This window comes from Lycium ferocissimum, chromosome 2 (genome assembly GCF_029784015.1).
Source record: "Lycium ferocissimum isolate CSIRO_LF1 chromosome 2, AGI_CSIRO_Lferr_CH_V1, whole genome shotgun sequence".
In the NCBI taxonomy this organism is placed as follows: Eukaryota; Viridiplantae; Streptophyta; class Magnoliopsida; order Solanales; family Solanaceae; genus Lycium; species Lycium ferocissimum.
The window spans coordinates 28,548,403-28,620,491 of record NC_081343.1 but is presented as its reverse complement, the minus strand read 5'-3'; the positions used below and the strand labels follow the sequence as shown (position 1 = coordinate 28,620,491).

General features: G+C 40.2%; 1 long non-coding RNA gene across 2 annotated transcripts; it reads right to left on the bottom strand.

The window, feature by feature from the left end:
* Positions 1 to 43,577: 43,577 nt before the first annotated feature.
* LOC132034522 (uncharacterized) lies at positions 43,578 to 49,861 on the bottom strand. Of its 2 annotated transcripts, XR_009409138.1 has the most exons (3): positions 49,612 to 49,861; positions 45,113 to 45,170; positions 43,578 to 45,005 (listed from the first exon to the last, which is right to left on the bottom strand). It is a non-coding gene; the product is annotated as an uncharacterized LOC132034522 (long non-coding RNA). The 2 variants fall into 2 exon arrangements; XR_009409135.1 differs by having other exon boundaries at positions 43,578 to 45,170.
* Positions 49,862 to 72,089: the final 22,228 nt, after the last annotated feature.

The window sequence follows — 72,089 nt, the reverse complement described above, 5'->3', positions numbered from 1 at the left end:
TAGGTCCTAGAGGATATGGTTCGAGCTTGTATGATTGACTTTGGTGGCCATTGGGATCAATTCTTACCATTGGCTGAGTTTGCTTATAATAACAGTTATCACTCGAGCATTAATATGGACCTGTTTGAGGCTCTTTATGGGATGAGGTGTAGATTTCCTATTGGATGGTTTGACTCTTTTGAGGTACGACCATGGGGTATAGATCTCTTGAGAGAGTCCTTAGATAAAGTTAAGAAAATTCAGGAAAAACTCCTAGCTGCTCAGAGTAGGTAGAAGGAGTATAAGGATCAAAAGGTCCGAGATGTTAAGTTCATGGTTGGGGAACAAGTGTTGTTGAAGGTCTCACCCATGAAGGGTGTGATGAGGTTTGGGAAGAAAGGTAAGCTTAGTCCCAGATTTATTGGTCCGTTTGGGATTCTCAATCCCGTGGGGGATGTAGCATACGAGTTGGCTTTCCCCACAGGTTTGTCAGGTGTCCACCCAGTGTTCCATGTCTCTAGGTTGAAGAGATATCATGGTGATGGTTCGTTTATCATTCGTTGGAATTCTATCTTGTTGGATGAGAATCTATCCTATGAGGAGTAGCCTATTGCTATCTTAGATAGAGAGGTTCGTAAGTTAAGGTCGAAGAAAATAGCGTCTGTGAAGTTTTAGTGAAAGAACCGTCCCGTTGAGGAAGCTACTTGGGAGATCGAATCGGATATGCGAAAGAATTATCCCCAGCTTTTCACTGAGTTAGGTACCTTCCCCTTGTTCCTTTTTTTTTTTCTGTTCGGGGATGAACCGTTGTATAATTGGTATCTGATGTAGCGACCTGCTAAGTCGTTATGGGAGGGTGATTTAGAAAACTAGACCTCCGTTGGCAATTCCGAGGCTTCCGGTGAGTCCGTAAAGTAATTTTATATGTTTGTGCATGTTCTGTTTGAGTCTGTAGGGCCTTGGATTAGTGTTGGGATTTTTGGGTAAAAACTGGTGCAAAAACCTGAGCTAATGGTCAAAATGGACTCCGTCGTAGCGGTCAGGGGTCGCCGCCGTGGGAGGCGGGACTTTAATGAGGTCTGCCATAGCGGAAGCCTTCCAGCTATAGCGAGACTGCTGCAGTGAGAGACCAACCGCTGCAGCGGTCGTTGGGAGGCAGAATCCGTGATTTATGTTCTTTATTCCAAACCCATTCCCCACATAACGCCAAAACAGTTTCCAAGGACTGCTGTGGCGAAAAACTAAGGCTAGGGCTAACGTGTACTTGAAAGGTAAGTCTCAACCCTTGACTTTGTTAATTCCATCATCATGTTAGAATCCATGACTAGTTAAAGATCTATCAATGGTGAATGCAAGGGCTAAAACCCTAGAACCTAAGGAAACCTGTGGTTAATGAATGGGTTGCTAATTTATTTGTTGATTAGTCATCTAGGAGTATATATTATTGCTTTCTAGGATGAGAACCGGTCTATTAATGGTGGAATTTGTTGAATGTGACCTAGGGTTTCATAAAAATGAGGACTTTGGTATAAAAACTGTTTGTAATAGGGTCAGAACAATTAGAAAACCCATGAACAGATAGTATATGATTATTAGGGTTGATATGGTGATGAAATAACGCTTAATGATAGTTGACCCACTTGAAAGGGCGTAAAAGTAGTTGGGTTACCTTCCCCAAAGTATAGTATTGTTTGAGTAGATGATTTGAATACTCGTCTAGCTCTATATTTCTAGACTTCGAACTTTCGGAAGCTTTGCTAAAGGGGAAAGCTATTGCGAAGTGAATGTATTGTTCCATTTCTGATTTGAGGTAAGTTACGGTCTACTTGAGTTAGACTTTGATTAGTTGATTGTATGTGCTATGATATTGATAGAAGAAGCATGATTAGGGCTTCAGACATAAAGTGTGGTTGATAATTCCTACAGTTTGATACAGATTGATTAATTACACGATGAATTGATATGAAATGATAAAGCAGGAGTTCATATATACTCTTCTTGTTGACTTAGAGAATTTCCTTACTCATGTTATTGATAGTTGAGTCTTGATATGACTTGTGACATGGTGACTTGTGTTCCCTGATATTAATTTATTGATTGTTCCCATTCCTTGTTTGTTTATGGAACGGAAATATATTGTGATGAGAAAGATATTATAACTATGAAAAGGCACATTTGACAGGGGGTGAGGATGCAGCCTAAGTTAAAGGCTCGTGATCTGAGGTAAGATTCCGGAGCGAGGGTACATGGACACCATGGGTTCCGTACAGGTCTTGGCTAGTGGGTCAAACATTTCCATTTAGCATGTGTGTACAGATATGTGACAGAGTTGAGATAATTTGTGATTTGCGATTGTGTTTGGTGATTATGTGGGTTGAATTACTCTTGTTGATTCCTATTCGTATGCATTTACCTTTTTCTGGTGTTGGCTGATATTTCGGTATTGGATGATTTCTATTGATAGTTCTTGAGATTATGTGATGTTATGCCTATCTGTCTATTTTATTGATCTGGTAATTGTATGCATGATACTAATCTTAGTCAGCCTATGATATCTACTAGTACATAATGCTTGTACTGATACTACCTTGTTGCATTCTTTTGACTGTAGAAATTGATCCAGAGACTTCTACGAGACTCATATTTAGCTGAGGCCAGATTACGACAGATTCGAGGTTGAGCTATTCTCCATGCCAGGCCACCTGAATATCTTTCCTATTCTAGATGTCTATTTCATTTCATACATTTATGTTATTGTTAGACATTGCTTCTTTCTTAGACAGTTATGTTAGAGTCCTTGTACGATGACTTTCGAATTTTGGGGTTGTATAGTTTAGACTTCCGCAGATGTTATTTATTTGTGGCATGACTAGATATTTGGAGATTTTATTATGTGTTATATCCTTGAATGCTTTAATTTGTCTAGGTAATTTGAGAATGGGTTGGAAGGTTAGTTAAGTAGATGGTTTTCCCACTATGGGATTTTGGGTGGGTGCCACTCATAGCTATTTGGGTCATGACAGTAGATTCATAAATAAATAAGAGTGGAGTTGTAAGAAAATAGAACCCGATTTTTGCCACTTTATTTTCTTGCACCTTGAAATTGTCTTTGTCTTCCCATTGGAATATGACAATTCCATTCCCTAAGAAAAAAAAAAATCCTCGGGTTCATGTCCGATCAAATCTTTCTCTTTCCCATAGCTAGCCTCGCTATCCATTGTTTTCGTTATTATTATAACTAGCATGTCTCAAAAGTGGCTTATTTGACGAAGATAACTGCATATGAAATTAAACATACTTCATGAACAAGAGCAGTGTATGAAGTCAATATTTTTCGTCAATCTAAGGCTCACAACTTTGATAAATCGGGAATAATTACCTCTTTCTTGCCAATTCATACCCACTAAAATTTTCACGACCCAAACTGCAGGGTCACGACCAGCACTCAGTGCCTTATTCAACCAAGCATTAACATACTTTACTATCCATTTATCATTAGACTTGTCATAGGCCATTAAGGCTACATTAGTATGCATCCATAAAAGGGTAATGAAAGCTTAACTTATGAAAGACAATTCAAAAGGATATATATACATACATGATGGTCAAAAAGGTCATCATGATAGACCGACATGTCATAAGGCCTATAAGCCGACATAACCAAAATTATACACAAGACACAGTCTGCAAAGCCTCTAAGAAAACCCATATATAGGTAGGTACAGGACCCCCCGACATACCCATAAGTCAAAATAACATATTCATATCGTTGACTCGGTAATGCTCCGAGAGAAAATGGAGCTCACTAATAAAAGCTGATATCTGGAGGCAGCCTACTGTGGAGGTTCTGTTACCAGTCTATCTAAACCTGCGTGGCATGAAACACATCATCCCCAGGCAAAGGGTTGTCAGTACGGATAATGTCCCGAGAATGAAAAGTGGACATGAAACATAATAGTAAGACACCATAAAGGAGAGAGATACAAGTCAGCCTGAACCTCTGATGTGCTACTGAGGGCCATGATATGCACAATAAGAACTTATCTATACTATCACTCTATGAGACTATATCCATGTTGTAACGCTAACTACTCGACTGCCCAATTGATTAGTGGTAACTGCCCAACTGGCCGTAACTCAATAGTAAATACATATAGCATAACTGTCCGATCGACCGTAGCTCAGTGGTAAATGCGCAACTGCCCGACTGGCCACAGCCCGGTGGTAAATAAAGATACTTAACTACCCAACCAGTCGTAGCTCGGTAGTAAATACGAGTGTTGTAACCATGTCTCTATAGATACCGTATTTGCGTATATAACGACATTACTCGTTTACATATATATATATATATATATATATATATATATATATATATGCATGAAGAGCCTTTCAGGATAATTAGAATATCTTCCGGAGTAACCTATATTCGTTCACCTCCAATTATGTTATGAACATTAACATCATTATCATATGCCTCAATAGGAACTTAGGAACATATTTAGACATGGTTTGAAATACATTTCATAGGAATGAATTACATGGACATCCTTAACTACCAAGAGTAGAACCATTTATGGAATACCATGTCACACCCCACCCTAGGTAAGGCGTGATTGGCACCCGGCACCTTGCAAAAACCGAGCGAACCAACTTCCAACTCATATCCTCTATGTCTCGAATGGCAACAGTAAGATCAAGAGGCTAAATATGAACATAATATCATGCATAAGTATATGTACAATAGACCATGATGCCGACATTACTACTGTCACACTATGACTAAGCTGTACATAGGAACTGTCTGCAAAGCCTCTACGAACATGACTGAAGTATATAAGTCGGGACAGGGCCCCCGACATACCCTCTTGTCATAAAAAAAATATGCAACTCAGACTCGGCAGTGCTCCAGGAAGAATAGAGCTCACTAATCAAAATCGGTACCTGAAGGCAGCCTACGATGAAGGATCCTCATCTCGTCTATCTACACCTGCGGGCATGAACGCAGCGTCCACAAGAAAGGACGTCAGTATGAGCGATTTACTGAGTATGTAAGGCATGAATAGTAGTATGCTATCAGAATGAAGATGACATAAGATAAAGTAAGTAATTATACCTCGTACTCCTCTTAAGATCTCTGTCATGTAAACTACTCGTCTACAGGAAAACATTTCATACACATCCATACATACATACATATGCATTCACATACACTTACTATACATAGATCTGTTATATCCGTACCCGGCCCTTTCGGGAGTCGGTGTTATCTTGCCCGGCCATATAGGCGAGGTAATATATATAGCATCTTGCCCGGCCATTAAGTCACGGTAACATATATAGCATCTTGCCCGACCATTAAGGCACGTTGTTGTCTTGCCTGGCTATATGGGCGCGGTGTTATCTTACTCGGCCATATAGGCGCGATGTTATCTTGCCCGGCTATATAAGCACGATATTATCTTGCTCGGCCATGTAGGCGTGGTATTATCCCCAACTGATCAGTGGGATGCAATGCATACATACATACACACACATAAAAATACATAAATGAAATCAACATCATCATTAGCATTACCATTGTCACTATATCATTCCTTGAAGAATCAACCATCGTAAGATGAAATCGATAATGTCACGGGAGTCTCGAGAATCATGAACTTAGACAGCACTGGAAATAGAATCATTATCTTCGCTATATCTCACCTCGAAGGAATGAGTAACATGAGGTGAGACCATCAACAATAAGTAAAATCAAGGGATTCATGGAATGGCTCAATAATCTCATAATGCTCTCAAATCATAGCTTCGGAGTTGCTAGAGGAGAATCATCATCATTGTCACAATAATCATAGAACATATTTCATTTAACATCATAAGAAGCTTTAAGGGTCATGAACTTCTAGCTTTTGAAAACAAGGAGGTTATGAAAACATTTATGGGATCATAACTTAGGAATCATGCCTTTGAAAGAAAGGACGAGCCTTAACATACCTTCTTGGTCGCCTTAACTTTAACTATCCAACGGTTGTCCTCCCAGGCTCGTAAATCTATATTCAAGAAAATTTATACTATTGTTAGACTCACCCTTATACGCTTGTCTTAGTCCTTCAAATAAATCTTTCTAGAATCTACCGAAATTTCGGCAACATCTCCCCTATATTCTTTACCTCCTCCAAATACCAAAACAATTCCCCAAAAAATACCAATAACATCAACAACCATATCAATACCAATATATTCCATAAAACATCCCACACGATGTTTCTTCAATATTCAAACCAACTATAAAAACATCCATAGTACCATAATCAAAGAATTATATTGAACTCTTTATGATTTTTCTCCTATGATTCTTTCCTTTCCAAGAATTGCTAAACCTTTATATCATCTTAATCATGTAAATAATAGCAAGAACATACCTTATAGTAGAAGAACTTCACTTTATTCACCCTTTCCAAAATCAAGTTCAACACCACCTTAAGATGAAACAAGAACAATTATCTTTCATAAATTTTTCTTGAGGTTTTAATGTCTCTTGATGATATGGAAATGTTTTGGAAGATTATGGAAGGTTAGGAAGGATTATGGAGAATTATGGAGTGTTATAGAAGGTGATGGAATGTTGTGGAGAGTTATAGAATGTTATGGAGAGTTATAGAAATCTCAAGAAGTATGGGAGGTGAAAAAATGGTGAAAAATAATGGGTTAGAGGGGTATTTATAGGTGTGTTCACTTAGCAAAGATCAGAAAGGTGTCGGTCGGGTAGAAGTGGCAAGCGATTCTTCGTAGCACGCGTTTCTGCTCGGTCAACTGAACTTGTAACGTCCATAATTCTCTACTCCAATATCGTATCGATGAGCCGTTTGTTGCGTTGGAAACTAGACTCGACAAACTTTATTTTAGGCTTTTGAAACATCTTAAAACTATCAATATACTAGGAGATATACCCCTCGTAATTGAACCAAAATTCTGTCAATTTTTTTCCAACTTTTTTTTCTTCGTTTTGCTTGGTCCCGGAGTTTCCCGTAGCTTATTATATGAACGTAAACCGTCATGACCATAGGATTACTTCGTATAATATCATACATCCTTGAAGGGAACTCCAGTATCCATACTTAGAGCGTCCAACACTTATAAATTATCATGTCCGAAACTACGGGGTGTAACATACCATTACATTTACATTTCGTTACTTGTATCATGCCAAAAGAAGGAAGGATTAGCTCGACTAAAACCTTCAGACAACTAGTACAAGACAATCCTCCCGATAAATGCTTAACCTCGAACCAGAACTTAGTGGCTTGATGTTGAACACTCAATATTCTATTACTGCAGTTCCTTTATGTTGCTGCAAAGACCATGAACATGGGACTACTATAATTGATTGGAATTACTAAAGGAAAGTTTAAGGAAAAGAATGGATGCCAATATTGTAAGAAATTTGCTGATGGTACATGAACTAGGTACGTTGTTGAAAATGGAGTTTTGGTAAGGCAGATTACCTTTTTTTTGTTGTCATAATTGTTTAACCTAAAAAATGAGGGAACAGTTAAATTTATTTAGGATTTTAAAAGATACGTGATTTGTTTCGTTATGAGTAAAGAAATAAAATGATTAACAGAGATTATTGTGATAATAGACGAATAAAATGATTAAGATAAATAAGAATGAAATGATTAATCCTAGGCTTGATTAGTCCTTGGAGCAAATCCTTTGATGAGCTCTATCCGGTGGGAAAATACTCAAACTATAGTAATATTTAGGAGCAAGAGATCAACTTAAGAGTTTGAATTTAAATAGCAAAATCTTGTAAGAATTAAGTGTAGTCTGTAGTATTCGATGATTCCCTCTGGGCCAGAAATTCCTTTTTATAGTAAAGGCATAAGCTCTTTAATCGTAACCTAATAAATGCCAATAATGACAAATTAATACTATTTTAATGCTGAATAATAACGTCTGCTTCATATCCGGGCCGTCCATATACAACTATCCTCCTATTAGTGACCCGGTGTTACTTCCTTTGCAATTCTACTCGGGGCGCTTCCGGCGTTCCCTACCTGAATTAAATGGAGTTATGTACAATTGTTTTGCCTCCCTCTGCCAGTGTTCCAATATTATTTTTCCATGTATAAAGCTATATTCTTCCATGTATACAGATAGTCCCCCACTTTCCGATGCAATGAAGTGGTACGGGGAAGTGGATTTGAAACGTTTTCGGACCTGTCATCACTTACTGGCGGGAAAGTGTTCTTTCTGACTTCTTGTCACACACTGACGAGTGGCATGACGGGCACCAACCTATGGCCGGATATCACCAGGCGTAACAGTTGGCAGATTATAATTTGGAGAAGTACGAAGTAAGTTATGAGCCGTCGAACCTGCAGTCTAACTGAGGCGGTGGAATCGACTTTAGGGTTTTTATAACCCCACTCCTCCCCTTCTCCACCATTCTACAACCTTCCACCACCCCTGCATACCTCCGTATACTCCCTCCAAGACATTTTACTCACTTGGTTATTAGTCCCTCCAAATTTATATGCCAATTAGCTCGGGAAGCTTGTGGTAACATTATAGTGTTGTAGTTGTTGTTGGAACTGAATGGGGAAAGGCGAGATCATGAGTTCGGGGCGAACAAGAATCAACCCAAGCTTAGTAAGGTAAGATCTTCCTTTATATCCATTGAATTAAGTTGATTCAAAGTTATATTCTCTAAATTATGATGTATATAGTCGGATTGAGTGAAAGACGGCACAACCCTATATTGAATGTTATTGATTAAGTAATATAGATATGGGATTGAGCTTGATAATGCATGTATTGAGTTGATTGGAGTTGTTATTTCGAGTATGACACGTATTAAGGCGGGTTGAACTAAGGAGGAGATAAACTTGTATTGGATATTGTTGATTAGGTGATATGAATGTTGAATTGAATAATATGCTATGTATGTTGATCGGGATTTTGTTGTAACCTTGGAAACTTACTAGAAACAGAGGAAATGCTGCTCAAATTTTCATAACCCGGATCAACCTTCGATATGTAATTCATATACTTTGATATAACCACATGATATGTTATGACTAAGGACATATCTTTCAATATAGCCTTAGGGAAGGAGTGAGCATCAGAATAAGGATTCGTTCGGTGACGACTCAACAAGAAAGGTATAAGCTGTTCGCTTCCCTTTTTCTTTTGGCACGAATCCAACTAGAACTTGACTATGAACGTTCCATAAAAAATTTACTCAATCCTAGTGTCTTATACTTCATTTATAATGTCCTAGCTATGTTAGTGGACTCTTGTCTCGATTGTTTGGCCTCGTTAAAAGGTTTTTGATATTGATTTGATTTCCATAATGTTATTCGGAGGTTATCAACCTTATGTCACTCTGAAAGGCCCGATATCAGTTCATTGAATCCTTATGCATTAGGTACCGATGTCAGTGGTTATATATATATATACACACTATTTTTACTACACCGAGCCGCGCTATAGTCGGCCGGGTACGACACCTATTTTGCAACCACTGATCAGTTGGGTATTTCACACCGAGTCCCGAAAGGGCCGGGTACGTTACACACTGAGTCTCGAAAGGTTCGGGTACATTACACACCGAGTCTTGAAAAGGCCGAGTACATCATGATGATGATACTATTTATACACACACACACAAACTTGCACATGATTTTTAAACTCATGCATCGCATATTGTACGTTCTCAGATGGCTCAGGTTGCTTCTATCCTCTTTATATTTCGGTCTTACTTATGTTTATTGATTCCTGCCTTACATATTCAGTACTTTTATCCGTACTGACGTCCCATTGCACGGGATGCTGCATTTCGTGCTGCAGGTCTTGACGGACAAAGCGGAGGACCTCTTCAGTAGGATTGACAGCTCAGCGGCGTCACCAAGTATTACTCTTTCAGACTTGCTTATTCTGGTATATGCTATGTTCACATGTTATGCATATGTATACTTTGGATACGACGGGTCCATGTCCTATCCAGTATGTCATGTATATATATATTCTTAGAGGCTCATAGACGCAGTGGGGATATATAGATGTTATGTCTGGCCTTGTCATCCTTGTTTGGGGTTTTGATATTCTCTTGATAGCCTTGCAGGATTTATGACCCTCATGATGATGTAGCAGCTTTGTCGGCTCGCTTATATGTATATATCTGTTGGATTATTGCATATTTCTTTATTTGAGCCTTTTCTGCGTGTAGGTGTCCTTCGAGTTATAGTATATGGTAACCATGGCAACTGTTACGCCAGGTGATATCCGACCATAGGTCGGTACTCGTTATGCCCCTCGTCGGAGTGTGACACTTCTGATATGTCGCGCATCGCTTCGATTCTGCCATTTTTCATCCAAGTGTCTCATCCGAATTAGGCACGCTGGATGGTTTAGACTTTTCGAACTACATCTATCCATGTGGTAGAACCACAAAAAGATTATCCTAATCTCTTTTATTCCGTTCTTAAACCTTTTTTTTTTGTTCATCATCAACAAATTTATTGCTTTTATGCTTAACTTTATTCATCTTCAATCTTTTGCTGATCATCCAAGAACACGACTAAACCCAAACATGCATTTGCTTCTGCTGCTTCTCCTTCATCTACTTCACTGCCGTCGATCGGCGGTAATAATGCTGGCGGTGATCCTCCCCAGATTCCGTCTAAAGAATCCTCTTACTTCTTTATTCCCGACACTTTTAATTTCAATGACGGTTTTAGTCCCAAAAAGGCAAACACTCATGCTGACAGGGGCGAAATGGTCGAGAACTACCCTTCCTCTATTACTATTGCCACGATTGAGATGGTTATTTTTTATTGCAACTGGAGATGCCTCCCCAATGTAATCATCCCTGATGAAGACGATGATATTACCAAATACAGGCTGAGATTTTCAAATGTGTACACTTATTCGTTCACATTTGGTTTAGAACCGACAATAGACTCGGTGATTATTGAGATGTGTAAACATTGCACTGTTTATCTTGGTCAAATTGGTCCATCTGTTTGGAGGGCCGTTGCTTGTATCCGATTTTTAGCCAACAGAGCAAATCATCCTTTTACCTTAAATGAATTCATCAGAGTCTATGCCCCTTAAACTTTTAAGAGTGGCATCATCATTGTGTCCAAGTGTGGAAGATCATCGCTAATAACTAGTTTGGATGATGATAATGATAGAGGATGGATGGAAAGATTTTTGTTGTTCCTACAACGGAGATTATTGAAGAGGCAGGCATGCCCATTCTAGAGGTATGGAATCCAACATGTAAGCATTTCAGTCCTTTCAATTTTTATTTCCTTGTTGCATATTCTTACTTATTTCGTTTTTGCATATTCTTACTTCCTTTTTTTTATATGTATAATTTCAAAGCCAATAAAATCCAGCCACCCACTAATATGGACTTTCCTAAATGGGTGCAACCTCTTCTTGATGTCTCGAGCTGTGATTCCTGGACATTGAAAGAGATTTCTCGTGATCAGTGGAAACCCAAAAATCACAGTGAGTCTCAATTATTCTTAATATTCAATCGTTTGAACTTCCTTTCCCTTTTTTGAGTACAAATTATAAGTGTTAACATGAACTTTGTTCAGGTCTTCCCAAAGAAACTGTTTTAACGAGAGTTATTCCGATGGATCCTATCTTGGACCCTACAACTTATGCTTAGAGAATTTCCTTAGGCTACCGTGGCCGTGGGATCATCCTCTATTCAGAAGGCAAAGAAGAAGAAGAAGACCTCTGGATCTTCTAAAAAATCAAAAACAGCTGCTACTGTGCCATTTTCCTCAACTCCTCTCAAAAGAAAGAGGAAATCTAGGGAAGGAAATGCCTCTGAGGCTGGTAACGTCTCAACTCTACCACCCATCCTAGGTTCTAACACTGTCATTGTTGATGATGACAAAGAAATAAAGGATGATGTCATTGTGGCCAAGAGGGTTAGGATAGAACCTATGCCGGAGGCCCACCTTGCTGATCTACTACTTTCTCCTAGCTTTTATGCAGAGAATTTTAATCATAATTATTCTGAGGCTTATGCTTTAATTGGAGGGAACCCCTTCGCGAGGAGTCCCCAAGTCAAACCTTCTAGATATCTAGCACTAGGTTCTTTCACAAGGCCTTTGTCAACCAGAACAGCTGCCTATGCACCAAGGGACAATGCGTCGTCCCTAGCCCGTTTGGTTGATAGTTTTCCTGCTCCGAGTGCCAATCCGGACCGAGTGAGAACCATTTACAAAATGGTTCCCGAGGACAACAACCTTTTGTCAAGGCCTATTGGCGTTGCCAACTATTTTAAAGCTTTGGTCTCGGAGTCGGACAAAGATAAAATACTTAGGGTGTGTCCTGGAAATGTTTATTCAACGAAGGTTAGCATGCTTCTTCTCGGGTAAGCATTTACCAATTCATATATATCTATTTTATCATTCTCTTTTTATTTCCACTCTTGACCGCGTGCCTCTTTCTTCATTTAGTCCGGGGTCCTAGTTGGTGAAGGTCTGAAGCATTGTATTGAAGATTTCGAGAAACTGAGCGCTGATTTGGAGGACAAAATAACGATGTAAAATTCTACAAATCTAAGCTCAACAGAAGGGATGCTTAGCTAATCGGTGACTTCCTAACTTTGAAGGCCGAGCTTTAACAGACGAAGGCTTTCATGCAAAAAGCTAACCAAGATTTCAAACAAATGAAAGAAGATAAGGAAGCTTATAGTCAGCAAGATGATAAGCTTTAGGAGCATTTGGCCAGAATCTAATTCCAATTTGATTCTCAAGACAGGGCCCTACAACTCAATGTCCAAAATGAATCCTTCTTAGATGTTGAAGTCCGAAGGCTAAATCTTTGAACTTTCAGCTGTTGACAATGGAAGGACTACAATAGAGCATGAGCACGATCTTCTTCCACTTGCTGTGTGGAAGAGGCAAAGCTATCAGCAAACCCTGGAGATAAAAAGGATCGAAGCTGAGAGCGATGTCGCACAAAGGAAAACAACATTCTTCAAGCTGAGTGTGATGAAGCGCTTCTCCAGCGGGATAAAGCTCATTCTTCTGTTAAAGCTCAAAAGTCCGGGTCAATCTTCATGGTGAATTCACCAAGTAAAAATATCAAAGGCTTACCCTTGAACAAGTCAAGCAAGGAATTGGCAATCTTGACAAGAAAATTGAAGAAGCCCGGACACTCGAGCTAAAAGCATCAGATGCGATGCCCCCAGCTCGGGACTTCGAATCCGATGATAACGATGATGAAAATGAGGATGCTGGAAGCAACGATGAAGACATTAAGGCCGAAAAAGGTGAGCCTCAGAGCCGTGAGCCTCAGAGCCCAACTCTTTCTCCTCCACCAGACAATATTATTAACCCTGATGCAGCTAATCTTGAAGGGGGGAGTATATCCTCAAAAATTAAGTGTGTTTTTCCTTTTGTTTGGGCTTCAATTTAAGACAATTATATTTTGAATTGTAATGTTTTTGTTTGGCCTGAATAGCCTTTAAGACAATTTTGCCGTGTCATCATTAATTATCACCCTTCCTTGATGACTCAGCACAAACTTATAACTGTGTGGGAATTTCGAATTCATTCAAACAAACTTATAACTGTGTGGGAATTTTGAATTCACCTTTTAGTTCATATTTTTGCGTCGGATAACTTAAATTCGACTTTTATCCAGGCAATAACTCTTTCGAATACTTTCTATTAACAAAGACCTTGTAATTATGCTTATGAAATGGGATGTCTCCCATTAATTTCAGGTATTTAATTTTGCGTAAAAAATGAATTGCAATCGAGTTTTGTTTTTTTACAAAACTTCAGTCTTTTATTGACTTGATAAATTTTGATTGCAATTTTCAATCTCAATTACAACTAAAATCACGATCACGAAAGGGTGTAACGACCCTCCCGACCATTATGAAAAATCTAGGATCGCCCTACCAAATAGAACCTTTCTAAGGTAGAATGAGCTAATAGAAACTCAAATGTAGAAGTCTAAGAACTGGGAAATTAATTTTTTTGTGATTATTGTTTGGTTATGTTGAGTCCGTTAGGGGGTGACATAGGAAATTATACCTCCATTGGAATTCCGAGGCCACGGGTGAGTCCGTATGGTGTTTTTACATTTATGTACATGTTTTGTTTATGTTTGTGAGGCCTCAGATGAAGTGTTGTGTAGTAGAGTGAAAAACTATGAAATTAGCGAGCTCACTGGTTCAGTGGTACCGCTACGGTGGGGCCGCTTTAGCGGCGGGTCTCTCGCCACCACGGTCAGTCGAAAATATGGGTGTCCGCTATGGCGGGCACTGGACCGCTGCAGCGCTTGCGCAATAGCGGTACTGGGCTCGCCACAGCGGAGGGAAAATTTTAGTGAGGTCCACTACAACTACCACTTGTCTCTTTATAGGGGGCCTCTGCAGCGACGGTTTGACTGCCGCAGCGATCGACGAGGACAGAATCTCGATTTTTAAACACTTAGCTCCGAATTCTTTATTCATAAAACTCCAAAACAGTTTTCAAGGAGCACCTAGGGAAAAATTCTAAGATAGGGAAAGAATATTCTTGAGAGGTAAGTCTCAATCATTTCTTCCTTCACTACGTGTTTATCTTTGAGATTATCATCTTTCTAATGGGTCTACAACGGTGAATTGGGAATAGTAACCCTAGAACTTAATAGTTGGTGGGTTATGATTGTTGTTGTGGGATTATCATCTAAAGGCGTGGGTTATCACTTTCTAATCAAGAATTGAACCATTAGAGACATGAACTAACTTAATTGAGACTTAGGATTTCATAAAAATGGTAGCTTGACCATAGAAACTGATTGTAAGAGATAATTTGATTAAATAACCATATGAATTGACAACTTGTGACTGCTAAGGCTGATGTTAGGATGATTTACGCCTAGTAATCATTCACCCACTAGAAAGGGGTAAGGTGGAAGGGTGTTCATTGTATTGATATTGTTGACTAGAGTGTTCATTGATTCGCATTGTTCTGCTCTGCGGTTGAGGTAGGTTACGGTCTACTTAAGTTTGACTTTGATTAGTTGATTGTATGCATTGTGAAATTAATAGGAGAAAGCATATCTAGTCTTCAGGCATAATGTGTGTGGTTGAAATTCCTATGTGCTATTGATTGAGTGATATTGGCTTGGTGCCACTATTCGATATGTTGTGACCTACAGGTTGATGATAATTGTGGTGACAAGTTAATATGATCTTCTTGGTGAAAGTGAGGTACAAATTGATAAATCGATTTTTGAAAGTGATGTGATAATAAATATGTATAGATATGAAAAGGAACATTTTGCCGGGGGTGAGGATATGACCTATATGTATGAACAAGCACATTTGACCAGGGGTGAAGATGTGGCCTAGTTATGAGCTCTGGTCTGAGGTTCATTCCAGAACGAGTAGTACATGGACACCATGGGTCCCCTGCAGGTCATGACTATTGGGCAATGACACCAATTAGCATGTATGTTCACAAGTGATCAGAGACTGAGGAGTGAGAATGTTGTCGGGAGACTTATTTCCGTTGTTTGCATCCGTTGGCTTGATTTTTTATATCATTGGGTGACTTGATTGTTAATATCATTGGTTGACTTGTTGTTGGGCTATTTGATTATGTGTTGTTGACTAGTCTGTCTATTTTATTGATTTTATGAGTCATGCATTATACTAATCTTAGTCGGCCTATGATATCTACCGGTACATAGTGTTTGTACTGATACTACCTTGCTGCATTCTTTTGAGTGCAGATTGTGAACCAGAGACTGCTACCGACCTTATATTTAGCGTTGAGGCTATTTGCTGATAGATTGAGGGTGAGCTTTTATCCATGTCAGGCCACCCGAAGATCTTCTTTTTCTAATGTCTATTTCCATTCCAGACATTGATGGTTATTTAATTTAGACAGTATACATTCCTTAGACATGTTTTAGATTAGAGTTCTTGTACGGTGACTTTCGAATTTTGGGATTGTAATAGTTAGAACTTTCGCATTTACGTCATTATTTTATGGCATGACTATTTATTGATTTATCTTGTGTTTAACTGTTATGAATTGGTTAAATAAAAATGGACTTGAATGAGAAGATGGTTAGGCGTATTGGTTCGCCCAGTAGGGCTTAGTGTGGGTGCCAGTCATGGCTGGTTGGGTCGTGACAAAGGGGCTGACAAGGCTCCTCCGGGAATTAAGTATTTTTCCTTCGGAATCAACTCCTGGCAGCAGTCCTCAATGTTTTCAATGAAATTACATAAAAATTGCTTATGAATGCTATACTACTTCTAATAACACAACATTGCAACATTGCAGGAATTATCCTTCCCAGTGTTTGAGCGTGAAAAATGAGGACTCTAACGGTAATTGCTTTCTTCCGGCAGTCCCCAGTTAAGACTTGTTTGCTTTATAAAAAATCACATGCTTTACATTGCTGCCTCATTAAAAAACTTTCAAGAAAAACCCTTAATAGGACAACAACCGGCCTAAGGAAAAAAGAGTGCATCACGTGTCTTCAGAGTTTGCTGAATGAGACCACATACCTTTTGCTAATTGGCTCGAACATCTTCGGATTCATTAAAAATAATATTGCTTTAAATTACTAATGTCCTAATTGTTAGGTAATTTGGTCACATTATCCGTTTCCAATTGATACGAGCCTCTACCTGTTATACTTGCCACTCGATAGGGTCCTTCCCAATTTGGTCCGAGCTTTCCTTCATTTTAATCCTTGGTATTAAGTGTCACTTTCGTAGGACCAAATCTCCTACTTGAAAATACCGGAGCTTGGTGCGACGGTTGTAATATTTGCCCATTGATTGCTTCTGAGCCACGATCCTAATCAAAGCCATTTCTCTGTGCTCTTCTAATAAACTCAAACTGACCAACATAGCTTCATTATTTTCTCCTTCACTTGCATGAGCATACCTCAGAGATGGCTCCCCTATCTCCACCGGTATTAAGGCTTCAGTCCCGTACACCAAAAAAAATGGAGTTTCGCCTGTACTGAGTTTTGTAGTTGTCCAGTGTGCCCATAATATTTTCAGAAGCAACTCCCTCCACTTTTCTTTTCCAATTCTAATTGTTTCTTCAAACTCTGCAAAATGGCCTTATTCATCGACTCCGCTTGTCCATTCGCATTTGGGTGGTAGGGAGTTGACGTTATCTGCTTAATTTTCAATCCATTAAAGAATTTTGTCACTTTTTTCCAATGAATTGTGGTCCATTTTCACAAGCAATCTCCTTTGGAATTCTAAACCGGCAAATGATATGATCATAGGTGAAGTCAATGACTTCCTTTTCCCTTATCTTTTTATAAGCCCCTGCTTCGACCCATTTAGAAAAATAATCCATCATGATGAGCATGAACTTAACTTGGCCTGGAGCTGCGGGTAGTGGTACAACAATGTCTATTCCTTATTTCATGAAAGGCCAGGGCGAAACGACTAGATGCAAAGGTTCTGCCGGCTGATTAATCATTGGAATGTGGCACTGACATTTGTCACATTTCTGGACAAATGCTTTGGCATCCTCCTTCATCTGAGACCAATAATATCCTGCCCGTATTAGTTTTCTAACTAACAAATCTGATCCGGAGTGATTTCCACAAACTCCTTCATGTAGTTCTCTCATCACTTTATCTGTTTCACCCGATCCTAAGCACCTAGCCATGGGACCATAAAAAGACCTCTGGTATAATTGTCCCTTTACAATACAATATCGTGCTGCTTTAGTGCGTATTTCCCGGGATTCTTTTGCATCATTAGGTTACTTGCCATCGCGAATATAATCCATATATTTTTTGCGCCAATCACAAGTCAAGCTAGTTGAGTTCACCTCACCATGACTAGGATCTGCTGAATTTAACAATTGCACGACCTTTCCCGAACTGACTTCGTCCGCATCAGTTGACGACCCTAAATTTGCCAGGGCATCAGCTTTCACATTTTGTTCCCGTGAGACATGCTTCAGGGTCCATTCCTTGAAACGGCTTCAGGGTCCATTCCTTGAAAAGGCTTCAGGGTCCATTCCTTGAAACGCCGCAACAATATTTGTACTTTATCTAGGTATTTCTGCATCCTGTCATCCTTTACATCAAAAACTCCATGCACCTGATTGACCACCAAGAGGGAATCGCTTTTGGCCTCAATGTCCTCAACCCCCAGGCTCCAAGCTAATTCCAGACCTCAATTACTACCTCATACTTGGCTTCAGTGTTAGTCAATTGTATAGTTCCAATTGCTTGGCTAATCATATCCCCAGAGGGGGGTTTTAAAACTATGCCCAATCCAGACCGTTTCACATTAGTTGCTCCGTCTGTGAATAAGGTCCAGACCCGTGTAATGTCCATGATGAAACTATGTATTCTATTTTCAACTTCAGTTATCATTCCCGAGCTACAATAGGCTACAAAATCAGCCAACACCTAGGATTTTATCGCCGTTTGTGATCTATATTTTATATCATAGCCGCTAATTTCAACAGCTCATTTTGTTAACCTACCGAAAAGCTCAATTTTCTGCAATATATTTCTTAAAGGATATGTTGTTATAACGCAAATGGGATGACACTGAAAGTAAGGTCTCAATTTCCTAGTAGCAGTTATTAAAGCCAAAGCCAATTTTTCAAGAAGAGGGTACCTGGTTTCTGCACTTTCCTATGTTCTACTAACATAATAGATAGGAAATTGCGTACCTTTGTCTTCTAGAACCAGAACTACACTTACCGTAACTTCAAACATAGCCAAATACATAAGAAGTTGCTCACCCTCTAATGGTTTAGACAACAATGGAGCGCTAGAAAGATATTTCTTTAGTTCTCTTAAAGCTTGCTGGCACTCTGGCGTCCATTCAAAATCTTTTTTCTTTTTTAGCAATGAGAAAAATCGGTGACTTTTCTCATATGAACGAGTGATACGCCCAAATTATACCTTTAATAGTAGGAGTAAGCGGTCATTGTCAAATATAGAACCCAATAGGGTCAGGGTCGAATCCCACAAAAAATACAATGAAGAAATTCGAATCCCACAAAAAATACAATGAAGAAATATACTTGTTGAGTGTAACGCTTGACTCTTAATCTATATTTCGAGGGAAAGGGAATATAATGAAGTTTTATTTTGGTCTTTGACCATTACGTCTATGCTTTGTTGATATAAGATTTAACTATTTGGAAGTAGAACTAAGGTTGTGGTTCCAATGGAAAGTAATGCACTTGGGTATCACTTCAACTCATTTCTATACATAAGTGTAGTAAACCAAGGGTCACTTAACTCTTGCCAAACATTTTCCAACCAAATTAGCAAACTTCATTCTAAGCTTTTCCAAGCCTTAGAATGTTTTATATGAGAACACCCATTTAGTCTCAACTAGCTTTACTATTCCTAGCTTAAGCTATTAGATGAGGGTTATGCCTCAATTTGTTACTATTAACTCTTTTCCTAACTTCTACTTTCTTTTCCAAGCAAAGTAATGGTAATAAGGCATAAGTAATGTTGTACACCATCACAAGACATTGAAGCATGAAAAGTTAACAAAAAACACATTTGGCATATAAATGAAGTGTGAATATGAAACCCAATCACATAACTAACACATTTGGTCCCACAACCTTAGCTAAATGAGTTTAGGCACTAATATTCATTACAAATAAAGTAAAAGCATAAAGAGTATTAATAAAGCTTACAAAAGTCTTAAGTGGAGAAGATGACAAAAGTGGAGAATCTCTTAAAAAGCTTCAACCACCAATAATAAATTAGCTCCACAAAAAGACAACTCTAAAAAGTGTAGAATAATGAATCCAAAACCCTAGAATTCTATTTATAGAAGTGCCAAAATGGGAACAAATTCTGGACAAAAATACTCCTGCGCATCTGATGCTAATCGCATCTGGTATCGCATGTGCAACCTGCCAGTCGCAGGTTGCACCAATATCATCGCAGGTGCTGCAGATGCCAAGGCTGTGGTGCAGCAAGTGCGGCTTGCATGTACCACATGCGACTCGCATGTACTGCTCACATGTGCTGCACCACTATCTTCAATTCTTCAATATCTCTGCCATCAGATGTTGTAGTACCTGCAGCTCGCATGCAGTACCTACGACTCGCAGGTGGTGTTTTGGTGCATTTTGGCTTGTATTTGCTTCATTTTGCCTCATGTTACTTCCAACACTTGTTATTCTACAAATCAACACAAAAAACACGAAAAGTGACATCAAAAGTACTTGAGGATTCACAAAAGATTAAGCAATTGGCATCGAATATGCCGTAATTTCACAACACATCAACACCCCCAAACTTATACTTTTGCTTGTCCTCAAGCAATTAAAGCAACACTACAACACGTCAATTGCTAAAGTACTACAGTGATGGTAGTGATCAGTTACAACATACATTTACAAGATGATTACCCCTCCCTCCCGTTGCAAAACATGGTGCATTTCCTCAAAGGTGGAGCATTAACCAATCGCTTCACTTGGCGACATAATGTTATTCTAGCTTTTAAGGGAACGGCTTCAAATGACAAGCTAAGAAGCTATTCTTTCATTAAGCTTTGTAATCCGTATGCCCTCACAAAAAGACTAAAGAAAGTCCCAAAACACTTATATTCACAAATAACAAGTGGGACAAGAGACGAATAAGAAAAGAACAACTCGCACTCAGAAAGAATATGTACAAGCACACAAATGCGATGCCATAAGCTTGCCCTTTGAACATTTCTCCACTGATGTAAACACACTTTGATCAAAATCAACTAGGACTTGTGGGTTATTATGAAGGTTCGAGGTTAAGGTAGGGTGCATTTTGGATAAGAGTGACTTAACGTCTCCCTAAGCATTATCGAACACGCTCCCTTTACCTAATTCGTCCCTTTTTTATCATTCAAGCATCTCCCACCCATTAATAGCTCCTTTAGCCAACACCATTATTACCTCCCTAGCTTCCCCATTTATTTCCTTAAGTGACAACCGTTATTTACACACTGGAGTTCACAATTGCATATACAATCTATATGCACATACACACACCTTTCTATACATATATATACATATACACACTTATTTTTTTTTTCTCGTGTGCCCTTTAACTTACCATCACATACCAAACCATTTCTTGCCAACCACCACCCCAAACATAGGCATTTTTTTTGCCGATTTTAGCGTATTCGAATCACTTAGGGAGATAGGGTGCCAAAAGGTGCGTAAACAAGGGCAAAAGGGAAAGGGCTTGTAACAAGGTTGTCATAAAAGAAAAGAAAAAAAAAGTTAAGGCTCAAAAGGGGTTGACTAGGATAGACATACAATGGGTAGGAATTTTAAGGTTTAGTGACGATCCAAAGAAAGCCTAATATCCTTTTTCAAATAAGTGTAGTTTAGGATTTCGCCTTGAGACACTTTCCAAGTAAGTTCTAGATCACAATTATGCATCAGACCAGAACAATAACATCTCACAACACATGGCACATGGATTACTTGACTATTTTCTAATTACTTCTCAACCTATCATTTTGTGCTTTGCAAAACAACTATGTCACCAAACGAGTCATGTCAGTTATGCTCCTTCCCTCTAAGTACGTATGCACATAAAAAAAATTTGGGAGGAGTATCATTAAAACAAAATGGAAACAAAATAAGATGAAAACATTTATGCTATAAACTGATCAACCATCACAATCATACTTGGCAACGACTAAGAGTACACGAAACATAAAACATGAACTATCCTATATATAAAAATAAAAAATGAAAACATGAAACATGAGCTATCCCACCCCCAACAAAAAGAATAGGCAGTGTCCCCAATGCATCAAATAAAGTACAAGAGATGAGTAGCTCTCAAAGGACGCATCAGGCATCCGATGGTGTCTGATCAGCAGGAAGGACCTCCAATGGAGGTACTATCAATGGAGTCGTCTCGGTATTACCCCCAATTGTCGCCTCTGGCTTGGGTGTGACTATCTCAGGGCCCATAGACGGTGGTAATGGTATATCAGCTGGGGGTATGACAGATAAACTGGCCTCAACTACCCTCAGGGGCTGGGATGCCCCCCCTGATTCCCTGCTCGCCTCAAAGGGATGCTGCATGGCCACAAATATGTCAATCTTGTCCTCAGGAATACCGACAGCCCGTGCTGAAGTACGTGCCTTCTCTAGGAGATTTCTCTCTCTAGCCTCCTGCTCTGTCTCGCCAACTCGAGATGATTACACCCTCTCAATAGCTGGGTTACCCTCAAGCTCCTCTTCGGACTCTTTCTCACTTTCCTCCTCCTCTTCTTCTTCTTCTTCTTCTTCTTCTTTTTTCTCATTTTCTTCATCTTCTTCCGCTACCTCCTCAACTCCTTTCCCCGAAAGCATGGTGGGTGTTGTGGGCTCAGTAGGGAATAGGGAGGCACCAGATGGTAGAATGGATGCACTAAGCTCAATGTCCAGTTCCACACTCGAATATCCTCCTTGACCTTTGCCAGGTCTGCTCGAATGGCTGGAAATCCTCATCACCCCCACCCTCGATACGCTCCAATTGAAGGTCAATCTTGCGTACATGCTCCTTAATCTTATCCTGCTCATTTTGAATCTCTGTGATAGCCTGTGTATATGGTGCAATCGCTGCCTCAATAGCCTCTTTCACAAAATTATGAAACTTCTCCACAAGCCAATTAACCTTGGCATCAGCTGCTCTAAGTACTCGCATAACCTCGCTAGAAACCCCACGAGCTGTTGTGATGGATGGTGAAATAGGAGCAAAAGGACCTATAGTGGAGGAGGGAGCACTCAGAGAGGCAGGCCTCAGAGCGGGAGGCACAGAACTAGGAGCAATAGCATCATCATGAGTAGGTAAGTCCTCGGGCTCAAGAATGTGAGCATCAAGTACTATCGTTGAGGCTCTCGGCTCTGGACTCACCCGCTTCGTCTTTTTATCCCCAGTTCCAATTTAGTGTAATCTATTGTTTGGTCAGCCTTTACCATTCTGTCCACCCTAGGAATATTACAAATATCCTTTCTACGACATAATTCAGTGATCAAGTAAGGGAAAGGGAATGATGTCCCTTTCTGATTGGACTTATTCTTGATCTCATCCCTGATAATTACCCCCACATTAATGAGATATCTGAAAATAAGTGAAGCAATGAGAATAAACTTCGCAATGGGTATGTCGGTGTTATTCTTGGAAGGAATTACCCGCGAGGATACTAGAGATAGCCAAAACTTAGCTTCGCGGTTAAAAGTGTTATTCTTAATGGAAACTGATGGATCCAGCCACGCTGGAGTCCCTGAGGCAATCATTGAAGTAACCCAGTACCGCTGCTCCTCCGGGTTCTCCATCCTTAGTTCATATTTGAGTTCACCGGAGGCCTACCTTTAATAGGGTCAGTCTCTCTTCGCTGATCATATATGATGGAAGTTATGGTATTAGCAGCGCAATCAATATCCTTTCCCCGAACCAGAATCCAACCGAAGTGTTCCACATTTTTTTTGGGTTGGTGGCGCGAGATTTTTACATTCAACTTAGTGGCATATGCCGCATAGAACTACATAACAAGGGCTGGGCAATATTCGGTCGGTTGCATGAAATAAGTCCATCTCAATGCCTCGAGCTTACGGATGATGCCGGGGCATTGGTCCTGTAGACCATTCAAGGTGACCCTCTTTTCTACAATGAAGCCCCCAACTAGATTTCTGTTACACCCCGTAGTTTGTATGTTGAGATTCGAGCTACCTTTCAGGAGGCATATGAGATTATTCACGTTTATGTTATGATTATGAGGGTTTAAATTTATATAATAAGCTATGGAAGGATCGAAGGGCAAGTGAACCAAAGGAATTAAGTTTGTGGGAACTTTGGAAAAAAATGTGAAGGGCAATTTTGGCCCAACTTGGAGGAAGAATATCTTTTAGTATACGGGGAGTTTTGAGGCAAAGCAAAATCCTAAAGTAAAGTTCACAAAGTGTAGTTTCCAATGCAACAAATCGCTCGTTGATACAGTATCGGAGTAAGGAGATATGGGTGTTACAAGTCGGGTTGGCAGGCCAGGAAAATGGTTTGCGCAAACGCGCCAGGTAGTGGCACGAAAGCGCAGAGGACCAAGGGCCAACTCAACACCAACGTGCCACTAGGAGACGCGAACGCGCTGAGCAAATTTTAGGTCGGTGCAACCTGAGCCTCAAACATTATAAAAAGGGGTTACCCTTTCTTTTCTCATCCAAAACATTCTCCAAGCCACTCCAAACATCTGGAAACCTCCACCAACTTCCACTCACCAAATTTTAATGTAAATCGAGTATAATCCCCGTATTCTGATACTTGTGTAACACATCCTTAAAAATCTGACGGACATTATAACTCGTCCTCAAGACCTTACTAAATATTCATTAGTTCAACACCCATGGAATCCTTCCCAAACATAACTTATACTCCGCTTCCTTTGACGAACCTAGTTTAACCAAGTACTATGACTTAAAAATCTTATCGTATATACGTTAAGGTTGCCAATCACCCTCTCGTAGTTGTGAAGGACTCATGTCCGCCTTACCCGACGTCAGTCTATTCGCGATGCAGCGACATGAAATTGCTAAGGTGTAACATTCTCCCCCCCCCCTAAGAACATTCGTCCTCGAATGTTAAAGTCTCGGGAATCCTACGAAAATTTTGCCCGCATTTCCCCTGTAATTTGGCACTACCATCCTGTCATAGCAACCCAGAATAATATCGCCACACAGGGCTACAACATCAACCATAAGAAATATGGCCACACATGACCCGGAAGTAGTAAAGTAAAACGTTTCATACCTGGGAGCACTGATGTTTCATCCTGAGTCTCCTCTGGGGGTGGAAATAGATGCGGATATTTAAACTTCATAGCTTCTTCCGCTTCCCAAGTCATCTCCTCTCTGTTATCATTCCTCCATAAGACTTTAACGAAGGCTACCTCTTTGTTTCTGAGCTTCCGCACTTGTCTATCTAGTATGGCAACAGGCACTTCTTCATAAGCAAATTTTTCAGTGACTTGAATGTCGCTTGCGGGTACTATTTTTGTTGGGTCTCCAATGCACTTATGAAGCATCGATACATGGAAGACTGGATGGACTGAGTTCAGCTCTGGGGGTAAGTCCAACTCATAAGCTACTTGGCTCACTCTGCGTACGATCTTGTAGGGCCTAATGTATCGAGAACTGAGTTTACCTTTCTTACCAAATCTCATTATCCCCTTCATTGGCGATACTTTCAAAAATACCTAGTCGTTGACCTGAAATTTCAGATTCCTACGGCGATTATCCGCATAAGACTTTTGGCGGCTTTGAGCTATCACCAACCGGTCTCGAATAAGCTTAATCTTCTCGACCGCTTGTTGGATCAATTCTGGGCCTATTAATTGTGTTTCTCCCACTTTAAACCTTCCGATGGGCGATCTACACTTCCTCCCATATAAGGCTTCATAAGGATCCATCTGGATACTAGCATGATAACTATTGTTATAGGCAAACTCAATAAGCGGCAAATGATCCTCCTAATTACCACCAAAGTCCAATGCACAAGCTCGCAACATGTCTTCTAAGGTCTGAATAGTGCGTTCAGCTTGTCCATCAGTCTGCGGGTAGAATACAGTGCTAAATTTCACTTGAGTACCCAGTCCTTCTTGAAAGGATTTCCAGAATTTAGCCGTGAATTGTGCTCCACGGTCAGTAATAATAGATATAGGAATGCCATGAAGCCGCACTATCTCTTTGATATACAATCTAGCATAGTCTTCTGCTGAGTATGTAGATCTGACAGGTAGAAAATGTGCTAATTTCGTGAACCTGTCAACAATCACCCAAATGGAGTCATATTTATGTCGAGAGCGAGGTAATCCAACAACAAAATCCATATTGATCGCCTCCCATTTCCAGGTTGGAATTTCTATTTCTTGCAAGAGCCCTGCTGGTTTCTGGTGCTCAATTTTTACCTGTTGACAGTTTGGACATTGAGCCACAAACTCGGCTGTGCCCCTCTTCATTCCTTCCCACCAATACATCAGTTTGAGGTCATGGTACATCTTTGTTGCTCCCGGATGAACGAAATAACGGGAACAATGAGCTTCTTCCAGAATCTGACGACGCAGTCCCGCAACATCCGGAACGCATAACCTGTTTCGGTACCTGAGAATCCCATTCGTAGAGACTTCAAATGGCGACTTCTCTTTTTGGGAACGTGCATCCCTACAATACCCCAATTTGGGATCCTCGTATTGACGCCTTTTTACTTCTGTGTCTAGGGGCGAAGCAGCTGGGTTACGCACATTAACTCCTGTGTTGCCCGAATCCATTAAGCGAACTCCTAGGCTAGCTAGTTGATAGAGTTCACGAGCTAATTCCTTCCTTTCTGATGGAACATCGCTTCGACTACCCATGGACTTACGGCTAAGCAAAGATCGACCACCACATTGGCTTTACCAGGATGGTATAGAATATTTACGTCATAATCCTTCAATAGCTCTAACCATCGCCTCTGACGCAGATTCAATTCTTTTTGCTTGAAAATATATTAAAGACTTTGGTGATCCGTGTAGATATCCACATGGACACTATACAAATAGTGCCTCCATATCTTTAAAGCGTGAATGACCGCAGCTAATTTAGGGTCGTGGATCGGATAATTCTTCTCATGTTTTCGCAGCTGCCTAGAAGCATAGGCAATAAACTTGCCATACTGCATCAAGACACAGCCTAACCTGGCACCCGAGGCATCACAGTACACCACATAACCTTCTGATCCTTCCGGGAAGTGTCGGACCGGGGCTAAGTCAACTTTGTTCTTTCGCCTCGAAAGCTCCGTCCACAAGCATCTGTCCACTGAAATTTAGCATCTTTCTGTGTTAGCTTCGTCAGCGGTGCTGAAATAGAGGAAAACCCTTCCACAAATCTCCTGTAATACCTTGCCAATCCCAGAAAGCTACGAACTTCTGTGGGCGTTGTAGGCCTTGGCCAAGTCTTCACGGCCTCGATTTATTGGGTGTCAACCGAATACCATCGGCTGAGATGATATGACCCAGAAAAGTTACAGAGTTCAACCAGAATTCGCATTTTGAAAATTTGGCATATAATTTGCAAGCTCGAAGAATTTCAAGGACAGTACGTAAATGTTCTGCATGCTCTCCCTCTGATTTAGAGTATACCAGAATATCATCGATGAATACTGTCACGACCCAACCCCGTAGGCCGTGACTAGTGTCCGAATTGGACACTCCTATGCCCCTGACACTTAGAATTAACATACTAACTTGCATAAATAAAAACAATCGCAGCGCATAATGGCCAACAGATTATCACAAAATAGTCAACATATGTCAGAAAAGCCGGCTAGGCCATCGTATTGTACATATCATATCAGAATAGCCGACAAGGCTACCATGGCGGTAAAATCGCCCAAACATAAATCACACATACGCATAACGGTACAGATATAGCTACACCCACAGACATGTCCACAGACCTCTAAATAGAGTAACAAAATCATATGACGGGACAGGGCCCCGTCGTACCCCTGAATAAATACATACATATGCATCAGAAAACTATATATACCAAAATATCGGCTCCGAACAAAGGAGCACTCCCAAAAAGCTGAATAGGTGTCCTAAGCGGGTGGATCACCAAGCTGAGCGTCTGTACCTGCGGGCATGAACGCAGCAAAAGGGGGGGGTCGCGGAATATGTACCGAGTATGTAAAGCGTAAATACGTAACCGCAATAACGAATACAGAAAATAGATATGATATGCAAAATGTCAAATATGTAATTAAAATATAAGTCATGCATAGGCTCTTAGAATGATGGTCGCCCGCCTGTCGATGGCGCCATACCACAGCATCACACCAGAAAGTTTCATAGCTCCGTAACCCGACATATCCCCGTAACACATCATAGCTAACCATAACACCATACACAGCATAACACCAAATAAAAACAGAACCCGGCTCCCTAGCGAGGAGCTCGGGAGACCGTAACACAGCATCACACCGGAATATATCATAACGCGCACGAAATGTAACCGGCCCGGGATTCGGTGAACGAGGCAATAACCATAAGCACGAGCGGAGTCGTGAGCAATCATATGCATAAAATCACAATCATCACTCATTAAGTAAATAGGAAACCCATATGCGAAAGTCAAAGTGGAAATAATATTAAGTCTTCCCAAAAATCCCTAAGGGTAGCATAGAACAGCCGCGGGCCCCACGGATGGGTGCCGACCCCCATCCGAGCCCGACTACGAGGGTTAGGGGAAAGTTATTCCTTATGAACTTACATATTATTTTTTGGGGCGTTCCGAGCTCGTATGCAAAAGTTACGGACGTTTGAAGTTCGGACCCCTTTTGTAGTCAAAATTCTTTTTAAGTCTTTCAAAATTCAATCATTTGGAAACATAAGAAATCTTAGTTTGAATACGTTAAGGAGTATGCCTTTAGGATCGAATAAAGTACGTATCTGAGCTCGGATATTAGGAGTAGAATAACCCCGAGGCTCAGGTCATAGCCTAGTAGTACTAAGACATGCCAAAGACGAAAAAGCAACGCCTTACATACCTCTTCCGCTCGCAAGATAAGTCAAGCCTCAACTCTCGGCAACTTCAAGATCTACATAACGCCAAGTATATAAACATTAGCCATACGCACTTAGGCATTCAAATTCAAACGAACATTAGATTCTACGGAAATTTCGGCAGCATTTTCCCTGTAAATACACCAACCCCGAGATTTCAACTCGGTCAGTTTCAACAACAACCCAACAACAACCAAACTACAACATCAACAATCGATTCACAATGCATTCCAACATTAATATTCAATCACAACACAATCTAACACTAAACACATATTGCTACATACTTAGAGATATTCCAATATATTCAACTCACCTCATATAATCAAATTAACATTAACGTTCATACGTTCAATTACTAATCCGAACCCATTTAAACCATATGCAAGAACACTTTAAGCAATTCATACAATTTTTCACACAATTCAAACATTGTTCTAATTTACCCGAATTGCCCCCAAACCCGAGAGCAACCACATCTATTTCCTTCTCTCTCAATTTCATGAATTACACTAACAATCCATGCATTAACAATGTCATTCTCTTAAGTACAAATTTTACATTAATCGTACAATGACTTCCAAAACAGCCCGCATCCTTCACAACATCAACGTGGATCATCCAAAGGCTTATTAACGATATGAAACTCACAACGACCACAACTAAAGCCTTAAGTAACATTTGCTCATCCTTGGCACAAACATGGCCTACATTCGGCCATCTTCCTACACACACACATATATATATGATTCACATTCATTCAACACACTACAACAACAAGGAAACATGCTACATATAATTCAAGCTATCATCCCAATAATACATTGAACATACACGGCCACAAGCCATGCATGCTCTATGCCCACGGTCCAACTCCAACACATAGGTTTTCATGAATTTCATTCATATTTGCATACCACAACATATCCACACCATTCACAACACATAAAAGAAAATTAATTCTTACCTTTTCTTCTTCACTTCACACGTCAACTAAGGTGGTGAATAAGAGAAACGGATAGCTTATTGATCCAACCAACGCCTCCACGTTGACAAGCACCCTTGAATTAGTTGTTTTGCTAGAAGAACCAATTTTTTTGGAAGAGATTTCTTGGTCTTGATTTTGCACCTCTATGGCCGAACACTTGCTCTTCTTTTTCTTCAAGTTTCTTGATGTTTCTCTAAGGTAAAATGAAGAGAAAGATGACTTAGTCATCTTTTAAATTTCCAAGTAAAATAATTCCATGTGGCTAAGGCCCACAACTAAGGTGGCCGGCCACTTTAGCCCTTAACTCCCATAATATACAAGTTTCCTTAATTCATTTTTGGCCCCAAATATTTCTTTTATACTTTCATGCTACTAAGGTCATACCCCACTTATATTTTTAAAACAAAATCGTGATTAAAATCCCGGCTTCATGTCCCAAAATAGTCTTGTTCCTAATTTGGCATAATTCATTCATATTGTCCCGTTGTTCAAAATACGGGATATAACATCCTCCCCCCCTTTAGAACATTCGTCCTCGAATGTTAAACTAATCTTACGGGACTTATAAGTAGTCTGGGGGAGTGCTTCTATAAATATCACCCATAATTCATTCATTGCTCAACATAATTAAGTAAGGAATTTAGATTACCTGTGGGTACCGGAAATAGGTGAGGATACTTTTTCTTCATCTGCTCCCCCGCTTCCCAGGTCATTTCCTCCCGATTATTATTCCGCCACAGCACCTTAACAGAGGCCACATCCTTGTTCCGCAACCTTCTTTCCTGACGATCCAATATGGCTACAGGCTGCTCCTCGTAGGATAGTTCCTCCGTAACCTGGACATCATCCACAGGAAATATTCTGGAAGGGTCACCAATGCACTTACGGAGCATAGAGACATGGAATACCGGGTGCACTGCTCCCAAATCACCAAGTGATCCAACTCATAAGCAACTTTGCCTATTCTCCGAACAATTTGATAAGGCCCAATGTATCTTGGACTGAGCTTCCCTTTCTTACCAAATCTCATAACACCTTTCATAGGTGATACCTTCAGGAATACCTAATCACCAACCTCGAACTCCAAGTGCCGACGTCGATTATCTGCATACGATTTATGTCGACTCTGGGCCGCTAATAACCTTTCTCGAATAAGCTTTACTTTGTCCACCGCTTATTGATCATATCCGGACCAATTAATTGAGTTTCTCCAACGTCGAACCAGCCGATCGGTGACCGCATTTCCGCCATATAAAGCCTCGTACGGTGCCATCCGGATCCGGAGCGGTAGCTATTATTATAGGCAAATTCAATCAATGGCAAGTGATCATCCCGGCCTACCTGCGAAATCGATAATACAGGCCCGTAACATATCTTCTAGCGTCCGGATAGTACGCTCGGCCCGTCCGTCGAATGAGGATGAAATCTTGTACTAAGACTCACTGGGTCCTCAATCCTTCTTGAAATGATCTCCGGAAATTTGTCATGCGCCCGGGCCCCTCTGTCGGAGATAATAGATACGGGAACTCCATGAAGTCTCACTATCTCCTTAATATATAATCCGGCATAATCCTCAGCTGAATAGGTGGTCCTGACTGGGAGGAAATGGGCTGATTTTGTCAGCCGATCAACGATAACCCAGATAGAATCATACCTCCGTGGAGTGCGGGGCAATCCTGTGATGAAGTCCATATTAATTATTTCCCACTTCCACGTCGGTATCTCCATTTCCTGTAATAGCCCACCGGGTTTCTGGTGTTCAATCTTGACCTGCTGGCAATTTGGGCACTGAGCGACGAATTATACGATATCCTTTTTCATACCGTCCCACCAATACAGGCACCTGAGGTCGTGATACATTTTTGTAGCTCCTGGATGAACAGAATAATGGGCATAATATGCCTCGCCCATAACCTGTCACCGTAGCTCCGCAACCTCAGGTACACACAGCCTGCCCCTGTGTAATAATACTCCATCCGGTGTAATCTCGAACGGAGTTTTCTCCTTTTCGCGGGCTGTGTCCCTGTAATGCACCAGAACAGGATCTTCATATTAACGGCGCTTTATTTCTTCCAGAATAGAAGATTCAGCAACTTCTCGGACAGAAATCCCAGTATCCCCAGATTCGGCTACACGAACTCCAAGACTTGCCAGCTGATGAATTTCACGAACTATTTCTTTCTTTTTCGATGGAACATCCGCCAGGCTGCCCATAGATTTGCGGCTGAGAGCATCTGCCACAACATTAGCTTTCCCCGGATGGTATAGAATATCAACATCATAATCTTTCAGCAACTCTAACCATCTCCTCTGTCGCAGATTCAGCTCCTTCTGTTTGAAGATATATTGGAGGCTTTTATGATCTGTGTAAATATCAACATGAACCCCATATAAATAATGTCTCCATATCTTCAGAGCATGCCCGGCTGAGAAGCCATCGACATACAGCTGTCAATCAAATAATCATCCGTACCCCATAACAAACTGGTGTACCCTATCGGCCATGTCTGCCACAATATGAGGAGCGTATCTGGCTAAAGAATCAAACTCCAGGCTGTACTCCCGGACGCTCCTGCCACCCTGCCTCAAGTGTATGAACATGTGAACCCTGGCGCGTCTAGTCTCTGGGGGTAGAAAATGGGCAAGAAAAGCCTCCACGAACTCATCCCATACAGTGGGGAGCCCCCTCACCTCTCGGGACGCCTCCCAAGACTCATACCAATTGGTCGCTATGTCGTGCGGCCGGTACGACGCGAACTCACTCGGTCTCGGAGGCCCGACAAGTCGCGGCCGTACGCCGCATCTCTCTCGATGAACTCCGAGGGTCCTCCTTGGGCTTTGACCCGAAGAACTGCGGCGGATTACGGAGGTCGAAATAACGAGCCCTCGACCGTCACGTCCACCGCGATAATCATCCCCTCGCTCCGGCCTGCGGACCGCCCACCGCTACCAGTCTGGTCAGTAGCTGCACAGCATCTCTCATAGCCCTGTCCTCTGCCCCCGGCTGAGGAGCTGGAGGCTCGGGCACTCGTACCGCAGGGGCGGGCGGTGGAGCCGCCTCCTATCTGCGGCCTGGCCGCTGCGCACACTCGTGCCCCTCTGATGGTGATGGAGTGGCCGAACTGGCCGACCGAGGCACAATCTCCGGCTCGGGTTGAGCACGGGCCCTGGTAACTCTCTGGGCCCGGCGGTCTCTCCCGGCGGTAGACTTGCCCTTCTGGGCAGCTGTCGCCTTTCTCGGAGGCATCGCTAAAAACATAACAGTTTCATCAGAAAGAAGTCATCCTAATAATACAGTTCTATCGCACAATCTAAGATCAGAAAGAAAGACAGTATCCTAAATGTCCTGCAGCCTCCTGTTTATAGATGTGGTGCACAACACACCGATAAACAGGACTCTACTAGACACGGTCTGTGGACATTCCGAGGACGAACCGCTCTGATACCACTTTTGTCACGACCCAACCCCGTAGGCCGTGACTAGTGTCCGAATTGGACACTCCTATGCCCCTGACACTCAGAATTAACATACTAACTTGCATAAATAAAAACAATCGCATATGAACCCAGATTAGCGCATAATGGTCAACAGATTATCACAAAATAGTCAACATATGTCAGAAAAGCCGGCTAGGCCATCGTATTGTACATATCATATCAGAATAGCCGACAAGGCTACCACGGCGGTAAAATCGCCCAAACATAAATCACACATACACATAACGGTACAGATATAGCTACACCCACAGACATGTCCACAGACCTCTAAACAGAGTAACAAAATCATATGACGGGACAGGGCCCCGTCGTACCCCTGAATAAATACATACATATGCATCAGAAAACTATATATACCAAAATATCGGCTCCGAACAAAGGAGCACTCCCAAAAAGCTGAATAGGTGTCCTAAGCGGGTGGATCACCAAGCTGAGCGTCTGTACCTGCGGGCATGAACGCAGCCCCCGAAGAAAAGGGGGTCAGTACGGAATATGTACTGAGTATGTAAAGCAGAAATACAGAACCACAATAACAGAATACAGAAAATAGATATGATATGCAAAATGTCAAATATGTAATTAAAATATAAGTCATGCATAGGCTCTTAGAACGATGGTCGCCCGCTGTCGATGGCGCCATACCACAAGATCACACCGTAAAAGTTTCATAGCTCCGTAACCCGACATATCCCCGTAACACATCATAGCCAACCATAACACCATACACAGCATCACACCAAATAAAAACGGAACCCGGCTCCCTAGCTAGGAGCTCGGGAGACCGTAACACAGCATCACACCGGAATATATCATAACGCGCACGAAATGTAACCGGCCCGGGATCCGGTGAACGAGGCAATAACCATAAGCACGAGCGGAGTCGTGAGCAATCATATGCATAAAATCACAATCATCACTCATTAAGTAAATAGGAAACCCATATGCGAAAGTCAAAGTGGAAATAATATTAAGTCTTCCCAAAAATCCCTAAGGGTAGCATAGAACAGCCGCGGGCCCCACGGACGGGTGCTGACCGCCATCCGAGCCCGACTACGAGGGTTAGGGGAAAGTTATGCCTTATGAACTTACATATTATGTTTTGGGGCGTTCCGAGCTCGTATGCAAAAGTTACGGACGTTTGAAGTTCGGACCCCTTTTGTAGTCAAAATTCTTTTTAAGTCTTTCAAAATTCAATCATTTGGAAACATAAGAAATCTTAGTTTGAATACGTTAAGGAGTATGCCTTTAGGATCGAATAAAGTACGTATCTGAGCTCGGATTTTAGGAGTAGAATAACCCGAGGCTCGTGTCATAGCCTAGTAGTACTAAGACATGCCAAAGACGAAAAGCAACGCCTTACATACCTCTTCCGCTCGCAAGATAAGTCAAGCCTCAACTCTCGGCAACTTCAAGATCTACATAACGCCAAGTATATAAACATTAGCCATATGCACTTAGGCATTCAAATTCAAATGAACATTAGATTCTACGGAAATTTCGGCAGCATTTCCCCTGTAAATACACCAACCCCGAGACTTCAACTCGGCCAATTTCAACAACAACCCAACAACAACCAAACTACAACATCAACAATCGATTCACAATGCATTCCAACATTAATATTCAATCCCAACACATTCTAACACTAAACACATATTGCTACATACTTAGAGATATTCCAATATATTCAACTCACCTCATATAATCAAATTAACATTAACGCTCATACGTTCAATTACTAATCCGAACCCATTTAAACCATATGCAAGAACACTTTAAGCAATTCATACAATTTTTCACACAATTCAAACATTGTTCTAATTTACCCGAATTGCCCCCAAACCCGAGAGCAACCACATCTATTTCCTTCTCTCTCAATTTCATGAATTACACTAACAATCCATGCATTAACAATGTCATTCTCTTAAGTATAAATTTTACATTAATCGTACAATGACTTCCAAAACAGCCCGCATCCTTCACAACATCAACGTGGATCATCCAAAGGCTTATTAACGATATGAAACTTACAACGACCACAACTAAAGCCTTAAGTAACATTTGCTCATCCTTGGCACAAACATGGCCTACATTCGGCCATCTTCCTACACACACATATATATATGATTCACATTCATTCAACACACTACAACAACAAGGAAACATGCTACATATAATTCAAGCTATCATCCCAATAATACATTGAACATACACGGCCACAAGCCATGCATGCTCTATGCCCACGGTCCAACTCCAACACATAGGTTTTCATGAATTTCATTCATATTTGCATACCACAACATATCCACACCATTCACAACACATAAAAGAAAATTAATTCTTACCTTTTCTTCTTCACTTCACACGTCAACTAAGGTGGTGAATAAGAGAAACGGATAGCTTATTGATCCAACCAACGCCTCCACGTTGACAAGCACCCTTGAATTAGTTGTTTTGCTAGAAGAACCAATTTTTTTGGAAGAGATTTCTTGGTCTTGATTTTGCACCTCTATGGCCGAACACTTGCTCTTCTTTTTCTTCAAGTTTCTTGATGAATATCTAAGGTAAAATGAAGAGAAAGATGACTTAGTCATCTTTTAAATTTCCAAGTAAAATAATTCCATGTGGCTAAGGCCCACAACTAAGGTGGCCGGCCACTTTAGCCCTTAACTCCCATAATATACAAGTTTCCTTAATTCATTTTTGGCCCCAAATATTTCTTTTATACTTTCATGCTACTAAGGTCATACCCCACTTATATTTTTAAAACAAAATCGTGATTAAAATCCCGACTTCATGTCCCGAAATAGTCTTGTTCCTAACTTGGCATAATTCATTCATATTGTCCCGTTGTTCAATATACGAGATATAACAAATACAATTATAAATAGATCCAGAAATGGCCTGAACACATCATTCATCAGGTTCATGAACACTGCTGGAGCGTTAGTCAAACCAAACGACATCACTCGAAATTCATAATAACTATATCTGGTTCTAAAAGCCGTCTTCGGGATATCTTCTTCTTTGACTCTCACTTGATGGTATCCTGACCTCAGATCTATCTTGGAAAACCACTTAGCTCCTTGTAATTGATCGAATAAATCATCGATCCTCGGAAGTGGATATTTATTCTTTATTGTTACCCTGTTCAGCTACCTATAATCGATACACATCCGCAGGGATCCATCTTTCTTCCTTACGAATAAGACAGGTACTCCCCATGGTGACGAACTGGGCCTAATAAATCCCTTCTCGAGTAGATCTTTCAGCAGTGCTTTTAATTCTTTCAATTCTGCAGGAGCCATTCTGTAGGGAGGGATAGATATTGGCTCAGTATCCGGCAATACATCGATAGTGAATTCAATTTTTCGTTCTGGAGGAAGACCTGGAAGCTCATCAGGAAATACATCTAGAAACTCATCTACTACCGAAACAGACTGAAGAGTCGGCCGTTTTGCTTCCGTGTCATGAACTCGAACTAAATGATAAATATAGCCCTTGGCAATCATCTTCCTTGCCTTGAGGTAGGAAATAAACCTGCCTCTTGGAGATGCAGTGTTACCCTTCCACTCTAAAACTGGTTCTCCCGGATATTAGAATCGGACCACCTTGGCCCTACAATCTACATTTGCATAACAAGAAGCTAACCAGTCCATGCCCATAATGACGTCGAAATCCAGCATTTCCAATTCAATCAAATCAGCTACGGTGTCGGCCACATACTATAAATATGTAGCCCCTATATACTTGCCTGGCTAATACTAGGTCACCAACTGGAGTGGATACTTCAAAAGGTTTGATTGGTTCGGATTTTATCCCGATACGACCAGCGATGTAAGGAGTAATGTATGAAAAGGTAGAGCCCGGATCAATTAATGCATAAACAACATAAGAAGATACTGTCAATATACCTGTCACAACGTCGGGAGAGGTCTCCAAATCCTATCGTCCGATCAGTGCATAGATACGGTTCTGGGGACCGCTCGAACTATAAGCTCCTCCTCTGCCTCTGTCACGGCCCGCTGAAACCTGGAAGCCTGCCCTACAGGGCGCACAGACAACGAAGAATCTACTGCTGAACCTGTAGGCTGGGCCTCATCTCGACCGCTCCTCAACGGACAATCACGCATCACGTGGCCAACTCGACCACAGGCATAACAAGCATCCGAGCCTTGGCGACACTGACCCGAATGTAACTTACTGCATTGATCGCACCGTGGTACCGGTGGTCTCCTCTGGCTAGAATCGCCATGATATCAGGAACCTGAAGCTCCCGAACCCTAACTCGACCCCGAATAAATAGGACGATCAAACTTTCAGCCCGCAAACCGAGGAGGTGCACTAGATGCAGACTAGCCTGAATATCTAGAATATTGCTGCCCCTGGCCTTCTTTATACTCACCGCTAGCACCCACTGATCTAGTCCTTTTACCGTGTCCACTATCCACATCTCGCTCTCCCCTATGCGATTCTTTGTTGTTCCTTCAAGTTCTGGGCATGCGCTTGGATACGCGAGATGTCCATTCCTTCCAGTAGTGAAGCTGTCAACAGTCTTTAAATAAGTGTGGCCCTAAGCCTCTCACAAATCGGTGTACCCGGTCTCCCATGTCTGCCACCATGGCCGGAGCATATCTAGCCAATGAATTGAACTGGAGACTATATTCCCGGGCACTCATATTCCCTTGCTTAAGATTCAAGAATGTATCGGCGCGAGCCCGACGAACCTCAGGTGGCAAATAATGTCGAATAAAAGCATCCACAAACTCTTGCCATTTTGGAGGAGGTCCATTTTCCCCTCTTGAAGAAGTCCAATTGTTATACCATAAAACAGCTACGTCCCAGAGTCTATACGAAGCCAACTCCACGGACTCGGTATCAGAAGCATGAATAATTCTCAACGTCCTCAATACCTCATCAATAAAGCCCTGCGGGTCTTCATTCGGTTTTGACCAGAAAAATTCTGAAGGATTTAAGCTCATGAAGTCACGGGCTCAGGCACTAGCCGCCCTATCACTTGGACCTGCACTCCGCCGCTGAGCCTGCGTGGCGACTAACTGAGTTAGCAATTGAACGGCATCTCGTAAGTCCTGATTTGGAGCAATAGGGGGAGGAGCTGGAGCCCTCTCATGCTCCTCTACTGTTGGAGGGATAGGAGTGGGAGCGGCATGCGAGGGAGTAGCACTTTGAGCCTCGCTATGTCCCAACTCGGGAGGCTCTCGGCTGGTGCCTTCCCCGGCGGCATTTAATATTGTGCGGAGTTGCTTCCTTTTTTACGGCATCGTATTCGAAATCATAACGCACAATTAGAATAAGGAAAATCTTACATTATGGCTCTATCTCACAATCTATGAATAGAAGGACGGTCATTATTCCTAAATGCCCCGCAGCCTCTTGTTTATAAGTGTGGCGCACTTCACACCCATAAACAAGACTCTACTAGACATGGCTCGTAGACACACCCTAGGACGAAACTGCTCTGATACCACTTTTGTCACGGCCCGCCTAGTGGGCCATGACGGGTACCCAGAGCTGACTGCCGAGCACCACACATAATACTACTATCGTCTTAGTCTGTACATATATAAACTCCATAAAACATGTACACATATTTATATATATAAGCCCTCGCGGCAGCAAAAGATTAATATACAAAATATACGTCGAGAGTCACATAACATTTGTTACCCACATACGAGTATCTACGAGCCTCTAAATGAAATACTGGAATCATGAAGACCGGAAAATACCCCGCCGTGCCCGAGTATGTACACAAAAGAATATATCCGAAATTGCACCTCTGGTCTAGGGAAGTGCTCCTGTGCAAGCTGATCTGGCTCCTAGGAAGATGGATCGTCTCCCTGTCTACCTGTGGGCATGAGCACAACATCCAAGAAGAATAAGGGTGCCAGTACGAACAATGTACCGAGTATGTAAGGCATGCTTCATAATATAACAAGGGAGCGAGAAGATAAAATAAGAATAAGAAGATAACCGGTGACTGCCTGCCTCTTAAGGCGGAATCATGTATGCATACTCGTGAAATATCATATCATGTATTCTTTGTGGAACGTGCAGCCCGATCCATATATCATCATATAACAATATATTGCCATGGAACGTACGGCCCAATCCATCACCCATATAGCCTGCGTCCGGGCATCCCGCGTCCGGGACGATATCATAATATACCAACTGATCAGGTGGCTATGCGTCTGTAGCGCCTCACCTTTCCCCATGTCCCCTTTATACATATACATATCATATACATATATAATATACGTAGCATGCATGAGAGCCCAAATAAAAGTGCGCCCTATCGGAGTGACGTAAGGTCGTAAATCTCTGATTATATTATGGCATCATCATCATCGCTATGTCTCACCTTGAAGGAACTAAGATCATGAGGTGAGACAACAACGAGGGATAGCATCAATGAAATCATAAAGATAAGAATATCAAGCTCATCATAGCATCCTTATCATCATCATTGTCATGAAACATATCTTGTCTCTAGCTTATAAGGGACTCTTGATAATCCTAGACTTTCAACTTTGAAATGTAAGAAGGTCATGGAAGCATAGGGAAGAAATTGTGAAACAAGAGTCATGCCTTTGAAGGAAAGGGGATAGCCTTACATACCTTTGTACCTCCTTAACGATGTCAACTAAGAGTTCTCCTTCCGGCTTACAATTCTACATACAAAGGGGTTCGTACGAAGGTTAGATTGTTGAAGGTATACTTAAGCTTAATACTAAAGTGAATAAGACTAACAAAAATTGGGCAGCATTTCGCCTGTTTCAATAACTTTCCCTCTAATAATAAAACAGCTCCCAAACATCATGGCAACGCCCATAATATCATAATACATAAATTTTCCTCAAGTTAAACATTATTCAACTTCCAAATTCATTTTCGCGATCCTCCATGACCATAACTATAATACAGCTTCATGTCTATCGTTCACATAACACTTTCCCGACATCATTAGCACCTTTCATAATAAGATTTTACTTGTATCATAACATGAATCCTAACTCAACTACCTTTCAAACCAACATACCATTATTTGCACACTTAAGCTCACATTCCATACTTGTTTCTAATACAAGTTCTTCAACTACTCAACATCATCATTAGCATGAAATAATCATAAAACCCACCTTTATTTGTATAGAGATAGTCTTTGGATGAGAATACTCCACTTCACTACCAAAGAGATTCTCGACTTCTATCAACTCTTAAGAAGCATTCACAACCTTGGTCCTACCAACTTTTGGTGTTTGATCTTTGATTTCCCTCCTTGGATATGTGTTAAGGTGATATGGAGAAAGTTCTAGAGGTTTAGAGAGTATTTGAGAAGTGGGAAATGTGAAAAAGAAGGAGGAACCGTGCATATATAAAAATTGAACTCGGACCCGACCCGAAATATACGGTCCACTATACGGACCGTACAAGTTATACGGTCCGTATATTAGACCGTATGTTTCCTCCAAAAAATGACCCTTCAGTGGCAGGGTTCTACGGTCAGGTAAACAGGCCGTATACATGGCCGTTTAATCCCCAGTTTTTCTGAATTCGTTCTCGTCGCTTCGTTTGATCTCGAATCCTTATGGAACCTTCTTGGTACTTGTGTAACACATCCTTAACAATCTAACGGACATTATAACTCGTCCTCAAGACCTTACTAAATATTCATTAGTTCAACACCCATGGAATCCTTCCCAAACATAACTTATACTCCGCTTCCTTTGACGAACCTAGTTTCACCAAGTCCTACGACTTAAAAATCTTATCGTATATACGTCAAGGTTACCAATCACCCTCTCGTAGTCGTGAAGGACTCGTGTCCGCCTTACCCGATGTCAGTCTATTCGCGACGCAACGACATGAAAATTTGCCGAGGTGTAACATTTTTAGCACTGTATTCACCATATTGTCTCAAACAAAATGTACTCTATTCATCCAGTCACAAGATTTATCGTTTGCTATGGCTATTACGACTTGACAATCACAGTTCATCGATGCAAAAAGTGTCATTTTAATTCCTGATGGAATACTCATCAAAAGCTTTCATTATCACTCAACCTCATTGTCAGTCAATTCAATATTACAAACTCATATTCCATGATAAATTCAGCAATTATTTTTTCCTCCTCCGTTCTTTTGCTTCTCCTCAAATTTTATTTTCCAAAAACACTATGAATAACACGGCCTAAGTGAAATATTATCATTTGTAAAAGATTCTCTCAACATAACTTTAGTAAGACACCGTAACCCCCACATTTTCAAAATTTTAATATAGGGGAATAATATTTTCATAACTCCTATGAAGTAATTCTAATTTCTCATAAGACATTTCATCTTATAAATAAAAAGCTAATAATATAACTTACTCAAATAATCATGTAAAATTTACTCACACTATGTCATCATCAACAAATATTTTAAGAAAGCATTATGGGAAAAGTAAGTATCAATACTAATATTTTCGTCATTTGTTTAAAAATAAGTAGGCATAAATAAGCTATGGTTACAATATTAATAGCTCACAAAAATACTATTTATGTTGAAACAACCTTATCATACTCAAATAAAACCTTCACTCCATTTTTTTTCTTTCTAATCACCAACATAAGTAAATCATTTTTCTTCTTCTTCAACTTGGGTGACACAAATTTGACTTTGTTAGCACAAATTTGCTTGGCAGCACAAGAGTCTAAAACTCAATCTCTTGCATTAGCCACAAGATTAGCTTGAGAAATGATCACAACAATTATATCATCCTCTTACTCAAATTTATTCATACCAAAATTTCTCACTTTTTTAGACAACAGATTTCTCATTTTTTTTTTCTATGACCACATTCTTGGAGAGAAAATAAAAGTATTTACCGTTCATCACCATAATATGTATAGAATTATTTTACCTCTTCATATCTTATAGATCAACGTTGTATAAATAAATCGCTTTCAAATTGTTGGAAATATTAACAATATTAATCAGGAAAACGAACAAAAGGATAAAATCAATTTTTCGGATGAACGCTGCAGTGTGGCAAGCCACTGCCTTGAAAGCCATTTCGGACTGACTGTGTTGCAAATTGTTTAGCCCGGTCGCTCCCCAAGGTTCAACAATACTTCCAAACACTTGCACTAGTGTTTGAAATTTACACAAATACAATTGCCCAAAAAGAGAAGGAGAAGAAGAAAGGAGTTTACTTTTTTTTTCTTTTTTTTTTCTATGTACAAATATGATCCCATAAGATTATATATATAGCAAAGTATTAGCTTTCTTCTGGAAACGTTTTTGAATCATTAAGAGTAATTAAAGCCAGAAAGACAGATCTTAATGAAGGCCATAAAAACACTTCAAAAATGTTTTCCTTCATTATGAAGGCTGCATCAAGGTTCATAAAACATATAATAAATTTTTCTTTTGTCCAAAATTAATAGTAGATATTATAGAAATTTTAAAGATGATTCTTATTATTTATTTGAGATATTAATAATATAAGTATATATTTTACAATGCTTTATTACTTTAGATAACCTTGGTATTCATGTAAATTTAGTACACATTGAGGAACTTTTAATTGATCCAAAAAACTGCCTGATGTCATGTTAATATAGTACATAGCAGCTTTTCTGCACTCTTTTATGTAGCCACGTTTACACGCCTTTTTCTTAGCATATAACCCTTTTTTTTTCCACTAGCCTATAACTCTTCAATTCACATTAGCACTTGCCTACTCATGGACAGAACTATTGGCCTCTTTTTATCTAAAATCAAAATTATTGGCTTCTTTTTATGCGGCTATTCTATCTAACTTATATCAAAACTTTAAAAATAAAAATATGTGAAGAATAAAAAATAATAAAAAGGCTAAAATGATGAAGCAAATAAATAAAAGGAACATACTTAAACCCCAATTCCTATATTACTAGAAGACTTCAGTCATGAAAATTTTGTCACTAAATGAGACGAATTGTTTCATCTACACGATCCCACCCACTCTAGGTTCATGCAACTAAAACCCTAAACCTAGATAGCCACCACCTTTGATGGCCAACCTGGCAGGTGGCCAGGGACTGGTCAACCAATAAACCTTACGCTTAATTCTGAATTTCCTGTGTTGAATAACCATAACACTACTCAAACAATAGGAAATGCTGAAAACAATCCTAAACCTATTTTGTTAAGAGATCTCTTGCAAACTACTATAAAAGTGGACCCTATTGATATGAAACCTATCACTTTTATAAATGGACTGCCATGAATACAATGGATAGAGAAGGAAGTTGATCGAATGAACATTATTGAAGATCTGCAATATGCAGTTGTAGGAAAATATTCCTATGGATGGCTGAAAATTGAGGAACTCAGGACTATAATACTAGCGCAATATGGTATGAAAGGATAATGTACGATTGGTGTTTTTAGACATCGACATGTTTTAATTCGATTATGTCACTTGGAGGATTATGTGAATCTCACTTCAAAAGGATCATATTTCTTACACTCAAAAGATGGATACTACTACCAGATGCGGCCTCGGATATATGATTCAAAATTCAAAATAGAGGAGGAAACTACAAAAGTGATGGCGTGGATATCATTTCCTAATCTGCTCCCTACATTTTTTGTGAAGAAATCACTGTTTTCATTGGCTACTTCTGTTGGAAAGCCATTGCATCTAGACCTTGCAACAGTGAACAGGACTCGCCTGAGTTGTGCTATGGTAAATGTTTTGGTAAATCTAAATTCGGATCTAATGAGAACAGCGCAAATGGATATAATAAATGAGGAAACTGGGGCTGAGAGGACAGAGATGGTGAACATTAGATATGACTATCTACCGAAATATTGCTTTGAGCGTAAACTACAGGGTCACAATGAAGAAGAATGTAGAGTCTTTGAATTCGGAACTGAGACCTGCAAAAGAGGAACACATAAATAATGAAGTCAAAACAGATAAAATACAGAAGCAAAAACAAGCGGAAGATGGAATGAAGAAAACAGTACCATATCGCAAGGGTGTTAATAGAAATCATAATTACAGGAACAATTTTTTAAGCAGCCCATGAAAGTTCTCACTAGTGGCAAAGTGGTTGGACATCCCCCACCTATTTGGAAAGATAAAAACAAAAGGAAGGAGACTGCTAGACAAAAATTGAAGGATTCAAATGATCAGATACATACTCATAACAAATTTGAGTCATTGACAGAGGAAGGGGATAAAAAAGACAAGGAGATGAAGGCTGGTGATACTAAAACAATGAATGAAATTATAGAAGGTACCAATAAGGAAGTGACTGCATCAGGAGATATCAAGGATAAAAGGGATGAAGAACCTACTCAGCAGAACACTGGTTGTGAAAATAAGGGGACTAAACCTGAGGTGGAAATTACTGCACAAGAGGATGCTAAAATGACAATTTAAAAGCCATTGGAAACAACAAAGGAGACATCAACAATAGAATCAACAAAGAAATGGGGAGATAGGATAGAGGAGATTGAAGGCACAGAATCAGAGGGGAAAAAAGATACTGAATCTTGTCAAGAAGTTAACTCTAATTCCACAAATCAGAAGAAAAATGAGGTCACCAGTAAGTCAAAAAATGCTGTAGAAGAGGACCAACAACAGGTGGAGAAGGTGAACAATAAGAATAAAGAACTTTTATGTGCTTCTTTCTCTAATATACTAGAAGAAAGTAAGGCAGAGATGATGGAAGGCGATGCTAGTAGAGGGAAACTTACAAATCTTTGGAAAACCACCAGAAACTAAAGAGGTGGAAAAAATTGTTGATTGTTCTCAAGTAGATGTTGTTGACATACCTGCAAAGTAACAACATGCAGAAATGAGAAATATCACTAACAACAAAGAGAAAGAGCAACAGAAAACATTGGAGAAATCTCCTAGTGCTCATATAGTGTCCCATGTTGAATTTGTGTTTCCTGTAAATGAAATCGCAAAAAAAAATCAAGTAGAAACTGAAGTTGAGCAGAATAGTACAGAAATGGAGAACATGCAAGGAAATGAGATGGTTACAAATCTTTTGAACCTTTGAAGGAGATGATTCTGCATAGAGGTCTTTGAAGTTAAAGTATCTGCAATAAGCACTGAGGCCAAGATGAATTAGTTAGCAGTCAACAGGACCCCAAATCCAAATTATATGCTACAGGAGATTGTGACTCATAGAGTTCAGATGCAGAAATACAACAATTTTTGGAGAAGATACAGCAAGTGGAGGAGGACATAGGAATGGAAGACATATCAAAAAATATTAGAAATGCAGTTAGAGAAGCAGATGTGTCACCAAAAGTTGTAACAAAAAGTGGAAAGAACTTGAAGAAACTGGAAGTTCAACAAATCAAGAGAGCAAATCAAAAGGGGAGTGCTTTAGCCAAACTTAAATGATGATTAAGGCCTTAATATGGAATATTAGGTCTGTTAATACTCAACAAGCTTTTCAAAGACTTATTAACATGCAAAGGCAACACAAATGCTTCATAATTACTTTGATGGAACCATTTCAGAATTGCAGGCATCAGCAGAAGTATAAAAGAAGGTTAGGTATGGAATATGCTATATCTAATATAAATGGAAAGATATGGGTATTTATTGATGTTGTTGTACAATGGGAAGTAGTGCCAGACTCTGAACAACAAGTTACTCTGAAGTTTCAACATCAAGACATATAAAAGGATATAATTGCATCCTTTGTTTATGCTAAATGTGATGAAACTAACAGACTAGCTTTATGGGATGATCTATATCAAATAGCAGATACCTGGAAGTCACCTTAGATGGTTGGAGGAGATTTCAATATTATCTTATCTGATGAGGAAAAAGCGGGGGATTACCAGTTACCTTGGATGAATGTGAAGATTTTGCTTTTTGCATTAACTCTTGTGAGCTATTTGACATGGGATACAAAGGAAGCTTATTTACGTGGTGGAATGGGAGATCAGCAGGGGATTGTATATTCAAAAGGCTGGATAGAATCTTGATTAACATTCTTTTTCAGGAGGTCTTTCCCTGTGAAATAGAAATTGAGCATCTTACCAGGACAGGATCAAATCATGCCCCTTTACTTATGACTTGTGGGCTGGAAACAGTTAATTTTATAAAGCCTTTCAAATTTTTGAATTTCTGGACTCAACATGAGTCATTCAAAGATTTGGTTGCTCAAAACTGGAGGACTGATTTGTGGGCACCCCATACTTGGCCTTTAAGCAAAAGTTGAAGAATATGAAAAAGGGCCTTATCAGTGTGAAGTAGAGAAACATATGGAGACATTTTCAAACAATTATCTATAAGAGAAGAAGTAGTAAAGGTGAAGGGAGCACTCTTTGAGGAGGATCCAAGCACTATAAATAGAACTGTTTTACAAAAAACACAGGCAGAATTGAAGAAGTATTTGCACCTTGAAGAACAATATTGGAGACAGAAAGCAGGATTCACATGGTATGCAGAAGGGGATAGAAATACAAGCTTCTTTCATAATTATGTGAATGGAAGAAGAAGGAACTTGCAACTGAGCAGAATTTAGGATGGCACTGGTTCTTGTCTGGAAACAATGGCTCTCATTTCCCAAGAGGCTTTGAACTTCTTTCAAAATCAATTCACACAGGAAGGAGATTCAGAGGATTTTGATTTATTGAAACATGTACGCCAAATGGTGACTCATGAGAAGAATATGGGTATATGTGGTTACCCAACTAAAAAGGAAGTTAAGAAAGTAGTTTTTGTCTTGAGTAGGGAAAGTGCTAGTGGCCCTGATGGCTTTACTAGGGTGTTCTACCAGCACTGTTGGGACATTGTTGGAAATGATGTGCATGCAATAGTTTTGGCTTTCTTTGATGGAGCAGAATTACCAAAGTCCATAACTTATACTAATCTGGTCTTAATACCCCAGAAACATCCTGTTCAAACTTGCTCAGACTTAAGACCAATTAGACTTTCTAATTTCATTAACAAGGTGATTTCTAAGGTGCTTCATGGGAGATTATAAGGTATCATTCCAAACCTAGTTTCTTCTAATCAGTCTGGGTTTGTGAAAGGAAGAAGTATATTTGAGATTCTCCTTACTCAGGAGACAGTCTCAGATATAAGAATCAGAGGCAAGCCTGCCAATGTGATCATCAAACTAGCTATGGCCAAGGCTTATGATAGAGTTTCTTGGAAGTATTTACTACATGTGCTAAGGAAGATGGGATTTGCAGAGCATTTAATTAATCTGATCAGAAGATCGGTTGATAATAATTGGTACTCGATCTTATTGAATGGACAGGCTAAAGGATTTTTCAAGTCTACTAGAGGAGTGAAACAAAGAGACCCCCTTTCCCCAGCATTGTTTCTTCTATCCACAGAGGTTCTTTCTAAGGCTTTGAATTCTTTGTTTAAGGATAGTAAATTCATTGGATATGGGATGCCAAAGTGGACCTATCCTTTGAATCATCTAGCTTATGTTGATGATACTATTATATTTACTTTTGCTGATCCTTATTATTTGAAATGCATTACGTATGTTCTAAGTAAATATGAGAAGACCTCTAGGAAACTTATTAACAAAGGAAAGAGCTCTTATTACATGCATAGCAATGTTGGAGGTGGGATGATACAGACAGTAGGGGATATAACAGGTTGCACAAAAGGAAATTTTCCTTTTATATATCTAGGGTGTCCTATCACCCATTCCAGGAAAAAAAAGATCTTCTACTTAGAGCTTATCAAAAAGGTGAAAGGTAAGCCACTTTCTTGGAAAGGAAAACTGCTAACTTATGGAGGAAAGGCTGTGTTGATCAAAAGTGTGCTTCAGAGTATGCCCATAAACTTATTGTCAGTGTTAGCACCCCCTCTATGTGTTTTGAAGGATCTTCATAGAATATTTGCTAAATATTTTTGGAGTAATGATGAGGAGAGGAAATGTAGACATTGGGCAGCCTGGCAGGATGTTTGTTTGCCTACTCAGGAAGGGGGATTGGGTCTTATATCAATGTTTGATGTCTCTAATGCTCTATTTGCAAAATTGTGGTGGAGATTCAAAACAACTGGAACCATGTAGGCTAATTACATGTGGAATAAGTATTTTAAGAATCTAATTCCTACTCTAGTACAATGGAAGAGGGGATCATAAGTTTGGAAGAAGATGTTGGAAATGAGGGATGCCGTTGAACATGAAATATGGTGGGAGGTTAAATGAGGTATGACTAATGTGTGTTATGATAATTGGACTAAATTGGGAACATTGCACTATATTGTTCCCATTGAGTATCCTATTAATAAAGATTTGGAGGATGTGGCAGATTTAGTAGAAAATGGGTCTTTGGAAGGATGAAATACTTCAATAATCTATTCCATAAGAAATAGTAGAGCATATTAAATTTGAAATTCATATAGAGCAATTGCAAGGAACACGGGACAGACCATGGTGGATGCCTACTAGTACATGAAAGTTTAGCGTGAACAGTGCATGGAATTTACTGAGGCACAGGGAGCAAGAACAGGAGGACTTTAAACAGCTTTGGATAAAAGGGGTACCATTTAATATTTCCTTCTTTTTTTTGGAGATTGTGGAAATTTAAATTTCCCACTGATGACAAGTTAATGAGAATGAACATTCCCATTGCTTCAAAATGCTATTGTTGTAGTCTTCCTCAGCAAGAAACAATGCAACACCTTTTTTTAATAGGAAATTTTGCTACAGAGGTGTGGAAAGTATTTAAAAATCCAATTGGTATTCATATTAATTTGGTACAGGTTCATCAAGTGACCAGGAACTGGTGGAAGCTGAATTGTGCAGAGAAACTCAAGCCTATTTTGCATGCTGTCCCAATTTGTATTACTTGGCAATTATGGATGTCCCAATTTTTATTACTTGGAAATTATGTAAGAGGAGGAACACCATAAAACATGGAGGAAAGGTACATCAAGATTTTATACTTTCTCTGAATTTCCTAGTGCAGGGACGAGATTGTTGAACCTAGATAAGCATGAAGTCCCTAATCTGAGAATTAGGAATGCCAAGAACACTGAATACTCTGATATACATGGTTTAACTTTGTAACTCAAATATTGTGAAGACTTCTAATGGTGGTATTAGCTTTTAGCTCATCCCATTGAAGTATTAACAATAAATGAGAAACAAAAGAGATAGTATATCAGTAGTAATCAGAGCAAGGATGAGGAGGGTGATGATTTTGGTGTTGCTTCTTAGAATTTGGACCTATATCTGTAATTTTGCAGCTCTGGTCTAGATTTTGGAAAATAAGGATTTGACAAACTTGGTTTGATAATCAAGTGACTCGATTCTTAGTAGTAAAATTCTCATATTCACAATGAAAACTATTCAGCATGGGTTTAACAGGAAAATCCATTCACACACAGAGTTAAAATCAACTTGGAGCTAGGAACTACAACAATTATAGATATACCATTATTTCTTGGAGCTATATCAACTAGTTGTCTACACATTTGTCAACATTCTTGGAATGGGCTTTCAGTTATCATCAGCAAAATGCTATGCAAGTTCTTTGAAGAATTAGGAAGAAACTTTACCTCATAGATCAAGATTTGGCTACACTCTGAGAATCAACTCCATGGCGATGGATCCACAGCACCTGGTGAGAGCTTGGGGTGCGAGAAAGTGTATCCAAAGCAAAGAAGCTTGCTATAGATCGATGATGAAGGCCGATTCCGACCATCTTTCTAGTGGTTAGAAGAGGAAGAACCCTAATCTTCAGGAACTTTCCTAATTTTGGCTGATGTCCTTTTGTTTTGCTCTTATCTTTTGTTTTGTTCTTTGGTCGACTTTATGTCGGCTTTTTGTTGCTGGACTCTTGGTTTTTTTGCTTTAATTATAGCAATAAAATATCCCTCTAGTAAGTTTTCTTAGTGGTTGCTTTAAAAAAAAAATCCTATATTACTCATTTTGGTGCAATTTGTATGGCTTGATGCAGAATACGAGGTCAATTAACTAATGTTCGGTTTGAATTCCAAAATAGAATCTTCAAAAAATTTTAAATAAATTTTATATATTAGGAACTACATAGAAAGTATTATAAATCCCAATGTTAACAATTCAAAATATTTAAAAAATATTTTTAAAAAATTATGATCATAGAAAATATTTTGGTTGTCCAAATAATAACTAAGACAAACAAATTAAAATGGAGAGAGTATAGTTTATGGGTCCTCCCTCAGACCGTATGGCACAAATCATAAATTAAAAAAATGAAACCATGTGTAACGACCCATCCGGTCGTTATTTAATATTTCGCAAAACCATTCCCAATCTAAGTCGAGGGTCGTAAATAACAAGATCCATGATGTGTTTTAAGGTTTGGGAGTGGGAAAAATTAATTTTGGAAAGAATTAGAAAATTCGGGCAGGAAAAGACCGCTATAACGGCGTAGCGACCGCCGCAGCGGTCCACACGGGGCAGTAGCCCGATGTTGGTTACTTAGCCTATTTTTCTATCCCTTTTCAATAAAAGACTCTCAAGGGCTGCTCCTAGGGTTCCATATGAAAAGAAAAACCCATGACACCAAGAAAAAGAAACATTCCTAATTTCCTCCCTACCGTTCCCTACAAATATTATCGCTTATGGATTCGGATGAAGGCCAAGGAGACGAGCGATTCATGGAGAATCAAATAGTTGTTCTTCAAAAAGGTAGGTTATGGTTTACTTTAGTTAGACTTTGATTAGCGAATCGTATAAACTTTTAGAGTTGACGGGAGAATGCATGATTAGGTCTTCGGACATGAGTTTGGATGGACGTACCTTTTAATGTGAATAAATTCTTGTGTAAATGATGGCTAGGGTAATAATGAGTTATTATTAATAGAAAGTGTTCTTATCACTGTGGGGTTACTCTGTGTTTATTTTATGCAACCTTAGGAGGGAGTGATTTCCGTCTTTATACCCGATTGTGTTGAATATTCATATGGTTGTTTTTCCTTGGAAATAAGAGGTTGTATTGAAAGAATTATATTGAGTTGGGTTGGAATTACACCCATCAAGGATAGGAATTGTGATTGTTTTGGTATATAGCATTGTCACATTGCATTGCATGGTTTATGAGGAAATACAGGTAGCAGAAAAGTCTGAGTGTAGGCATTGTGTTGTCTGGCCTTGTGGCCGTTGAGTTGAATACGTGTATATATATATATATATATATATATATATATATATATATATATATATATATATATGTGTGTGTGTGTGTGTGTGTGTGTGATTGGATCCGCATCCGAGGCTCATTTCGAAGCGGAGGTTTGTGCTCAGGTCCAAGGAGTGAATCCGGAACGAGTGTCACATAGACGCCATGGGTCCCCTGCAGATCATAACTACTGAGAAATAACATCAGATAGCATGTATGTATAGTGTGTTTGGCCCCTTTGCATCGCATTTGCATTGCACTACATCTCATATTTCTATGTTATACATGTGTGTGCTACTGTCGTTAATACTGCTTATTTGCCTTTATGATTTAGTTGAGAGACTGGGTGGAGAGGGGATTTGCATATGGTAAGTGTAGTGTTGAACGTCAGATAGTGATTTATTTTCCTAGGTGCATCATATTATAGGTGTTACGCCTCTCGTTCTCATCATATTAAAATTTATGGTTTCATAGTCAGGTATGCCTTAGGAATTGAGACCCATGTCTGAGTTTTGGAGATAGAAAGTGTCTTAACAAAGGTACCAGCTGGTATCCCTGATAATTTGTAGGATTAGAAGTTGAATGAATCGAATTGACGCGATCTGAGCTGAATCTGAGAAATTGCAGACACCAGTCATTGTCGACGGGTCGTCGACATGGTCAACAGACCGTTGTTGTGCGGCATCATTATGTTTCTGCAGCCTTGAATTTGCAGGCGCAGGTCGACGGACCGTCATCGACCCGCTCGTCGAACCGTACCGCTTGGACTTTTTAATTCCAAGTATAAATATGTGGTCCACGACCTTAATTCTCTCTTCCAAGTCAGAGAAAAACCCTAGTATATTTACTCCCAACATTTTCTATCATTATAGTGGTGATTTGGTAAGATCCAAGCCCCGTAAACTCGAGCTTGTGAAGAAGAAGGTTATTTCTAGGGTTTCTTCAAGGTTGTGAAGCTTAGGGAGGTAGAGTTGAAGTTGATTTTTGAAATCTTAGACCCCTCAAGGTATGTAAATGATTTCTACCCTTGTATTTATGTTAATTATTAAGAGTTTTAGCGGTTTTAAGTAAAGAGAGGATACTTATGGAAGTGGTAAGTTGATGAGGGGTAAGATAGTGATTTGGAGTTATTTTAAGAGGCGATTGGGAATGGATTTAAGTATATTTTGATATATATAACTATTGTCATTGTTGTTTTGGGTATTGTGGCTGATGTTAGATCGAATAGGAAGTCGAAGGGTTGTTGAGCTTACAAGGAAAATGTTGTCCACAATTCGTTAACCTCTATATGTATCTAAAAAGGGTTAGTAAGTGAGATAAATAGTCTAATTGAGGCCTATGTTATCTTAATTGTAGACTTACAAATTCGAGGAGAAGTTGGGCAATTGGTGATATTCTAAGGTATGTTAAGGCTATCCTTTCTTTCCTTTGGCATGATCCTACGATAAGAGCCAACAACCGAGTAAGCGAGCTTCCATATTACTCTACTCTTAGAAGCATTAGGAGTACTTCAGTCTTTGATGTTCATGTACCCCGTTTATGATTGCTCCTTCTGTTCATGGGTCCAGTTTTATGTATCCAGTTCTATGTGTAGAATTTATTAATGCATTACATTCATTATATCTCTATGTATATTATCCCATGACCAGAAGGCGTTATATACGCGAATATTAGATATATGTGGAGTATGAGAAGAGGGATAGGCGTTATACACGCATTACCACCTGATCAGTTGGTGCACCGTGATGATGATATGAGAATCGGGCTGCACGTACCGCAGTAATGTATATGATGATGGCCGCAAAGGGGCCGATACGATATGATGGGAGGCCATAGAGGCTTGACAGGCATTATATATGCACATATATATATGTATCACCTACATTGATAGGCATGAGCATGCATATTATATGCCCGCAGAGGCATTGTCAGTTATACAGATTCATGCAGATACATACAGATACTAGTTCATACAAGTACATGCAGATAGTCATTTCAGCTTATGAGTTCAGATCTTATTCATGATTCCTACATATACATATTGCTCTTATGCTTTTCATACTCAGTACATTATCTGTACTGACTCCCATGCTCGGGGGGCTGTGGTCATGCCCGCAGGTTCAGGTAGACTGACAGGTGGTCTAGCTTAGTAGGACTTCTATCTAGCAGTGGTCAGTGCACTCCATTGATCCGGAGTTACAGTCTATTTTGTTATGCTAGCCTTTTGAGATGTACATGCTTATGGGTATGATGGGGCCCTGTCCCGCCTTTTCTACAGCTTTTATTCCAGTAGAGGTCTGTAGACAGTTGTATGTATTAGTTAGATGATGTAGCCTTGTCGGCTTCTATTCTTTTGTGTACAGTATATATGTAGCAGCCTAGCTGGCTTGCACTGTTCTTTCAGCATGTTTATGTATATACAGGTTGTGCAGAGTTCATGATGTCATCTATTTATGAGGCAGTATGAGATCAGTTTGAGTCACTTGTGGGCCCTTGATGTTCAATAAGATTCAGATATGAGTATAGGGGTGTTTAGTCACTAGATGTCAGACACTCGTCACGACTCATCGGTTTGGGTCGTGACAATAGGAAATAATGTGAATAGGTGAAATTTTTTAATAAAAGGAGTGAACTTCGATAGTGAAGAAGGCAAGGGGTGATATTGTAATTGCCTTGATTTAGAGTTTGAAGTTTCATTGACTTGTCTGCTTATCTTGTAGACTTTATATTGTGTTGCGTGAACTAATCTTAGTCGACCTATGAAGCTTACTAGTATGTGTGGTGTACTGACACTACTCTTGCTACACTCTTCCTGGGTGTAGATGTGTTGCATGTCATTTATTTTGTCTTCCTGTATTTAGGAGCTCTTGTGTTACACCTCGGCAATTCCGTGATGTTGCGTTGTGAATGGACTAACGTCGGTCAAGGCGGACAAGAGGTCTTCACGACTACAAGAGAGCGATTGGCAGCCTTAATGTATATACGATAAGATTCTTAAGTCATCGGGCTTGGCGAAACTAGGCTCGTCATGGAAGCGAAGTATAAGTTATGTTTGGGAAAGGATTTCATGGGTGTCGAACTAACGAATGTTTAGCGAGGATTTAAGGACAAGTTATAATGTCCGTTAGATCATTAAGGAGGTGTTGCACAAGTACCAAGAAGGTTCCATAAGGATTCGAGATCAAACGAAGCGACGAGAACGAAATCGAAAAAACTGGGGATTATACGGACCGTATATTTTATACGGCCCGTAGATCTGGCCGTAGAACCCTTCCAGTGAAGGGTGATTTTGTTGGAGATTCTGGAAGAAATACGGTCCAATATACGGACTGTATAAATTGTACGGACCGTATATTGAACCGTATATTTCGGGTCGGGTCCGAACTTAAATTTTATATATACACGGTTCTCTCTTCTTTTTCTCATTTCTCACTTCTCTAATCTTCCAAAAACCTCTAGAACCCTCTCCTAACACGTAATACATATTCAAGGGGAAAACAAAGATTAAACATCAAAGATTAGTGGAATCAAGGGTGTAAATGCTTCCGAAAGATTGATAGAGGTTGAAAATCTCCTTGGTAGTCAAGTGGAGTTCTTCTCAAGTGGAGTATTTTTATCCAAAGACCATCTCTACATAATCAAGGTGAGTAATACAATTATTTCATGTTAGTAAGGGTGTTGAGTAGTTGAAGAACTTGAATTAGAAACAAGTATTGGATATGAACTTAAATATACAAATAGTAGTATGTTGGCTAGAAGGGGTAGTTGAATTGTGATACATGGTATGATACAAGTATAATTTTAGTATAAATTGTGTTAATGATGTCGAGGAAGTATTATGTGAACGATATACGCGAAGTGGCATTATAGTTATAGTTATAGAGGATTTCGAAAATGAGTTTGGGAATTGAATGATCTTTAACTTGAGGGAATTTGCGTATTATGATATTACGGACGTCGTTGTATTGTTTGGGAGCTGTTTTGTTAAATGAAGGGAAGTTGTCGAAACAGACAAAATGCTGCCCAATTTTCGTTAGCCTTATCCGCTTTAGTTTAAACATAAGTATGCCCTCAACAATCTAACTTTCGTACGAATCCCTTTGTATATAGAATCGTAAGTCGGAAGGAAAGCTTTTAGTCGACATCGTTAAAGAGATACAAGGTATGTGAGGCTATGCCTTTTCCCTTTCAAAGGCATGACCCCTATATGTTGATTCCATATATGTCATTCTCTATATTTCTACTCCCAGAAATGCCAAAAGTTTACAGTTCCTGGAAAATCTTACGATGACTCCAATTCGAAAGATTTTCAAGCTTAACATTCTAAATGACTTCATGACGTGGTGAGTGGGCTATAAAGCATATGGCCCTTTGCTCATGTCTAAGTGAGCTATATTACATATGGCCCCAGGCTATAAAGCATATGGCCTCAGCTTATGTCTGAGTGAGCTATATTACATATGGCCGTAGGTTACGTCATGGATCACCCAGACACGATCTAATGATAATGATGATGTCATAATGTACTCAGACGTTTACGACCTTATGTCACTCCGAGAGAGCGCACTTTTATTTGGGCTCTCATGCATGCTACGTATATGATATGTATATGTATATATATATATATATGTATATAGGGGATATGGGGAAAGGAGAGGCGCTATAGACGCATAGCCACCTGATCAGCTGGCATATTATGATATCATCCCGGACGAGGGCTATATGGGTATTGGATCGGGTCGTACGTTCCACGGCAATATATTGATATATGGATCGGGCTGCACGTTCCGCAGCAATTCATGATATGATATTTATGCGTATGCATGCATGGCTCTGCCATAAGAGGCAAGCAGTTACCAGTTACCTTCTCATCTTTACTTTATTTTCTTGTTCTTCTACTACTTTATGATGCATGCCTTACATACTCAGTACATTGTTCGTACTGACATCCTTCTCTTTTGGATGTTGTGCCTATACCCACAGGTAGATAGGGAGATGACCCAGCCTCCTAGGAGTCGGACCAGCTTGCACCAGAGCACTTCCATAGACCGGAGGTACCATCTCTGATATATTCTTTTGTGTATATACGTGGATATGATGGGGTCCTGTCCCATCTTCTTGATCTCAGAGTTTCAGTTAGAGGCTTGTAGATACTTGTATGTGGGTAACGGAGGTTATGTGACTCTTGATGTATATTTTGCATATTATTCTTTTGCTGCCGTGAGGGCGTATATATGTGGATATGCGTACATGTTTATGGAGCATATATGTGTACAGGTTAAGATGATAGCAGTATGATGTGTGGTACTCGGTAGTCAGCTCCGGGTACCCATCACGGCCCTCTAGGCGGGTCGTGACAGAAGTGGTATCAGAGCAGTTCATCCTAGGATGTGTTTACAAGCCGTGTCCGGTAGAGTCTTGTTTATGGGTGTGAAGCGCGCCACACTTATAAACGAGAGGCTGCGGGGCATTTAGGAATAATGACCGTCTTTCCTTTCATAGATCGTGCGATAGAGCCATAATGTAAGGTTTCCCTTATTCTAATTGTGCGATATGATTTCAGCGATGCCGACCAGAAGGAAGAAAATTCGCAACATATTAGATGCCACCGGGGAAGGCACCAGTGGAGAGCCTCCAGCGGAGTCGGGACAGGGCGAGGCACAGAGTGCTACTCCCTCGCGTGTCACTCCCATCCCTATTCCTCCGGCGGCGAGGAGGAGCATGAGGGGGCTCCGGCTCCTCCTCCCCTATTGCTCGGGACCAGGTTACGGGATGCGCGTCCGGTCGCCGACTCGGTTAGTTCGCGCGTGCCCAACGGCAGAGTGCGGGTTCAAGTGAAAGGGCGACCAGTGCCCGAGCCCGTGATTTTATAATTTTAAACCCTCCAGAATTCTTCGGGTCAAAACCGGATGAAGACCCGCAGGGTTTTATTGATGAGGTATTGAGGACATTGAGGATTATTCACGCTTCTGATACTGAGTCCGTGGAGTTAGCTTCGTATATACTCCGGGACGTAGCTGTTTTATGGTATAATAACTGGATTTCTTCAAGAGGAGAAAATGCACCTCCCCCAAAATGGCAAGAGTTCGTGGATGCTTTTATTCGATATTATTTGGCACCTGAGGTTCGTCGGGCTCGCGCAGATAGATTCCTGAATCTCAAGCAAGGAAATATGAGTGTCCAGGAATATAGCCTCCGGTTTAATTCATTGGCTAGGTACGCTTCGGCCGTGGTGGCAGATATGGGAGACCGGGTACACCGGTTTATGAGAGGCTTAGGGCCACACTTATTTAAGGATTGTTTGACAGCCTCGTTACTAGAAGGAATGGATATTTCACGCATTCAAGAGCATGCCCAGAATCTGGAAGAACAACAGCAGCCGCCAAGGGAGAGCGAGCTATGGATAGGGGACATGGAAAAAGGACTAGATCAGCGGGTGCTAGCAGCAAGTACAGAGGAGGCCAGGGGCAGCAGTATTCCAGACATTCAGGTCAGTCTGCATTTAGTGCACCTTCTCGATTTGGGGGCCGAAAGTTTGATCGTCCTATTTATTCTGGGCTGAGTCAGGGTTCGGGAGCTTCAGGTTCCCAGTATCGTGGTGATTCTAGCCAGAGGAAATCGCCGGTACCACGATGCGATCAATGCGATAAGTTACATCCCGGGTCGGTGTCGCCGAGGCTCGGATGCTTGTTGTACGTTGTGGTCAAGTTGGCCACATGATGCGTGATTGCCCATTGAGGAGCGGCGAGATGAGGTCCGACCTACGGGTTCGATGGCGGGTTCTTCGTCGTCGGTGCGCCCCGTAGGGCAGGTTTCTCAGGTTCCAGCGGGCCGTGGCAGAGGCAGAGGAGGATCCTCTAGTTCGAGCAGTCCCCAGAGCCGTATTTATGCATTGACCGGACGACAAGATCTGGAGACCTCTCCAAACGTGGTGACAGGTATATTGACAGTATCTTCTTATGATGTTTATGCATTAATTGATCCGGGCTCTACCTTGTCATATATTACTCCGTACATTGCCGATCGTATCGGGATAACACCCGAGCCAATCAAACCTTTTGAAGTATCTACTCCAGTTGGCGACCCGGTACTAGCCAGGCAAGTCTATAGGGGATGTATAGTTGTATTGTGCGGCCGACAGACCGTAGCTGATTTGATTGAATTGGAAATGCTGGATTTTGACGTTATTATGGGCATGGATTAGTTAGCTTCTTGCTATGCAAATGTAGACTGCAGGGCCAAGGTCGTCCGGTTCCAATTCCCCAGAGAACCAGTTCTAGAGTGGAAAGGTAACACTGCATCTCTAAGAGGCAGATTTATTTCCTACCTCAAGGCAAGGAAGATGATTGCTAAGGGCTGTATTTATCATCTAGCCGCCGACCCTTCAATCCATTCCGGTAGTGAACGAGTTTCTAGATGTATTTTCGGACAAGCTTCCAGGCCTTCCACCAGAACGGGAGATTGAATTCACTATCGATGTATTGCCGGACACCGAGCCAATATCTATTTCTCCTTACAGAATGGCTCCTGCAGAACTGAAAGAATTAAAAGCACAGCTGAAGGATTTACTTGAGAAGGGGTTTATTAGACCCAGTTCACCGCCATGGGGAGCACCTGTCTTATTCGTAAGAAAGAAAGATGGATCCTTGCGGATGTGTATCGATTATAGGCAGTTGAATAGGGTGACAATAAAGAATAAATATCCACTTCCGAGGATCGATGATCTATTCGATCAACTACAAGGAGCCAAATGGTTTTCCAAGATAGATCTGAGGTCAGGATACCATCAAGTGAGAGTCAAAGAAGAAGATATTCCGAAGACGGCTTTTAGGACCAGATATGGTCATTATGAATTTCGGGTGATGTCGTTTGGTTTGACTAACGCTCCAGCGGTGTTCATGAACCTGATGAATGATGTGTTTAGGCCATTCCTGGATTTATTTATAATTGTATTCATTGATGATATCTTGGTATACTCTAAATCAGAGGGAGAACATGCAGCACACTTGCGTATCATTCTTGGAATTCTCCGAACTCGTAAATTATATGCTAAATTTTCAAAATGTGAATTCTAGTTAAACTCTGTGACTTTTCTGGGCCACATTATCTCAGCCGACGGTATTCAGGTTGACACCCAAAAGATCGAAGCTGTGAAGACTTGGCCAAGGACTACAACACCTACGGAAGTCCGAAGTTTTCTGGGACTGGCAGGATACTACAGGAGGTTTGTGGAAGGATTTTGTTCTATTTCATCACCGTTGACGAAGCTGACACGAGTAAAGCCGCTAAATTTCAACGGACGTTTGTGTGAGCGGAGCTTTCGTGAGCCGAAAGATAGGTTGACTCGGCCCAGGCCTTCGACACGGAGAAGGATCGAAGGTTATGTGGTGTATTGTGATGCCTCGGAGGTGTCGGGTTAGGGGCGCTGTAACGACGCAACACGGCAAGGTCATTGCCTATGCTTCCAGGCAACTGCGAAAGCATGAGAAGAATTACCCGACCCATGACCTTGAGTTGGCTGCGATCATTCACGCTCTAAAAATATGGAGGCACTATTTGTACGGCGTCCATGTGGACATCTACACAGATCATAAAAGTCTTCAATATATTTTTAAGCAAAAGGAATTAAACCTGCGTCAAAGGCGATGGTTGGAGCTGTTAAAGGATTATGACGTAAACATTCTATACCATCCTGGTAAAGCGAATGTGGTAGCCGATGCCCTTAGCCGTAAATCTATGGGCAGTCGAAGTGATATTCCGTTAGAAAAGAAAGAATTAGCCCGTGAGCTCCACCAGCTGGCTAGTTTAGGAGTTCGTCTAGTAGATTCGGGCGATACAGGTGCTAATGTGCTTAATCCAGCTATTTCATCCCTGGACACAGAAGTGAAACGGTGTCAATACGAGGATCCCAAATTGAGGCATTATAGAGATGCACGCTTCCAAAAAGAGAAGTCACCATTTGAAGTCTCAGCAGATGGGGTTCTCAGGTACCAGAATAGGTTATGTGTTCCGAATATTGCGGGACTTCGTCGTCAGATTCTGGAAGAAGCCCATTATTCCCGTTATTCGTCCATCCGGGGCGACGAAAATGTACCATGATCTTAAACTAATGTATTGGTGGGAAGGAATGGAGAGAGATATAGCCGAGTTTGTGGCTCGATGCCCGAACTGTCAACAGGTGAAAGTCGAGCACCAAAAACCGGCAGGGCTCTTGCAAGAAATGGAAATCCCAACCTGGAAATGGGAGGCGATCAATATGGATTTTGTTGTTGGATTACCTCGTTTTCGGCATAAGTACGATTCCATTTGGGTGATTGTTGACAGACTCACTATATCGGCACATTTTCTACCGGTCAGATCTACATATTCAACAGAAGATTATGCTAGATTGTATCTTAAAGAGATAGTACGGCTTCATGGTGTTCCTATATCTATCATTACTGACAGAGGAGCACAGTTCACAGCTAAATTCTGGAAATCCTTTCAAGAAGGACTAGGTACTGAAGTGAAATTTAGCACTGCATTCCATCCACAGACCGATGGACAAGCTGAACGCACGATTCAAACCCTAGAAGACATGTTGCGAGCTTGTGTGTTGGACTTTGGATGAAATTAGGAGGATCATTTGCCACTTATTGAATTTGCCTACAACAATAGTTATCATACCAGTATTCAGATGGCTCCTTATGAGGCCTTATATGGGAGGAAGTGTAGGTCGCCTATTGGATGGTTTGAAGTGGGAGAGACACAACTAATAGGCCCAGAATTGATTCAACAAGCGGTTGACAAGATTAAGCTTATCCAAGACCAGTTGGTGACAGCTCAAAGCCGCCAAAAGTCTTATGCGGATAATCGCCGTAGGAATTTGGAATTTCAGGTTAATGATTGGGTATTTTTGAAGGTATCGCCAATGAAGGGAATAATGAGATTTGGTAAGAAAGGTAAGCTCAGTCCTCGATACATTGGGCCCTACAAGATTGTACGCAGAGTGGGCCAAGTAGCTTACGAGCTGGACTTACCCTCAGAGCTGAATTCGGTTCATCCAGTCTTCCATGTATCGATGCTTCACAAATGCATTGGGGATCCTACCAAAATATGTCACGACCCAACCACGTAGGCCGTGACTAGTGCCCGAGCGGGGCACCCAGACACACCTGCTAACCATAATCAGCGTACAACCAGATTATACATATATACAATAGTCGTACATCACCATAGCCGGCGTAGCGCATCTCATACATACGTAATAGTAATACGTCGCCCAACATTGTCACAAACACATACATACATAATGTAGTCAAATCCTTCAAGAAATGACATCGCATATAAGCGCAAGGCTATCGAATACGGGGGGACGTCCAAAACACAAATCACACAGACATGACTGAACAAAGTGACTACCCATACCCACACATATATGTCTACAGACCTCTAAGAATCATAACAAAATCATATGACGGGACAGGGCCCCGCCGTACCCCCCATGAATAAATATATGCATATGTACAATAACAGAATCTGGACCAAAGTATAGGCTCCGGAACAAGGGAGCGGTCCAAGACACCGGACAGGATCCTAAGTCAATGGATCATCCAAACAAGTATCCGTACTGCTGCATGAAACGCAGCTTGACCGAAGAAAGGGGGTCGCACGGAATATGTACCGAGTATGCAAAGCATGAAATATAGTAAACGGGATCATAATCAAAACCAGAAGTACAGAAATGAAATGCAATATCCAGAATATCAAAATGCTTACTCAAAAAAACATAATCATGCATGGGGCTCTTAGAATATGGTTGCCCGCCCGTCGTTGGCGCCATAACACAGCATCACACCAGAAGGTTTCATATCTCCATAACCCGACATATCCCCATAACACATCATAGCACACTATAACGCCATAACACAGCATAACACCAAATATAAACGGAACCGGCCTAACGAGAGCTCGGTGGAACCGTAACACACAGCATCACACCGGAAAATAACATAGTGCGCACGATACATAACCGGCCCGGGACTCGGTGAAGGAGGTAACAAGCATATGCACGAGCAGAGTCGTGAGCAACTATATGCAGTTTAAAACATTTTCAAAGACTCAATAAAATATTCCGAATGAATCATCATTTAAAAACCAAGACGGTAGTCAGATCAATTTTCTTCCGAATGTCGCCCGAGCGCATATCCAATAGAACTTTAGGACTTATAGATACGTACCAAACCATATGAAATAGCTTATGGAAATTGGGGGCATAATCGTCATTACAAACTTGATAGAATAAGTAAGCAACGCTCGAGGGTTAAGACGATAGTCGCACTAAATCCCTTCAAAAGTTGTTAGCATTACACAAGGGAAAGTCTCGGGGCCCACGGACGAGTATCAAACCAATCCGAGTCCATCTATGAAAGTTGGAGACCTTATTCATTATAGAATCTCCTACGAACGTTTCGAAGCGATCCGAGCTCGTCTATGAAAGTTACGCGTTCGTAGTTATGGAATCCTTTAAAAACAACATTCATTATGCAACTTTTGAAATCCGTACAAAAGACTTAAAAGCCATAATTTGACCATATTAAGAACGTGAGCATCAAGAAGTGAATAAGAATCGTATACGTGCTCGAGATCTTAAGAATGGAGTTACCCCGAGACTCGTATCATAGCCTAATTACAACTAAGGCATGCCAAAAGAAAGAAGGGTAAGCTTCACATACCTCGTCTGCTCTCGAAACTAATCCAAACTTACGTCGCGGACTTCCCAAGATCTACAATATGTCATAAATACCAAACATTAGCTAAAAGCATTTAGGAACCCGATTCCAAGCGAACACCAAATTCTACGTAAATTTGGGCAAAGATTCCCCTATAAATACAACAACCCCGAGAATTCAACTCGCCAAATTCATCAACAACAATGCCAACAATCACACTAACAACATCAATACTCAAATCAAAGCGCATTCTAACGTTAGTAGCTCTTTTCTACATAATTCAACAACATTCCATTATATTCAATTCAACCACCTACATTCCAAACCAATATCAACGCTTATACATTCAAATACTAGTCCGAATCCATACAAACAATATTCAAGAACATTTTAAACAATTCACACAATATTTCAAACAACCCAAACAAAACACCACTTCACCCGAAAACCATTCCAACCCGAGAACAACAACATCCACATTTCTTTCTTCTAAATTCATAAATTACACCAACATTCCGCACGTTAACAACATTAACCTCAATGATAAGAAACTATAATAAAATCGCATTACCTTCTCCAACAACCTACAAACGATTACAACTTCAATTTGAATTACGAAACCATCATTTTCATTAGGGAATCCATGCAACAACAACCAAAACATTAAACAAAATTAGTTCATCTCATCCTATCAAGACACCACATATACACGGCCACATACCAACATCCATATTTTCATGAATTTCATCCATTTCCACTTACTACAACATGCACAAACCCTCTATAACACATGAAAAGAGGATTAAAACTTACCTTCTTCACTTAGTTCTTCAACATAGCTTGAGTTGAGAATTGTAAAGATGAATGGTTTTCTTGCTCTAACAATTACTCCATGTTGTTTAGGACCTTCCAATGAGTTGAAAACCTAGAAGAATTAATCTTTTTGATGGCTATTTTTGGACCTCCATTTTTCTCCCCTTGGCCGAATATGGCCTTCATCCTTTCTCCATGGTTCTTCAATTTTCTAGAGTATGAAAAATGATGAAGATGACTTAACTTGTCATCTTTTATTTCCATATAAATTAACACATGTGGCCCTATGGCCCACACACTCTTGGCCGGCCACCTTAGCCCCCTCAAGAATTATTTTCTTCACTTCTAGCCCTACAATTGTGAGAGTAATCACATGCACCCTTCATAGCTTGGACTAGTCAAATTTGGCTAACCAAGGGTGGGTCCCACACCATGTCACACGGCCAAACTTGGCCATTTCATGAAAATTTAATAACTTTTCATAATTCACTTTTCACCCCAAATTTTTCTTAATATTCCATGCCCATGAAATCATAAGCAACTTATGCCTTAAAATAAAATCGGGTGTCAAAAATCTCAACTTCGTATCCCGAAATAGTCTTGTCCCTAACTTATCGTGGTTATCTCGGATTGTCCCAATGTACAAAATACGGGATATAACAAAATAGTGCCTGTAAGCGACATTCAAGTCACTAAAAGATTGACCTATGAAGAAGTTCCTGTTGCTATACTAGATAGACAAGTGCGGAAGCTTAGAAATAAAGAGGTCGCTTCGGTGAAAGTCCTATGGAGGAATGATAACAAAGCGGAGATGATGTGGGAAGCAGAAGAAGCTATGAAGATTAAATATCCGCATCTATTCCCACCCCCCAATGGAGACCCAAGGTGAAACATTAGTGCCCCCAGGTATGGAATGTTTTACTTTATTACTTCCGGGTCATGTGTGACCGTATTTCTTATTGTTGATGTTGTAGCCCTGTGTGGCGATGTTATTTTGGGTTGCTGTGACAGGATGGTAGTACCAAATTACAGTGGAAACTCTGGCAAAATTTTTGTAGGATTTCTGAGAGTTTAACATTCGAGCACGAATGTTCTTAAGGGGGGATAATGTTACACCTCGGTAATTCTGTGATGTTACGTTGTGAATGGACTAATGTCGATCAAGGCGGACAAGAGGCCTTCACGACTACAAGAGAGTGATTGGCAGCTTTAATGTATATACGATAAGATTCTTAAGTCATGGGGCTTGGCGAAACTAGGCTCGTCATGGAAGCGAAGTATAAGTTATGTTTGGGAAAGGATTTCATAGGTGTCGAACTAACGAATGTTTAGCGAGGATTTAAGGACGAGTTATAATGTCCGTTAGATTGTTAAGGAGGTGTCGCACAAGTACCAAGAAGGTTCCATAAGTATTCGAGATCAAACGAAGCAACGAGAACGAAATCAAAAAAACTGGGGATTATACGGCCGTATATACGGACCGTATATTTTATACGGCCCGTAGATCTGGCCGTAGAACCCTTCCGTGCTGAAGGGTGATTTTTCTGGAGATTCTGGAAGAAACATACGGTCCAATATACGGACCGTATAAATTGTACGGACCGTATATTGAACCGTATATTTCGGGTCGGGTCCGAACTTAAATTTTATATATACACGATTCTCTCTTCTTTTTCTCATTTCTCACTTCTCTAATCTTCCAAAAACCTCTAGAACCCTCTCCCTAACACATCAATACATATTGAAGAAGGGGAAAACAAAGATTAGTGGAATCAAGGGTGTAAATGCTTTCGAAAGATTGATAGAGGTTGAAAATCTCCTTGGTAGTCGTTGCAGTTCTTCTCAAGTGGAATATTTTTATCCAAAGACCATCTCTACATAATCAAGGTGAGTAATACAATTATTTCATGTTAGTAAGGGTGTTGAGTAGTTGAAGAACTTGAATTAGAAACAAGTATTGGATATGAACTTAAGTATACAAATAGTAGTATGTTGGCTAGAAGGGGTAGTTGAATTGTGATACATGGTATGATACAAGTATAATTTTAGTATAAATGGTGTTAATGATGTCGAGGAAGTATTATGTGAACGATATACGCGAAGTGGCATTATAGTTATAGTTATGGTGGATTTCGAAAATGAGTTTGGGAATTGAATGATGTTTAACTTGAGGGAATTTGCGTATTATGATATTATGGACGTCGTTGTATTGTTCGGGAGCTGTTTTGTTAAATGAAGGGAAGTTGTCGAAACAGACGAAATGCTGCCCAATTTTTGTTAGCCTTATCTGCTTTTGTTTAACGTAAGTATGCCCTCAACAATCTAACTTTTGTACGAATCCCTTTGTATGTAGAATTGTAAGTCGGAAGGAAAGCTTTTAGTCGACGTCGTTAAGGAGATACAAGGTATGTGAGGCTATCCCTTTTCCCTTTCAAAGGCATGACCCCTATATGTTGATTCCATATATGTCATTCTCTATATTTCTACTCCCAGAAATGCCAAAAGTTTACAGTTCCTGGAGAATCTTACGATGACTCCAATTCGAAATATTTTCAAGCTTAACATTCTAAATGACTTCATGACGTGACTGAGTGGGCTATAAAGCGTATGGCCACTGCTCGTGTCTAAGTGAGCTATATTACATATGGCCCCAGGTTATAAAGCATATGGCCTCGCCCATGTCCGAGTGAGTCATATTACATATGGCCGTAGGTTACGTCATGGATCACCCAGACACGATCTAATGATAACGATGACATCATAATGTACTCGGAGGTTTACGACCTTATGTCACTCCGAGAGAGCGCACTTTTATTTGGGCTCTCATGCATGCTACGTATATGATATGTATATATATATATATATATATATATATATATATATATATATATATATATATATATATATATGGGGAAAGAGAGGCGCTATAGACGCATAGCCACCGATCATTGGCATATATATATCATCCCGGACGCGGGCTATATGGGTATTGGATCGGGCCGTATGTTCGACAATATATTGATATATGGATGAGCCGCACGTTCCGCAGCAATTCATGATATGATATTTACGCGTATGCATGCGGCTCCGCCCTTAAAAGGCGCGATTGCGGCACCTTCTCATCTTTACTTTATTTTCTTGTTCTTCTACTACTTTATGATGCATGCCTTACATACTCAGTACATTGTTCGTACTGACATCTTTCTCTTTTGGATGTTGTGCCCATGCCCACAGGTAGACAGGGAGACGACCCAGCCTCTAGAGGGACTGCCTTGCACCGTAGCACTTCCATAGACCGAGGTGCCGTCCTCGATATATTCTTTTTGCGTATATATATGTGGATATGATGGGTCCCCGTCCCATCTTCATGATCTCGGTAGTTTCAGTTAGAGGCTCGTAGATACTTGTATGTGGGTAACGGAGGTTACGTGACTCTTGACGATATTTTGCATATTATTCTTTTTAACCGCGAGGGCGTATATATGTGGATATGCGTACATGTTTATGGAGCATATATGTGTACAGGTTAAGATGATAGTAGTATGATGTGTGGTGCTCGGCAGTCAGCTCCGGGTACCCGTCACAGTCCTCTAGGCGGGTCGTGACATCTTGTACCTGTCTAGACTAGATTCTGGGAGTTTCTTTTCAGTTTTATTGTATTTTAAAACAGAGCGTGTTCGAAGTTTTTGCGTTAATTTTGTAATTTATAAAGCATTGTTGTCGCAACGTTTTAATGTTGGGTTTAGTTGGTAAGGGTTCGCCTACTAGGTTAGTAACGTGGCAGGTGCTCGCACGACTCGCGGGTTGGGTCGTGACACAATGCATGTTGATGTGAGATCGACTACTTAAATCCTTAATTTTTAAATTTCAAACTCTAATTTTAATTTTTTAGTGTTGCATCTTGAAGCAGAAATGTAAGATTTTAAAATCTCAAACTAAATTTATTTCTTAAAATATAAACATTGCGAAGAAAAATCTTACTAAACATATAGGATGTAGTAGATGCAAACAAAAAAGTTACCGGATTTTCATATGTCTATTCTATGAATTTATGTGGTTTTGACCCTTCTGTTAACTAATTGCAAGACAAAAAGTAAGTCCCCATCTTGAACAACTATTTTCCTCTTCCTCTTACCCGTCTTATACGTTTGTTTTGCTTTTGGCCTTGAATTCTAAATTCATTTTAAAGTTTTTGCATTTTAGTTTTAGCCTTATGGGGATATTTTAATTTCTGCTCTACTTAGCGTAATTATAACTAAATCGACGGTACATCATCGAATACCTCTATTAATATAATGCAACGATAGTTAGAATGTTATTCAAAGTTATTACAACACTTTAATGAAAGACCGTAGGTAAATTCGAAAATCAAATTAACCATACTGGGTCCTGTTGGAAAATATGAATAAAAAACACTGGATTGGAGGCTTGAAACACGTACGAAACGCTTTCCTAAAAATGATATTTGCGCTCTCTCATCTACAAGATTGCTATGGGATTTATGCAAATAGTTTTAGTGGATATGGCAAGCCTTTGAATTTTTGCAGTAAGCAAATAGTGAAGAAATTCTATAGGAAAGCAAAACTTGAACTTGATCTTTTGGAATTGGAGAAGAAGAAATATTTGCAGAAGGATTGAGAAGAAGAAGAAATTACTTTGCAGAGAAAGAAAAGTTGTTTATGCAAAGTAACATTTAGGGCTTTTTATAGATAAATTATTTAATAACTAACACACCCTTTTACTAAAAGACACATCCTTTCATTTAACTATTAAATATAAATAATAATTTTATTTGAACAAAAACTCAACAATCCCCCACTTTTTTAAATATAAATTAGGACTCAAAGATCAAGTAATGTCCATGCACTCACTCAATCCATGATTCCGGAACTAACATTGGATATCGGACTCTCACGTCACTCTCATTTAAAAACCGAGTCCACTTTCATCACAATGTTTCGTTAAGTACCAACAACATCATGAAAGACTACACAAGTCATATAGATCTCTATCCCAGTATCAACATCACTCGTAAGATATTACAATATCACAATCAAGAAGGAACAACAAATTCCAATATCTACTAACAGTACGTGGCATCAAGCCAACACAATAGAACAATCAAATCACATCACAACGGGGTGGCTAGCCCCAATCACGCAACAAGGCCGAACCTAAGACAATATCCAACTCAACTTCATACCCAAAGTTTTACATGCTTTCTCTGACAATATCATCTAAATATATGCTTCGCTATACGAAGTTTCACCAAGGGTAAGCCATAACCTACCTGGATGGTCGAACCGCAAACACCAACAATCACTTTTTTGTCTTGCCCTTTCGCTGAGCCTCAGAATCAAAGAAGTCTAGAAATATTCAAAATCTAGATTAGAAATCATGAAGAACGGTACTAATATTGCTATCATTCAATTTAGGTCAAATTCAACCGTAGAATTTGGGGAAACGGGGTCCACAAGGTCAAAATGGGAAATTCGGGAGTAAAATATCAAATTAAGCACTAGGTGATCATAACCCAACAACTAATTGCTAATTTAACTCATGGATTCACCTAATTTCTAAATTCAAGCAAAACTCCCAATTTTCTGTATAAGCCCTAACTCTTTGATTCAAGAATTCAACAATAATAATGGAATATATATGATTAACAACCTTAAATTCATCAAAATCTAGCATAAACTCCATCAATTTCATCATTAATAAGCCTAGATATAAAATCTATCAAAACCCACTTTCAATCTTCCATTACTAAGGGCTAACAAGGGAAAGAGAATCCTTGACATGATTAGGATAAATGAAATAGCAAGAGGATTATGAGAGCTTACCATCCAGAATATTCTCCAATAATCTCCAAGAACAGTCCCCAAGAGCTTTATTTTCATAATGGTATTAAATGAGAGACTAATGACTTTTAACACTTCATTAAATGAACTCATTGCCTGTAATCCGCTTTGATGTTATAGCGCCAAATACGCCGGTAATCGATTACGGCGGTCAAGTCCAAGTGGCATGGACTGCTCAAATGGCGGGGTGACCGCTCTAGCGGTACCACTGCCACGGTGCTGGTGCCGCCAAAGCGGGCACCAGACACCAAAATTTACCCAAGTTTTCACACTCCAATCTGATATTTTGACTAATTTTTGAGGCCATCTGCTCACATACCACATTCATAAACACCCTTAAAAATACGCTACGAACGCGCTCATGGCCTCGGAATTCTCAACGGAGGTCTCGTTGACCAAGTAACCACTAATACCATAATTCCAATCTCCCAACCAAAGTCTCAAAATGCATCAGAGTGCATTGGGAACCAAACCAAACGTACACACAAGTTCTAAACGACCATCCGAACCTCTGGGAATCGACGAATTTCTGAAAAAGGTCAATTTACCCAAAAGTCAACTTTGAGTTAACTATTTTTCGCTTAAAGTCCATTTTCCACAAAAGTCGCCCGAATCAAGTCCAAACACCTCGGGAAGCATGTCAACTGTCCCTTCGGGTCAAAATGAGATAACCAAGCTCGAAAAAGGGGCGAAAAAGACGAAAAGATTATAACGACCAAACAGGTCATTACACCAGCTCTGCATCAAGGTAGGTCACAGTCTACTTAATTTAGACTTCGATTAGTTGATTGTATGTGTTGTAAAATTGATAGGAGAAAGCATGTCTAGTCTTCAAACATGATGCGTGTGTGGTTAAACCCCTATATGCAATTGATTGAGTGACTGTGTGGGATTCGTGTAACTATTCATTGTGTTGGAACCTATAGTTTGATGTTGTTGTGGTGAGAAGTTAATATGATCTTCTCGGTGAATTTGGGATACAAAATAATGATTCGATTATTGAAAACAAGAGAACAAGAAATACTAATGTATATATGTGAAAAGGCACATTTGACAGGGCGTGAGAATGTGACGTAGACTATGAGCTCGAGGTCTGATGTTTGCTCCAAAAATGAGTGGTACATGATGTGGACCCGCGTCTGAGGTTTTTTTCAGAGCAGAGGATTTATGGCTCGGGTCCGATGAGTATCTGGAATGAGTGGTGCATGGACACCATGGGTCCCCTGCAGGTCCTGACTACTCAGCAATAACATCAGTTAGCATTTGTGTACAGCGTGTATGTTGTTATTGTTGGTAGACTTATTTCTGTTGTTGTTTCTGTTGATTTGACTCTTGATATCATTAGGCGCCTTGATTGTTAACATCCTTGATTGTCTTGTTGAATAAGTTAACTCATTTTGTGTTGTTGGCTGGCTTATCTATTTTATTAATTTTATGATGTATGCATGATACTAATCTTAGTCGGCCCATGATATCTGTCGGTACATAGTGTTTGTACTTTTACTATCTTGCTACATTCTTTTGAGTGCAGATTGTGATCCAGAGACTGCTACTCGACCTCATATCTAGCTTGAGGCCGTTGCTGACAAATTTAGGGTGAGCTTCTATCCATGCCAGGCAGCCCGAAGATCTTCTTTTATGATGTCTATTTCTATTCCAGACATTGTTGGTTATTTATTTAGACAGCTTACATTCCTTAGACATCTTTTGGATTAGAGTCCTTGTACGGTGACTTTTAGATTTTGGAGTTGTAATAGTTGGGACTTCCGCATTTACTTCATTATTTTATAGCATGACTAGATTTTAATTTATCTTGTGCTTGAATGGGTAATAAACCGTATTAAACTGGTTAATATAAAAATGGACTAGAATGAGTAGTTGGCTTACGTATTGGTTGCACTAGGAGTTGGTGTGGGTGCCGGTCTGGCGGGTTGGGTCGTGACAGAGTGGGTATCAGAGTCTTAGGTTAATCGATCTCTTCGTACAAGGACATGTCTAGTAGAGTTTTGCGGATTGGTACGGAGACGTCTGTACTTATCTTTGAGAGTCTACCGGACACTAAAAATATTTTTTTTTCTTTCTTTCGTGCTACTTGATTCCAATTGGTATCTGGATGATTCAACTTGGTATCTTACTATCCTTCGTTCGTGCTAAGAAGCTAGTGGAAAAGGGTGGTCTAGCTTATTTGGCACATATCCGTGATACCAGCACAGATACTCCATCTATTAATTCGGTTCCAGTGGTACACGAGTTTGCAGATATGTTCTCCATGAACTTGCCAGGTATGCCACCTAACCGTGACATTGATTTTCAAATTGATTTAGACCCAAGGACTCGTCCTATCTCTGTTCCACCATATAGGATGGCGCCAGTAGAACTAAGGGAATTGAAAGAACAATTGCAAGATCTTTTGAATAAGGGGTTTATTCGCTCGAGTGCCTGTCCTTGGGGTGCTCCTGTGTTGTTTATTAAAAAGAAGGATGGGTTTA